This window comes from Mixophyes fleayi, chromosome 4 (genome assembly GCF_038048845.1).
Source record: "Mixophyes fleayi isolate aMixFle1 chromosome 4, aMixFle1.hap1, whole genome shotgun sequence".
Classification (NCBI taxonomy): Eukaryota; Metazoa; Chordata; class Amphibia; order Anura; family Limnodynastidae; genus Mixophyes; species Mixophyes fleayi.
Window position 1 is genome coordinate 12,654,296 of NC_134405.1, and position 72,089 is coordinate 12,726,384.

The following is a 72,089-nucleotide window of genomic DNA, read 5'->3' on the forward strand; positions in this document are numbered from 1 at the left end:
AATCATCATTGATAAACTGTCCATCTTCAAGCCAATTTCCCTTAGCTCAGAACATACCCCTTCTCTGTAAGTTATACTCTGAATTTAAACCCTTTATTTTAAACTGCTTTGCTTGTGCATGTATGTCAATTGTTTATTAATTGTTTTTACAACATGTAAGCATTGTAATTTTTGTGTATTAAACTAAAGTGATGTCCTTATTGCTCTAAATTAATTCACTGTCTGTTTAGAAGAGATTGCTTTGCTGGGTTAACTCTTTAGATACCAGTGTGTGAAGTGTTAACTGTTTAGCTACCAGAGCACAGAGTGTGTGGAATTGGGTGATTAAATCATAGGTTTCCTATAGGCCTTTTACATAGCTGGTGGCAGTTATGGAGAGGTGTAATAGCGTGTGTCTGTGTTGGGAAAGGGACCAGCTAAATCTGTAGCCTAAGAGAGAGCTGGGAGTAAGGTTTAGGCCGAAATCCTGTGTGCTCCCTTACAGTAAGCTTCCAAGTTACAAGTGTAATTTGTGACAGATAAAGGGGGTCAGCAAAGGTTTCCTGACAAAATAGAGGCGATATATTGTTTGACTGTGTGAATATATGATAAGATATTAAATCAGGGAGTAGCAAGAGGTGGCTATTCCTGACAGTACACAACCCGTGTAGAGTGGGGTGTGGAAGAAAAAGGAGGAGGAACAGATGGGATGGGGGGACAAAAGGAGACATACACACAAATGGGGAGAAAGAAAGAAAAGAAAAGAAAACACAAAAGCAATTTGGGGTACTGGAGGAAAGCATAAATGAAGATACATAAACAGATGTGGATAAATTGGTACACATACAATATTGTAGACAGCGAGACTTACACACAAAGGGGCGGAAACAGAGGGACACAAACTAGGGGGTCAATGGCACATGCACAAAGGGAAAAGAGAGGCACACACACAAAAGGGGAGGGGTAAAGGCACACATAAATTTAGAAAGGTGCAGTAACCAGCAGGACAGTCCCTCAGTCTGTGAGCTCAATTCAATCTCTCCTGTAGTGAGATATTTCCAGAAGCCTGTCTTTTACTATCTGGTACATACAGGTGGTGCTTCAAAATCTATCCACTACAGCACTTTTAATCATATCTGAAATTAGATAATGTGTTTCACGTCTGACCGTTAACTGAGCATATTTGTCTTCCAGTGTTCTACCATATCTCATCAATAAAGTTTTTTTAGTCTCTATTGAACGTTTTTTTGGACCTAAAAAGTTTATCCATCCATATAAGTCATTTTTGCATTTAGGCACAAAGAAGAAAAAACCCTGTACCCCCAATTTTTCTCATCAGAAAGAGCTGTGATTTGCACCCCAGTAGTTGCTGTCATCTGATCCATCCATGTAATCAGCAACAACTATGTTTATAACATCTCCAAGTTGACCGTGCGCTGCACATGCTTTATTACAGCTTTGTAAATACACTCTAAGGGGTAACCTGGTTTAACTTTGGAGATTAACTCCCTTTGAGCACCTTAAAATACATATTGTGTGGTTAAAACACTGTGGAGTTGTAATCGGAAAATAAATAATATTCTGACTGTCAGATCCTTGTAAGATCCTACAAACGCTGCCTTCAGCTGAGCCGCTGGGTGTATTCAATATTCTTTAATTCACTAAAACATTGATTGTGAAGCTTATTAATATACATGAAGGTGTGCTAGTGTCAGCCATCCTCCATATCCACTAAAAGAAATGTATTAAAGATTGGGGCCCATGAAGGGAATCTACATTCAGGCAATTGGGTCCCATACCAAAGTTGTCTTTAAAAAAAATTTAATATAAGCTATTGCAATACATGAGATGGCTCCTGCAACATAAAGTGCATTCTCATTTTGTCTGTCTTGGATTTGCAGTAGGGGAATACTACCACAACTTAAAGTGCTTTCATGGACATTCAAACATTTCACTCCTCTTGAGTTTAAGTTTGGAAATGGAAAGTTGTCTTTCAATTTTATTAAGCTCGGGTAAAAGCTGGTTTACAAGGCCCCTGGAATGAATGGAGGAGAGTTGATGGGCCTTCATTCAGTTAGTCCAGTTCATTTTTTTTAAGTCTGATTAACAATCTGCAGATGTGCAATTTCTTGTGCAGAGATAAAAGATTGGAACAGCCTCAAAGCTGTCTAGTGAAACCTGAATGAAAGACTTCTGAGCTAAGTTTTGAAAACCTATTTTCCCTCAAAATAAAGCAGTCAGCTCAAAATATTCAGCAACAGTCACACATGTTTAGGATTTACTTTTGTTGTTACTTTATTTCCTTATTTGCTTCCTGCATATTAAAAAAGCTGTGTGCTAGTTATATCCTACTTGCTGGACAGCCTCCATCTTTGAATGCTTTATTGATGTGTCACTTCCCAAGTAATGACTTTCGCTACCTATGCTCATCCCAATTTGGAGGAGAAAGAAAGCAGACGCACAAATCCACCCGCAGTATTTATTATCTTGTCGGAAAAGTTATTTTGCTATTACTACCAAACAACTAAAAATAACGCTTACGTATACCCCATAATATTTCCTGCAGGTGGGGGCTGGGAGAGGAGTTGCATAATGATGATGTCATTGCGCCACTGCGTTCTGCGCTCAGCCACCACACTACGGAAAAATCTGAAGAGCCAAGGGATGAGGCCGGCACTTAACGTGCACAATATCCTCCACCATGGCACCGACAGATTCCATGGCATCCTCGTATCAAATTCAAACGATGTCGCCCCTTAGAAGGTATTGTATGATGACCATGTTTGATGATAAGACAATAACACCCTACACTACGGAAAGCATTATGATGTCCAGGTATGGTGGAGGAGGACAATGATCTCCTACATGCGGTGGTAATGGTTAATCTGATGCTTTTAATAATGTATATATAGAGTATAAAGACATATGTAATCCGATTGCCATAATAGCGACCTGCTTGAAATGCTGACTTACAAACTGCTGTCAATTCCTAACTGTCTGCATGCCGGCACTTCCGTTTTACAACCAAAAACAGAGAGACATTCAGCTTTGTGAATTTAAAGCAGCAAGCTTAACCCTAACCCTTAAAATAAACTGTCAAGTTGTGGGGGTCCTGCCCTTGCTGCTTTAAATTCACAAAGCTGAATGTCTCTCTGTTTTGTGTTGTAAAACGGAAGTGCCGGCATGCAGACAGTTCGGAATTGACAGCAGTTTGCAAGGTAGTGTTTTCGGAGATGTTCTGTGTCTCTATTAATGTAAGTCAGCATTTAAAGCAGGTCGCTTTTATGGCAATTGGATTATATATGTCTATATACTCAGTGTCGTTATTAAAAGCATCGCAGTAACGTACCCCACCCCCTACATGCTGGATGTAAAAAACTCAGGAGTACCCTCATTTGAAAGAGAGTTAACTTTCTCAAATGATATAGCCTCTTAGTAGCTATAGATTGGTTATCACATGTAATCACCAGACAATAGCACCTAACACTACAGAAAACATTAAGCAGCCCAAGGAGTGTTGTCTATATCTCCCACACACTGGTTACTGGAAACTATGGAAACCCTCATTTAAAAGAGGATTTTCCCTTATTTCAAAGGATGTGCCACCTTAGTAATTACTATACGGTGGTCGCCAGACAATAATACCATACACTACACCAAGTCCATAGATGGGGGTTATAATGCCCAGATCTCCCTCATCTTCTCTTTAATAAACTCAGGGGCACCATAATGCAGTTGGCTGTCTAGTTTTCAAAATGGTTTGCCTTGCTTTTATATTGCTACACATTTAATGCATTTCATTCAAGACATTGCAAACTAGCAAATAATGTAATTTAATTTTCAAGTGCAGATATTATTGTGAAAACCTATGTGTAGAATCCAGCTTTTTTTGCTTTTCTATAACCAAGTTTGGGGGAACAGATGGCCTGAAGAACAGTGGGCAGGGCTCTTGGCACTTCCTCCTTATGTGTGGAGCCACATAAAGATTATTTTACTTTAAGCCAAAAAGATACTTTGAATTTTGACAAACTGAAAGCTGATATCTTAACCCAATTATCTGTCTTTGCACATCGCTACAGCCCGAGACCCTGACAGGAACGCAGATCTTGCAAAGAGTTGTAATGGACCAGCAAGTGAGATCCCTGGCCTCTAGTGTGTGCAAAATGGCAACAAATGGGGAGGTATATTGTGCCCAAATAGCCGATGAGTCTACCCCTAACCCCAAAACAGAGATCTAAATTAATAATATTATTAGTATTATTATTATTATGTTGAAAATGTAAATGGACAGTTGTCTTTCGTTGCCTATCTAGCATGTACTGCTGATCTCTGTGGTAGACCATCAACAATTGGTGAGAACAAACTTTACTTTAATTTACAAGCACTAACATTATAGCAGAACAAAAATAAAGCCATAATTAATTTAAGTCCACTGCCTGGGAATGGTTGAAGCACCAAAAATTCTCCAGAAGACAACTTGGAACTACAACACTCTGGAGCAGATGGGCTACTGAGAAGAAAAACTGGCCTGATTTATAGATATGTACAAATTTTGCCTCAGTGAAGAACTTGCAGCAGAGGAAACATACTACACTGCAAGGGGTACAAATGCAAATTATTTACAGGTCAAATATTGCACATTCATACTAACCAGTTCTATTTTTGCACTTAATTTTAGAGTTGAGCTAGGTCATGACACCTCACAACTCTAAATGAAAGTTTTGAATTGTAAACCCCCCCTCAACCCATCCCCTCCGTAGGACTTCTGGGGGCATTGTTTGCACCAAGTAGCTGGCGTTGCTCCTTACTTTAAATCAGCCTTGTAATGTGTGCTGTACACTTTAAATTTCAGTGCTCTTTAATAGGTGAAGAAAATGAAATATATACATATAAGGCTCTTGTTATTAATTAAATAGATATATGTGTGTAAATGAAAATACTCCTACCATAAAGATGAGTCAAGTAGACGTTAAATACAGTGTGAATATGTGATATTCACCATTGCAAGACAGTATTTAAACCAAGTTTACTCTGTGAAAGTAAAAAGGATTTAATAACATTTTCTTAAACAACAAATTGTATGAAAAAGCATAAACAGTCACAATTTGTTTCACACATTGGGTCTTATTAACGTCAGAACAAAAAATAGGCATATTTTAATAGAGTACGCAAAATGACTTTACCCCAGTCCTCAGCAGTCCAATCCCTGCACCTTTTGCAGAATATCAGTCTGTTCCTGATGTTCTTCCTGGAGAGAAGTGGTAGATTTGCTGGCCTTCTTGACACCAGGCCATCCTTCAAAAGTCTTTGCCTCACTGTGCGTGTAGATGCACTCACACCTGCCTGCTGCCATTTTTGAGCAAGCTCTGTACTGGTGGTGCCCCGATCCCGCAGCTGAATCAACTTTAGGTGACGGTCCTGGCACTTGCTGGACGATTGGGTGCCCTGAAGCCTTCTTCACAACTATTGATCCTCTCTCCTTGAAGTCCTGGATTATCCGATAAATGATTGATTTAGGTGAAATCTTACTAGCAGCAATATCCTTGTCTGTGAAGCCCTTTTTGTGCAAAGCAATGCTGACTGCATGTGTTTCCTATTAGATAACCATGGTCAACAGAGGAAGATTAATGATTTCAAGCACCACCCTCCTTTTAAAGCTTCCAGTCTGTTATTCTAACTCAAGCAGCATGACAGAGTGATCTCCAGCCTTGTCCTCGTCAACACTCTCACATGTGTTAACGTAAGAATCACTGCCCTGATGTCATCTGGTCCTTTTGTGGCAGGGCTGAAATGCAGCAGCAATTTAGTTTTTGGTATCAAGTTCATTGTCATGGCAGAGAGGGAATGAAATTAATTGCAATTCATCTGATCACTCTTCATAACAATCTGGAGTATATGCAAATTGCCACCACTTTGTGAAAACCAATATTTGTGTCATTCTTAAAACTTCTGTCCATGAATGTACATATATTATTTAAAGACTAATGTCATTGATTGTTCAAAATTACATGCATCAGTGTATTAATTAATCATACATGTCCAAATACATTTAATATCTCAAAAATTAATAATAATGAAGAAACAGGTCTCTGATGTAAAATGAACAATATTTAATTAATACAATTAAAAATAAATAACACATAAATTAAGTCCAAATAATGCATACATTAAACAAATAGGCACATGTGGATTCATTAGAATAAACACTTGATGGTCAACTGTATTGTACTGTATGACCAATAATTGATAATCAAGTCTTTTTTCTAATGAGTCCACATGTGCCTATAGTTGGATATTTTTAATGTATGCATTATTTGAACTTAATTTATATGGTATTTTTTTTTTATTGCGATCTGTTCCTTCATTATTATAAATTTTTGAGATAATAATTGTAACCATACCCACAGCTCCTGTTTTGCACTGTATTTATTTATCTTATCTGTTATTCTTTTGTATGGGACTAACACTGCCCTTTAACAGCTGCATTAAGGATTTGTGGGAGTGGGACTTTTATTTTATGCTATATCCTAGCGCCTGATTAGAGTTTTGTGTTGTATGTCCTAATACATAGAAATTAATTATTATTATTATTATTATTATTATTATTATTATTTTTATTTACACTCAAAATTACTTGTTTTTTTAAAAAAAATTATACTTTTTTTGTTTAAATCAACCTGAAATTATACTCAATACATTGACAATATTATGATTTATTATTTTAATTGCATATAACTGTTCTATTCATCAGACTTTACATTCATAAAAGAATCCTCCATTTGCAGCAATTACAGCTTAGCAGACATTTGGCATCCTCTAGCTGAAAGTTCTTTTTAAGATACTAATGGGAAATTTGTACCCACGACTTCTGTAGCTCTTTCCAGAGGTGCGACTGGCTTATAGGTAATTCTCCCTGTATTTACGGTCAAGCTCATCCCACCTGAGCTCAATAGGGTTGAGATCTGGCGACTGTGCCGTACAGTCCATCAAAGACAGTACTCTGGCTCCTCTTTTCTTCATCAAATAGTTTTAGCATAGCTTAGGGCCCTTGTCCTGCTGCCTTCCGAAATTTGCACAACAATGGGTGGCATGATGTTATGCCTCAGAGAATGCTGCCTAGATCAGGGATAGGCAACCTGTGGCTCTCCAGATGTTTGTGAAACTACAAGTCCCAGCATGCTTTACCAGTAGATAACCAGCAGATAGGTGGCAAGGCATGCTGGGATTTGTAGTTTCACAACACCTGGAGAGGCCGCAGGTTGTCTACCCCTGGCCTAGATATTACCAAAGACTGCCGCTACATCCATACATTGGGAACACATTATTATAAGTAGGTGAACACCGTTGGTGCTCCCGCCTTAATTACTCTAAACACTTATTCTTTTATAAATACTTTGACCATTTAATACCTCCAAAGCTTTAATATATATTGAATATCCGTCCAGTGATCCAAATGTGCTGCATAAATATCTTTTCACTAAAGAATTTTGCACTTTGGATAACACCAACTCCACAGTTCATTCTTGTTATTTATCAAATATAAACAAGCAAAAATTATAATATAGTGTAGTATTCAGTAACCAAAACACACCATTACCTTCCACTTGTGTTCAGGTGCCTTTGTGAAACACAAATTAACACCCTATTGATAGTGAATCTCCATATATTACTTCATTTTAGACATGCACTAATGTAAATAACACCAACGAGCCATTTGGTGAAAAAATTGTGAAAATGATATGTATTTTCTATATAACACCCCCCTCGAATGATTAATGAGTTCACACACTTTAGAAATGCTTTGTTTTTCCGTATGTCATATCAATCAGCATTACAAGTATTTTCCTTTCTTCCTTGTGGAAAGTTAAGCAAAAAATTTTGTACGTTTTCTGGACAAAACCATGTTGCAATGCAGGGGGTGCAAATTTGTTTATTATTTTGCACATAAGGAAAATACTGGCTGCTTTTTCATGTAGCACACAAATATCAGATAGCTTATTTGTACACTTAAATTTAAAGTTGATTTAGGACATGTTCCTACCAGATATATGGTATGCAGCACTTTAAACAAAGCTTCTCAAGGAAGTCTTGGGTCATCAGAGCTGCACTGCAAACAGGTAAGGAACCTGGACGAATTTCAGTCTTTCTCCCACCAACGCATTTCATATAAAAAAAACTTTTTCAAGGCAAATGCACTTATGTGTATCTCCAAATCAGGCTCGATATGTTTACATATTAAAATAATCCCTCCAAAAGAACAAATTTTAATCTTTGTTTTCAAATACTTTTTCTTATGGCTGTCCTGATTTCTTTGTTCTTCAAGCTGTAGATAATTGGATTAAACAATGGGGTCACCACGGTGTATACCAAAGATAAAATCTTCTTGGTGTTAAACCATTGTCCTCTGGATGGAGTAGCATAGATAGAAATAAGAGTTCCATAATATGTACACACCACTGAAAGATGAGAGCTACAAGTGGAGAAGGCATTTTGCCTCCCCGTGGCCGATGCAATTCTAAGTATAGCAACAACAATACAAATGTAAGTTGAAATGATAAACACGACCTCAACCACAGTTTCAGGAGTCCCCATAATCAACATTACCATTTCTAAAATTTATGTATCTGAGCATGAAAGTTTCACAAGTGGAGCATAGTCACAGAAAAAATGGTCAAGAATATTTGAACCACAGAAATAAAGATTAGAGATCATTATGGCAACAATGACGGTTAGTACACAACCTAGAAGCCAACACGAAACAACTAGCCGAAGGCAAAATCGGACATTCTGTCACTCACCGGACCGTGAGTGCCTCTTCCCGGACATTTAGGAACCGTGGCCGTCCTCCATCCTGAGGGTCTGCGCATGCGCAGCCCTTTCCTATACTTCAGTGTATGTCCCTTTAACTCAATTGGCAGATCAGGCAACGCTCCCTATATTAAGCACCTGTGGTCAACACCACGTTGCCTGATCTTGGAGTCTCATTCCCTATGAGTCTCTGAAGGTGTTCCTGTATTCCTCGTGTTTTCAGCGCTGCTGATTCCTGTGGTTTCCAAACCACTTCTACCTCTGTGGTTTCCAAACCACTTCTACTACTGTGGTTCCCATACCACTTCTACCATCAACTGTATCATCGTGACTGTTTGCTGATTCCTATCCGCTGCCTCCGTGCACTACAGTCTTCCAAACCACTTCAACGCTATTTCATATCATTGTGACTGTTTGCTGGTTCCTACCCGCTGCCTCCGTGCACTCCAGCCTTTACTTTACATCCACTCACCTGTTCCTCATCAAGTCCGTGAGCTGATTCCTATCCGCTGCCTCCGTGCACTACAGCTTCCAGCCTACAACTCGCCTGTGTTCATTATCGTGACTGTTAGCTGATGTCTATCCGCTGCTTCCGTGCACTACAGCCTCCAGCCTACCACTCGCCTGTGTTCATCATCGTGACTGTTAGCTGATGTCTATCCGCTGCTTCCGTGCACTACAGCCTCCAGCCTACAACTCGCCTGTGTTCATCATCGTGACAAGTTAGCTGATTCCTATCCGCTGCCCCTGTGCACTGCAGTCTCTCCTCAGCTCTCCTGTGTTTCCTCGAGACTGCTGCTCTCATTGCCATTCGCTACACTCCGTGATCAACAGCTCCTGGCCTACTCTGCTCTCCCGTGTTCCATCGCTACTGACACCTATTGGTTGCTACTGGTTACCTCCGTGTACCGCAGAGTCCTGCTGCTGCTGACCGCGCTATCACCCATCTTCTGCTGACCCGCTCTCCACGTCTTCACGTGTCCCACTGGTCTACCCTCCTGTCAGCATTGGATTTATATCTCATCAACTACTCCTCTGCTGGATCATCTCCACTCTCCTGGGTCCTCCTTGAGTCCAGTTCCACGTGTTACTGATTCCTGTGGATTCGTGTCCCTGTTGGTCTACTTATCTGTGCGCTGCACCTACTAGACCGCTGCCTCATCTATTCTGGGACTTCTCATCCAGCCGGCCTTCTGCCGCTCAGGTATCGCTGCACTCCTATCTGACTGCCTGCTTCTGAACCACGGTATGCATACCTTTCATTGACTGTGCTGGTGTATTGCATACCTTGCTGGACTGTGTTGGTTCTCCTCTGGAGTCTGCTATCCGCTGAGTCTATTGCCATCATTGACTGTGTTAACTTGTGCTGGACTACTTCAAGAGACTTTCTATATTTGCAGACCTGTTCAGTCATTTATATATATTGTGCATGTTACTGTGGATCGTGTATAAGGTGCCTGTGTATATCCTGTGTTGCAGTCTCTCCCCGTGCACCTCCTCACATATATATTCAGTGGTACAACTTGCTAGTAGCAGACCACTGATCCCTGTTTCCGGTATCACCTGTTCCAGTATCCTCTCACATAGCAGTGGTACAACTTGCTATCGCAGACCACTGACTCCCCGGATACCTCCACTTGGATTCCATTCCTTCACTCAGACAGCGGTACCACTTGCTATCCGCAGACCGCTGACTCTCATCACCTCCTCGTTTCTGTTGGACATTCCCCCTCATTATAGCAGTGGTACAACTTGCTATCGCAGACCACTGACTACCTTCACGTGTCCTTGTCCTACAGTTCCTCGTGTACTATTACCTCCATATTACCAGTGCTGCTAGTCATAGACTTTCCTGAGCATCCCATCATCTGCTGTTTCCTGTTCCGTGATCACCCAGCTACCAGAGTACCCTATTACCATCTACATTGCTCTGGTAAGCCTACCACCTGGTGATCCCTGGGTAAAGACTCCTAGTGCCCGTGACAGTAAGATCAGGCCATGACAGACCCAGATACGGAACCTACAGCCAAAGAGATGCTGCAGCATCTGGTCAGCCGTGTGGAGCAACAGGATGCCCGCCAACAGCTGTTACTTCAGTGTTATCAATCGTTAACCTCCCAAGGAACATCTGGACAGACTGTGACAGCTATTACTGAGGCTCCTGTGCTTTCCTCCGTTTCCCCAGTGCCATCCCAGGTGTCTACAGCTTCTACGCTTCACCTGCCTACTCCGTCAAAGTACGATGGGGACCCCAAAACTTGTAGGGGTTTCCTTAACCAATGTTCAGTCCATTTTGAGCTCCAACCTCAAAATTTTTCTACCCATCGTTCCAGAGTGGCCTATCTTATCTCGTTGTTTTCTGGACAAGCCCTGGCTTGGGCCTCCCCTCTGTGGGAAAGAAACGACCCAATATTGCAAGATAGTGCCAAATTCATTTCTACATTCCGAAGTGTGTTCGATGAACCAGGTCGTGTGACCTCCGCTGCTTCCAGCATCCTCCGTCTGCGACAAGGATCTCATACAGTAGGACAGTACGTCATTCAATTTAGGATCTTAGCCTCTGAACTTCAGTGGAACACTGAAGCCCTAGTTGCCGCCTTCTGGCAGGGGCTCTCCGATAAAATTAAAGATGCACTGACTACCCAGGAGCTTCCTTCGTCACTTGAAGATCTGATCTCTCTTTGCCATCGTGTTGATATGAGATTTCGTGAAAGAGAGGCTGAGAAAACAACTTCTGCTAAAGCACCTCTTCGTTCTAACCCTCAATTTCGTCCAGTTTCACCCTCTGTGATTCCCATGGAGATAGGACGTTCCAAATTATCTTCAGAGGAGAGGAAACGAAGAGTAAAGAATAGACTCTGTATCTATTGTGCTGATTCCACTCATATGCTCAGCTCTTGCCCTAAGAGATCGGGAAATGCCAGGCCCTAACTAGTTCTGGAGAGGTGAAGTTAGGGTCCCTGGAGTCCTCTCCATCTTCCATGAAATCTAAAGTCTGCGCCTTTGATGTTACTATTTCCTGTGCTACCAAAACCTTTGAGTCACAGGCATTGATTGATTCCGGAGCAGCAGGAAATTTTATTTCCAAATCACTAGTAAATCAATGGTCCCTACCAGTGATTACCTTAAAAACACCCATTACTGTGACGGCTATAGATGGATCACGTCTCATCAACGGTCTCATCACTCAGAGTACGTCTCCAGTAACCCTTCTGATTGGTGCCCTGCATCATGAAGAAATATCGTTTTTAATCCTCCCTGTTACGACTAGTCCAATTGTCTTAGGCCTTCCATGGCTTCAGTGTCACTCTCCCCAGATTGACTGGCGCACCCCTCAAGTCACGTCTTGGGGGTCTGAATGTCACCATCGTTGCCTTTCCCAAGTCATTCCTCTCAAAGTACAGCAATCTTCCATCTCATCTACCTCACCGGGACTCCCTCCTCAATATGCTTCATTTACTGATGTTTTTGATAAAGCTCAGTCTGAACGTCTTCCTCCTCATCGTTCTTGGGATTGTCCGATCGATCTTCTACCTGGCAAGACTCCCCCCAGGGGCCGGGTCTATCCACTCTCGTTACCTGAAACTCAAGCTACATCTGAGTATATACAGGAGAACCTCCAGCGTGGGTTTATTCGACCTTCCACCTCTCCCGCGGGAGCGGGGTTCTTCTTCGTTAAAAAGAAGGATGGATCTTTACGCCCTTGCATAGATTTTCGTGGACTCAATGCCATTACTATCAAGAATCGGTATCCCATTCCGCTGATCACTGAGCTATTCGATCGCATCAAGGGAGCCCGTATCTTTACTAAGTTGGATCTTCGTGGTGCCTACAATTTAATCAGAATTCGTTCCGGTGACGAATGGAAGACAGCGTTTAACACCAGAGACGGGCATTACGAATATCTGGTAATGCCTTTCGGGCTGTGTAATGCCCCCGCTGTTTTTCAAGGTTTCATCAATGAGATCTTCCGGGACTTATTATATGTATGTGTCGTCGTCTACCTGGACGACATATTGATCTTTTCACAGGACCTGCCTTCTCACCACCAACATGTGGCAGAAGTCCTTTCCAGGCTACGGAAAAATTCATTGTTTTGTAAATTAGAAAAATGTTCATTCGAATTACCTCAGATTCCATTCTTGGGGTATATAGTTTCCGGAGTTGGCCTGAAGATGGATCCAGACAAGGTGAATGCTGTACTACATTGGCCCCAGCCAACTACTCTTCGTGCTATCCAGCGTTTTTTAGGTTTTGCCAATTACTATAGACGCTTCATTCAAGACTTTTCTTCCATTGCATCTCCTATTGTGGCCCTGACTAGGAAGGGGGCTAATCCTAAGCAATGGTCACCTGAGGCTCTTCAAGCCTTTCAAACACTAAAAGAGTCCTTCTCTTCGGCTCCAATCCTTCGACAGCCTGATGTGACACTCCCCTTCTTCCTGGAAGTAGATGCCTCTAATGTGGGCTTAGGAGCTATTCTCTCTCAACGCTCGGAACAGCAAAAATTCCATCCTTGTGCCTTCTATTCTCGGGGCCTCCTGCCCGCAGAGAAGAATTATACTATCGGGGACAAGGAGTTACTAGCTATCAAAGCTGCATTAGAGGAATGGAGATACTTATTGGAGGGAGCTCGCCATCCGGTGACGATCTTCACGGATCATAAGAACTTGTCATATCTCCAGTCTGCCCAATGCTTGAACCCTCGTCAAGCAAGATGGTCTCTTTTCTTTTCCCGTTTTGAATTAATAATAACCTTCAAACCAGCTGCCAAGAACAAAAAAGCTGACGCTTTATCTAGAGCTTTTGTGACGTCCTCTGATATAGAAGAGGTTTCCAACCATACCATTCTAGACCCCAAATGTATCTCACTGGCTGCTTCATCCACCAAAACGCTACCATTTGGGAAGACCCTCGTGCCTTCTACTCTAAGGAGGAAAATCCTTTCGTGGTTCCATGCCTCTCGTTTTTCTGGACACGCCGGTGAACACAAGACCTTTGAGATTCTCTCTCGAAGTTACTGGTGGCCCTCAATGAGGAGAGACGTCAAAGAGTTCATTGCTTCCTGTGAGCTATGTTCCCAGTTCAAATCCTCCCGCAGAACTCCAGCAGGGTTGCTGCGACCACTACCCATTCCGTCCAAACCATGGACCCATATTAGTATGGATTTCGTTACTGACTTACCACCTAGTAAGAATCATAACACTATTTGGGTGGTGGTGGACAGATTTTCGAAGATGGCTCATTTTATTCCTCTATCTGGTTTGCCTTCCTCGTCTACTCTGGCTGAACATTTCATTAAAGAGATCTTCCGTATCCATGGATGTCCTTCTGAGATTGTGTCGGATAGAGGAGTACAATTCGTTTCCAGATTCTGGCGAGCCCTTTGTAAAACCTTGGGCATACGATTAGCACTCTCATCTTCTTACCATCCGCAATCTAACGGACAAACTGAACGTGTCAATCAAGATCTTGAGACTTTTATAAGGATGTTCTCTTCAGCCAATCAAGACAACTGGGTAGAGTTGCTTCCTTGGGCTGAATTCGCCCATAACAACATGTACCATGAGTCATCATCCAAAACTCCATTTTTTGTGGTCTACGGTCACCATCCGTCTTTTCCGGAATTTCCTGCCCTCCCGCCCACCCAAGTTCCTGCGGTGGAGACTGCTTGTCAGACCTTTAAAAATATCTGGTCTCAGGTCAAAACCTGTTTAAAGAAGACATCTATCAAATATAAATCTTTCGCAGATAAGAAGAGGCGGGCTATTCCACCACTAAAAATTGGAGATCGTGTCTGGTTATCTACTAAAAACATTCGTTTGAAGGTTCCATCTATGAAATTCGCCCCTCGTTTTATTGGTCCATATAGGATCATTCAAGTAATCAATCCAGTATGTGTGAAACTTCTTCTTCCTAAGAATCTTCGGATTTCTAATGCCTTCCATGTGTCTTTACTCAAACCTCTTATTATCAACCGTTTCTCAAATCCTCCCTCAGCTCCGCAGCCAGTTCAAGTTCATCAGGAGGAGGATTTCGAGATTACTGAGGTACTAGACGCAAAAATTTCGCGAGGAGTCCTCCGTTTCCTCGTTCATTGGAAGGGCTTTGGTCCTGAGGAGCGCTCTTGGATCAAAGCTGAAGATCTTAATGCTCCTGCCCTTTTGAAGAAGTTCTACTCCAAAAATCCGGACAAGCCCGGTTCCAGGCGTTCTGTGCCCACCTTTAAAAGGGGGGGTACTGTCACTCACCGGACCGTGAGTGCCTCTTCCCGGACATTTAGGAACCGTGGCCGTCCTCCATCCTGAGGGTCTGCGCATGCGCAGCCCTTTCCTATACTTCAGTGTATGTCCCTTTAACTCAATTGGCAGATCAGGCAACACTCCCTATATTAAGCACCTGTGGTCAACACCACGTTGCCTGATCTTGGAGTCTCATTCCCTATGAGTCTCTGAAGGTGTTCCTGTATTCCTCGTGTTTTCAGCGCTGCTGATTCCTGTGGTTTCCAAACCACTTCTACCTCTGTGGTTTCCAAACCACTTCTACTACTGTGGTTCCCATACCACTTCTACCATCAACTGTATCATCGTGACTGTTTGCTGATTCCTATCCGCTGCCTCCGTGCACTACAGTCTTCCAAACCACTTCAACGCTATTTCATATCATTGTGACTGTTTGCTGGTTCCTACCCGCTGCCTCCGTGCACTCCAGCCTTTACTTTACATCCTGTGTTCATTATCGTGACTGTTAGCTGATGTCTATCCGCTGCTTCCGTGCACTACAGCCTCCAGCCTACCACTCGCCTGTGTTCATCATCGTGACTGTTAGCTGATGTCTATCCGCTGCTTCCGTGCACTACAGCCTCCAGCCTACAACTCGCCTGTGTTCATCATCGTGACAAGTTAGCTGATTCCTATCCGCTGCCCCTGTGCACTGCAGTCTCTCCTCAGCTCTCCTGTGTTTCCTCGAGACTGCTGCTCTCATTGCCATTCGCTACACTCCGTGATCAACAGCTCCTGGCCTACTCTGCTCTCCCGTGTTCCATCGCTACTGACACCTATTGGTTGCTACTGGTTACCTCCGTGTACCGCAGAGTCCTGCTGCTGCTGACCGCGCTATCACCCATCTTCTGCTGACCCGCTCTCCACGTCTTCACGTGTCCCGCTGGTCTACCCTCCTGTCAGCATTGGATTTATATCTCATCAACTACTCCTCTGCTGGATCATCTCCACTCTCCTGGGTCCTCCTTGAGTCCAGTTCCACGTGTTACTGATTCCTGTGGATTCGTGTCCCTGTTGGTCTACTTATCTGTGCGCTGCACCTACTAGACCGCTGCCTCATCTATTCTGGGACTTCTCATCCAGCCGGCCTTCTGCCGCTCAGGTATCGCTGCACTCCTATCTGACTGCCTGCTTCTGAACCACGGTATGCATACCTTTCATTGACTGTGCTGGTGTATTGCATACCTTGCTGGACTGTGTTGGTTCTCCTCTGGAGTCTGCTATCCGCTGAGTCTATTGCCATCATTGACTGTGTTAACTTGTGCTGGACTACTTCAAGAGACTTTCTATATTTGCAGACCTGTTCAGTCATTTATATATATTGTGCATGTTACTGTGGATCGTGTATAAGGTGCCTGTGTATATCCTGTGTTGCAGTCTCTCCCCGTGCACCTCCTCACATATATATTCAGTGGTACAACTTGCTAGTAGCAGACTACTGATCCCTGTTTCCGGTATCACCTGTTCCAGTATCCTCTCACATAGCAGTGGTACAACTTGCTATCGCAGACCACTGACTCCCCGGATACCTCCACTTGGATTCCATTCCTTCACTCAGACAGCGGTACCACTTGCTATCCGCAGACCGCTGACTCTCATCACCTCCTCGTTTCTGTTGGACATTCCCCCTCATTATAGCAGTGGTACAACTTGCTATCGCAGACCACTGACTACCTTCACGTGTCCTTGTCCTACAGTTCCTCGTGTACTATTACCTCCATATTACCAGTGCTGCTAGTCATAGACTTTCCTGAGCATCCCATCATCTGCTGTTTCCTGTTCCGTGATCACCCAGCTACCAGAGTACCCTATTACCATCTACATTGCTCTGGTAAGCCTACCACCTGGTGATCCCTGGGTAAAGACTCCTAGTGCCCGTGACACATTCATTATAGTGTAATATAACAGCGGCTTACATATTGCTAAATACCGGTCATATGACATCACGGTGAGAAGAAGACATTCTGCAACTGAGGAGACACCAAAAATAAATAACTGTATAATGCAGCCAACAACAGAAATTGAGACACCATCTTTTACAATTACATAAAGTGTGTTTGGGAAAATAGTTGTGGTGAGGACAATATCACAACAGGACAAGTGACCGAGAAAGAAGTACATGGGATGGTGAAGCTGACGAGTGGTTATAACCAAAGTGATGATCAGAAAGTTTCCGGCTAAGGTGGCCCCGTACACCAAAACGAGAACGAGGAAGAGCAGAAACTTGAAGTTGTGAAGATCTTGGAACCCAAGAAGAAAGAAGTCTTTAACAACTGTCAGATTTTCTTTTGAATTCATCTAATAAAAAATAAACAACATTAAGCATAACAATCTGTTGCTTGAAGATATTCCTATGTGGTGGTTGATGCATTCTTAAACTATGAAAATAATTAAAATGACACTGCAAGTTTAGAATTAAATCTCTATCTGGCAGTACAACCACTGTAAGGCAACATATAGAACTTAATAGCAGAAAAGAGTTAACTTTAATCATTTGACTGCCTGGTTCGTTTAATTAATTATTTGAGATGGGTCGTTATCTGTGTATGTACATTGTATTTATTCATTATTACCTGTTCTCTTTTATATTAATTAGTAAAAAGACTTTGGGCCTCAATCAGATTTAGGAATAAAAGTGTGTAGGCATATTTAGAGTTCGGAAGGGAGGCGGGTCCTAGCTCAACTCTAAATCACAGTGTAATAATAATGTCCGGTGTACTACAAGTAAAAGCAGCCAGTATTTCTCCTGCATAATAAAAATGCTATTTCCACCCCTTACATCCCAACATGGTTTGTCAAGGAGCAAATTTGCTTGCTTTAGCTGGATTAGTTTATAACTAAATTAAATTCATTTTGAAATTAACTTCAAATAAAATGAAAACTCTATCAGAATATGAGGAGCAAATTTGGATTTAATACTCTTTAATTGGGCTGTAAGTAATGCAGATTAAAAGTGTGCATATCTATTAAAACTGGAGTCAAATCTGTTTTAACACTATTAAAAACTGAGGATTATTTGTAAACATATTAATAGATCATGATGTGTCCATCTATTTCGATGTGTTTCTGTTTTGCTTATTTTTTTGTTAGTATACTGTTCAAGTAAAATATGTAGTTTTTTAAGGGTCTACCACTGTCTAACCAAACACTGTTTCATTTGTTCTCCTGTAACTAATAAAATGTTATTTCTCATTACACATTTACTCTGTATGCTTTTTCTTACTGTATCTCAGAGAGAATATGTTCCATCCAAGTACTTCCAAGATTCAGTTGTTATTTAGACTGGTTTTGGACAGGTCTTCAGAATATGTAAAAAAACAAAAAAAGTCCAAACTACCTATCATCATCGGTTATTTATATAGCGCCACTAATTCCACAGCGCTGTACAGAGAACTCATTCACATCAGTCCCTGCCCCATTGGAGCTTACAGTATAAGTTCCCCAACACACACAGAGAGACATACTAGGGTCAATTTTGATAGCAGCCAATTAACCTACCAATATGTTTTTGGAGTGTGGGAGGAAACCGGAGCAAACTCACACAAACTCACAAACTCCACACAGATAAGGCCATGGTCAGGAATCGAACTCATGACCCCAGTGCTGTGAGGCAGAAGTGCTAACCACTTAGCTATTGTGCCCTATCCCAAAAATGAACAACTATCTGCCTTACAGGACGTGAGAAAGTGTCAAATTGTCACAATTGCATGTTTCTTCAGCCTTTTTAAGACACTACTGCTTGCTGAGGGAGAGATAGATGCAGCATTGGGACTCTGAAAATAAACACATTTCATTAAAAATATGTGATAATCAGAGACCCTTAGGAATACTTCATTAAATGCTAAATCATGCTTAAACATGTTATCCATTCAATACTTTACACAAATAAATACATTACAAGTTTAATTATGCACACACACATAAATATACTTTGTTCTCTTTTTTCAATGTGTGTCACTAATATGCCAGCACCTGATTTATGTTGGTTTTGTAGTTGAAGCACATTTCAATACGTTAATCAGATAATCAGATATGTGGATCAAACTCTCATGTAATAAGGACAAAGGGGTCACTGAGTCCTTCATACTTAGGATCCTTCATCCTTAGTGCAATTCCATACACACACCCCAAAAAAATTGAAAGAATAAGGAGCAACACCCTATATTATTATAATCCTATTTTATAGGGTGCAACACAGAGTACGGAGTGCTGTACAGACAGCATAGAGCGAAATACAACAGTACAATTAAAAAAATTCAAGCTCTAGCTAAAATCCCAACACATTTATGGACAGACACACTGGGCAATACGGTATGAGTGATTCCCAGAACACTTAGAAACAAGAAAAGGAGGAGGAGAGGTAGGGAATGGACTAGAGGAAGCTGAACCTGTTTCCAGGAGTGTGGGTGCAACTAACAGGATCAGAGCCAGTGATAGAGGTGCGAGGACAAGGGAGGTGGGGAGACCAAGGACAAGAGCCTAGTGGCGAGGTGCAAAATGAAACTGGGATGCTGAAGGCAAAGGTAACAGGAGGAGAAGGAAGGAAGCGGGCAGACAGACAGGAGACACATAGTGGTGAGCCAGTATAATGGAACTATGAATCCAATGGGATGGATAAAAAACAGTAGGTGGTACAAGAAGTTGTGGATGAATAAGGGTGAGGAATATTTTGAGTTTGTGAAGAAGGTGCATGAAGACACGGGGTAAGGAGGACAGAGGACAGGTTAGACAGTGGAATGGTAGGCATTCATGTACAGGTGTGTCTTAAAAAAACTTTTTGAAGATTTTCAGTCTAGGGTTTAATCTGATAGAACGAGGGAGATCATTCCATAAAATAGTACAGCATGGGACAAATCTTGAATGCAGGAGTGAGATGTGGTTACCAGAGGGTAGGTGAGGTGACGGTGGCTGGCCGATCATAGAGGGTAAGATAGAGTATGAGTCTAGGGAGGCGGGAGGAAATGGGATCCAGGGGCAGGTTGAGGGGGATGAGGACATAAGTAAAGAATGGACAGTTAGTGGCAGTAAGGGAGGATGGGAGTTTTGGGGAGGAGGGGTAGAGCAAAGCAAGAAATCAAAAGTGGAGAAGAGGAAATGGGAGTTAGATGACTGAGATAATATGTGAGAGATATGAAGAAGGATTGTTTGGCTACTGAGAGGGCAGATCTGTAGAAGGAGAGGATGAACTTGAAATGAAGGAAATCTGTCAGGGCGCAAGATTTCCTTAAGTGATATTCAACAGTACATGAGCATTTTTAAAGGACCAATGTCATTTTTTCCAAGGTTGGAGTCTGGAACAACGAAGGCAAACATAGGTGGAGGGGGCAGAAAAGGCAAGGGCAGAAAAGAAGGTGTGGTTGTAGAGGGAGGGCCATCAGGTTGGGACAGGCCAGGGTAGTTAAGGAGGAGAGAGGAGTTTCAAGGGAGGAGAAAAAGACAGCAAGAGTACCAAGATTACGCCTAGTGAGAGAGAGGGGAGAGGTGTAAGAGATGAAGAGAAGGTGGAGGAGAGTAGATAATGGTCAGAAAGTGGGAATAGAGAATTGGAGAATTCAGAAAGAGTGCAGAGTTGGGAGAAGACAAGGTCAAGGGAGTGACCAAGACAATCTGTGGGGGAGAAGCTCCATTGTGACAGACTAAAAGATGAAAACAGAGCAAGAAGTCTGATGAAAGCAAGGACAGAGGGATTATCAATGTGGATGTTAAAGTAGTCCAGTATGATACAGAGAAGATCTGAAGAGAGGTAGTAGGTGAGCCAGGCAGCAAAGTTATCATTGAATTGGGGGGGTGGGGCTAGGGATGTGGTGAATAACTGTGACAGTGAGATGAATAGGGTAGACAAGGTGGGTGGAGTGGACCTCAAAGGAGAAGAATGGAAAGGAACGCTATGAGAGATGACATGGAAGGTGCAATTGAAGGAAACGAGGATGCTCACCCTGTCCCCCAGATGATTACCAGGCATGATGGTGTGGGTGAAAGAAAGGCCCAAACAGCAGAGCAGCAGGGAAAGTGGTGTCAGAGGAAGAGAACAGGTTTTGCTGATGACAAGGAGGTTAAGAGAGTTGTATATAAACATGTCAGGTTATTTCAGATGGATTTGGCATTCCAGAGGGCCAAAAGAAAGGAAAAGCAGGTAGTGTGGAAAATTGGATTTGATTGGCAGGGTTAATGTGTAAGGGTGTGCTGGGGCTAGGACACAGATGGAGAGAGGAAGGGTATCCCAAGATGGGGGAACAAGTGGGGTTGATGTTACTTGATTCTGATTGATTGCCAAGTAGCTGTTGTTTTCTTTTTATTTTTCACCATTGTGTATTAGCCAGGGTTCTTTTTGACACGTTGTCCATAGAAAATGTATCCTATTTGACACCTAGTAGACCACTACAATTACGCTAGCCCCCAACAGAGTGTCCAGGAAGAGCTTAACAGTCCATCAAGTTCAACCATTTAGAAATGCTCTGTTGATGGTGTTGATCCAGATGTAGGATAAATGCAACATAATATCCTCTATTAATTGTACCCAAATATATAATTTATTGTAAGAACGGCATCAAATAATTTTTTAATTGTAACAATAAATTGCATATAACCACCTCATGTGGTAAGGTGATTCATAGCTGAGCCATCATTACAGAAAAGAACCCGTTCCTATGTGAAAGTAATGACTTACCATCTAGTCTGGGGGAGACGTATGTGGGGGGAGACGTATGTGGGGGCAGATGTGTGCTTTCTGCACTAAGTGTTTTTCTCACAAAGTGTCTAGAAAATACAGTTAAACAAAACAGTTGAACAAACATTGAACAACAATTGAAGACCTCTAGAAATAATCTACATCTGCTGCAGCCATACTCTGCTACTTCTGATTGCACAGGAAATTACAAATTGGTAAATCTTTTAATTCCTGTATTTGTTGCTATTTGCCTTCCAAATCCCAATGTTTGCCAAATTATTTTTCTTTCTTTTCCTTCATGACATTATCTTCAGAACTATATCCTCCTTCTCCTGTCCTGCAACACACACCTCTGTCCACATTGCCCCTTCATTACTTCACTCAGCTCTACTTAACACTCATGAACTGTTTTCCTATTTAAATTCAATAGTTATAACAGCCGCACCCTGTTGCCTGAAACTAAAAGGACACACATCTTACAATCATCTTTCTTATCTTTCTCCCTCCCTGCTTCTATTAGCTGGTGATATATCACCTAATTCTGGTCCCCCTCACTTCTGCCACCAAAATATATCTGAACACTACCGAAATCCAGCAAACCTCAAACGCATCACCTGTCTTTCCTCTCTTCCAAAGTCCTTTAAATGTGCCCTTTGGAATGCACGCTCTGTTTGCAACAAACTTACCTCCATTCATGATCTCTTCCTCTCAAAAAACATCAACCTTATGGCAATAACAGAAACATGGCTCACGCAATTAGACACTGCCTCACCTGCAGCCCTTTAACATGGTGGTCTCCATTTCACCCACACCCCCAGACCTGGAGGCAGACAAAGAGGTGGGATTGGACTACTTCTCTACCCACAGTTCACGTTCACAGTTCTACCAAATATTCCATCACTCACGTTCACATCTTTTGAAGTACATGCTGTTAGGATTTTCAACCCATTCTCTATGTGTGTTGCTGTGATCTATCGCCCTCCTGGACCACACCAATAATTTCTTGAACACTTCTCTGCATGGCTCCCACACTTTTTATCTTCTGACATCCCCACCATCATCATGTGTGATTTCAACATCCTTATTGCTAATCCACGTTCCAATGCTGCTTCCAAACTACTCTCTCTAAACCTCTTCACTTGACCTCTCCCAGTAGATTTAATCCGCTACTCATCAGTATGGCCACTGTCTTGATCTTGTTTTCTCTAGACTATGCTCAGTTTCTGATTTCCTTAACGCTCCTTTCCCCCTTTCAGATCATCACCTTATTAGTTACTTGCTCACTCCCAGTTCTTTAAACACCCTGTTGTCAAACTCTTTCAAGCCTCCTTATACCAGCAGGAATATTAACTCTATTGATTTTCAACAATTTTCCACTTATCTGCAACAACTTTTCTCCACAATTTCTACATTTTTCTCTCCTGATATGGCAGTTCCTCATTTTCACCAAAACCTAGCAACTGCCCTTGATCAAGTGGCTCCAGCGAATCTTCACACTCCACGTACAATTTGTTGGCAACCGAGACACACTAAAGTAACATGAAATCTGCACAAACTTTCTCGTAAAGCAGAAAGTCACTGGCGTAAATCTTGTACCTCTAATGATTTCAGCGTGTATACTGCTATCTACCACTCCTATCGAAGTGCTCTGCACACTGCTAAACAAGCATACTTTCAATCTCTCATTTATGCTCAGGCTTCTAACCCCAAACGCCTTTTTAACACATTTAATCCTCCCACCCCAAACCCTTCGACTACCATCAGAGCCCAAGACCTTGCTTCCTATTTTAAGGACAAGATGGATAAGATCAGACTTGAAATGGTATCATCTCCCTCAACTAGCAATCAGCTCAATTCCTTCCCAGCATCCTCTGACACTCTCTCTTCATTTGATCCCACAAATGAAGCGGAAGTTTCTACTCTCTTCTTATCTTCCTACTCTACCTCCTGTCCTCTTGATCCCATACCCTCACAAATTGGTAGGTCCCTGTCTCTTTTGTTCATTCCACCTCTAACTAAAATCTGTAATCTATCTCTCTCTACTGGTATCTTTCCATCACTACTGAAGGACGCAGTGATTACTCCTATTTTAAAAAAACAAAATTCTGACCCTAACTCTCTCTCAAATTACTGCTCCATCTCTCAACTCCCAGGCCCCTCCAAATGCCTACAGTCACCTCACATGTTTCCTTTTTACAAACAGCCTATTTTATCCTCTTTAATCAGGCTTTTGCACTCAACACTCCACAGAGACTGCACTGACCAAGGTTGTCAATGATCTGATTACTCTCTTCTAATTCTCCTGTATCTCTCTGCTGCATTTGACACTGTTGACCACTCTCTCCTCATACAAACGCTACAATCCCTAGGTCTTCAAGACACTGTCCTATCCTAGTTCTCATCCTACCTATCTAATCGCTCTTTCAGTGTTAATTTCTCTGGAACAACCTCCACTCCGCTTCCTTTATCAGTTGGAGTACCACAAGGCTCAGTTCCAGATCCTCTGCTAATCTCTATCTACACCACTTCTCTAGGTAAATTAATAAGCTCCTTTGGATTTCAGTAGCATCTCTATGCGGATGATACACAAATTTATCAATCCTCTCCTGATCTCTCGTCATCTGTGTTGTCTCACGCTACTGACTGTCTTTCTGCCATTTCATCTTGGATGTCCTCTCGCCAACTCAAGCTTAATCTTTCAAAAACAGAATTAATAATATTCCCACCCAACAATAGAAGCTTACTGCCTGACATTTCTATTTCTGTTGACAATATGTAACGCTCCGGTCCCACAGATAGTACCTGTCTCGTTACCTGCAGTCCATTCATCTGGAAACTGCCATGTCCCAGCATCAGACATTCTCCAGTTCATTCATTCAGCTATATTCAGATCTGTGCAGGTGCACGCCTTTTGCACTTCAGGACCTCCTCCCTCTTTTTCATTGGCTAAGCACTTCTGGAGCACTATTTAAACCTCCTGGATTCACCTGTCTGATGCCTGTTCTTCAAGCTCATTTCCTGCAGCCTGTTGTTCTGTTTCCTCTTCTCCTTGTGGTTTGCCTGTGTTCCAGTCTGCTCTGAGTTTGTGGTCTGTGCTAAACCATCGCTGTTCCAGTACCTATCTTACCATCTCCAGTGTACTTCATTGTGACAGCTCCGGTTCTTTCATGGCTACCACTCAGAGCCGCTATTACACCTGTGACTCCTCAGCTGCTATCACAAGTTACCTCCGTTACTCCAGCCTGCTCTCAGTCTCTGGCCGTGTTAAACGTTCGCTGCTCCAGTACCTCACTTACCATCTCCATTGTACATCATCGTGACAGCTTCAGTTCTCTCACCACTACCACTCAGAGCCGCTACTACATTTGTGACTCATCAGCTGTTACCCGGGTTACCTCCGCTACTCCAGCCTGCTCTCAGTCTCTGGCCGTGTTGAACTATCGCTGCTCCAGTACCTCTATTAGCATCTCCATCTCGCTGCTCCAATCCCCAACCCTGGCACTCCAAACTTACCCGTTTCCTCCAAAAATGCTCTCGTACTGCCGAACGCCACTGGAGAAAATCTCGCTCCCTGGCTGATTTCCTCCACTTCAAGATTATCCTCTCCTCCTACAGCTCTGCCCTCTCGCTCGCTAAGCAATCCTTCTTTAAATTCCTCATCTCCTCCCAGTCCTCCAACCCCCGCCGCCTCTTCGCTACCTTTAACACTCTCCTGTCTCCCCCACCTCCCCCCCTCCCTTCCTCCTTATCTGCCACTGACTTCACCTCCTTTTTCTCCTCTAAAATCGCGGCCATTAGACTTGAAATCTCCTCCTCCACCCACTCTTCCGCCACCCCCCCTCTCGCCCTTCCTTCCCCCTCCACTCTCCCCCCCTCTCCCCTTAGCCACCAACTCCTTCTCTCCTTCCGCCCCACCTCGGGTGAGGAAGTCCACTCTCTCATTTCTTCTTCCACCCTTCTACCTGCCCCCAGGACCCCATCCCTTCTCACCTTCTTCGCTCCCTTTCTGCCTCCACCTGCTCCCACCTCGCTCACCTCTTTAATCTGTCCCTCTCCACCGGCATCTTCCCCTCCGCCTTTAAACATGCTCTCGTCTCACCCATTCTCAAGAAACCTAATCTTGACCCCACCTCACTCTCTAATTACCGCCCCATTTCCCTACTCCCATTTGCCTCCAAAATACTCGAGAGACTTGTCTGCAACCGTCTCTCCACCTACCTCTCTGAACACTCCCTCCTTGACCCTCTCCAATCAGGCTTCCGTCCCCTCCATTCCACTGAAACTGCCCTGGCTCAAGTTACGAACGATCTCCTCTCGGCTAAAGCCATGGGCCACTACTCCCTCCTGATTCTCCTCGACCTCTCAGCGGCCTTTGACACCGTTGACCACCCCCTCCTGCTTCACACCCTTCAGTCCATTGGCCTCTCCGGTACCGTCCTCTCCTGGTTCACCTCTTACCTTGCCGACCGTTCCTTCTCTGTTTCCACCTCTGATTCTCTCTCCCCTTCTTCCTCCCTTCCAGTTGGGGTCCCTCAGGGCTCTGTCCTTGGACCCTTACTATTCTCAATATACACCTCTTCTCTGGGTGCAATCATCAGCTCTTTTGGCCTCAAGTACCACCTTTATGCTGATGACACTCAACTCTACCTTTCCTCTCCTGATCTCTCTCCCTCCCTTCTTTCCAGGGTATCCGCATGCCTCTCTGCCATCTCCTCCTGGATGTCCTCTAGATTTCTTAAACTCAATCTTGCTAAAACTGAACCCTTCCCCTCTGACCTCTCCATCACTGTTGACAACTCATCTATCTCCCCTGTTCCCCAACTCCGCTGCCTAGGTGTCATCCTCGACTCCTCTCTCTTCTTTGCCCCTCACATTCACTCTCTCACCAAATTCTGCCATTTCCAGCTTCGCAACATTGCCCGCATTCGGCCCTTCCTCTCCCAGGATGCCACCAAATCTCTCGTCCACTCTCTGATTATCTCCCGCTTGGACTACTGCAACCTTCTCCTTATCGGCCTCCCCCTCTCTCATCTCGCTCCCCTTAGATCTGTACTTAACGCCGCTGCTAGGCTTATTTTCCTCTCTCGCCATTCCACCTCTGTATCCCCACTCTACCAAGCCCTTCACTGGCTCCCCTTCCCCTACAGAATCCTTTTCAAGCTCCTCACTCTGACTTACAAGGCCAACTTACAAGGCCAACTCCACTGCTCCCTACATCTCTAACCTTATCTCTATTCACACTCCCTCCCGCTCACTGCGATCGTCCAACGATCGTCGCCTCTCTTCCCCTCTGATTACCGCCTCTCATGCACGTATCCAAGACTTCTCCCGCGCCGCTCCCCTCCATTGGAACAAGCTCCCCCACTCCATCAGAACTTCCCCTAATCTGTCCTCTTTCAAACAAACATTAAAAACCCACCTTTTCCTTAAAGCCTTCCAGTCTCATGCCTAAACTCCCACCGGTCGGCTACCTCTCTTTCTCATCCCTTCTTCCCTTCTCCCCCTTCCTCGACTCCGTCTCCGTTTCTCCCGTCTCTCCGTCTCATCCATGTGTCTGTCTGTCTTCCCCTCCCTTTAGATTGTTCGCTCCTTTGAGCAGGGCTCTCCTACCTTCTGTTTCCATCACTTTTAACTGCGCTCTCCAGCTACTCAGCTCACCTCCTCTCAGTCCCTCTGCCCTCTGTCTCCTCTCGCTTCTCTCCGCTCCCCTCAGTGACTCTCAACCTGTCATCCGTGCCCACCCTCTTGGGCCATAGTTACCTGCCTATACTCACTTTTCCCCTCCCTCCCTCTCTTTCATACTGTGCCTGAGCCCCCAGAGTTATAGTGCTTACTGTTACTTGTACTGTGCTGTTTCACCTTGTACTGTGCCATTGTTTGTCCTTGTACGGCGCTACGGATTCTTTGTGGCGCCCTATAAATAAAAATTAATAATAATAATAATAATACTCTATTGTGGCAGCTTCAATTCTCTCTTCACTACCGTTTAGAGCTGCTATTTCATCTGGGACTCATCAGCTGTTACTATGAGTTACCTCCACCACTCCAGTCAGCCTTCAGCCTCTGGCTGTGTTGAACTATTGCTGCTCCAGTACTTCGATTACCATGTCCAGAGTACTTCATAGTGACAGCCTCTGTCCTCTCGTTGTATACCACAGAACACCTATTCTCCTAGTGACTCATTGGCTGCTAACCATCAGCCTATATTATTGTTGTGCCTGTATTTATACCACTCATCTGTGGACTCCATCGTCTCCATCCACTTCACCTGGCTCCCCCACATCGTTCTGCTGTACATTCACTCACGGGACCGTGACCTGCAGACTTGGTGCAGCTAAGGCCATACCTCCTTGCGGGGGTTCCTGGTGAAAACCACCTGTCTGTTAGACTCCGCGCCCATGGGTGGGCTTAGCCATGTTCAGCAAAGCCTATGGATCAATTTCCTGTAAGCCAACCATGACACAATATGACCATAAATCCCACCCCGCAAGCTCGCTGCTTAGGTGTAATCCTTGACTCGCAACTATCCTTTGATCCTTTGTTCAACTCTATATTTACATCATGCTGCATACATCTAAAAAACACATATCTCACACAAGACACTGCAAAGACTGTGATTCATGCACTCATCATCTCCGGCATCGACTATTGTAATTCCCTCCTTACTGGTCTTCCCAAAGTCAGACTCGAGCCTCTACAAATCTGTTTTGCATGCAGTGGCTATATTTAGTTTCCTTGCAAATTGCTATACATCTGCTGAATCACTCTGTCAGTCTCTACATTGGTTGCCTGTTTTTCAACAAATCCAATATAAAATTCTTCTACTAACATCAATACTGACTGTTTTTTTCATGTAACACACAAATACTTGATAGCTTATTTGTACACTGAAATTTAAGGTTGATATGTGTGTGTTACATTAAAAAACAGTCAGTATTTAACTTATGTGCAAAACAGAACACTCATTTGCACCCCTTTCATTGTAACATGGTTTTGTCCAGGAGACTGAAATAAGGATCCTCTTCATTTAAGATCCTTAATGAATCAGGCCCCTTGTGAGGGGTCTGGTGAGGTGATTTTGAAAAAAACTAATTTATATATATATATATATATATATATATAGTTGCCTGTATATGTAGCGTAGCCCGTGTTTAAATCATTAACAATGAATTTGATGCAACTATCAACGTTTTAAGAATGATTAGCAGCTTAGAAGTTCTTCCGGCACACCCATTAGGTGACTGCCCAGTGTCATTTTAGTTTTTATATTAAATGTTATCCAAATCCATCCAGTGGAAGACCCAGATCAGGCTCCCTGGGTCAAAGTTCTGGCCAGTGTACACCAGAGGTTGGTCTGACTGGGGCCCTAACCACACTAAAAACCGCAGAGGATCCAACTGGACCACCTCGCATTGGTTTCATCCCAATCGGTGCAGAGGAGTCCAAATGCATAACAGGACAGGCACACAAGCAAAATCCATCCAGTAGAAGGCCCAGAACAGGCTCGCCGGGTCAGGTCTGGCCATTGTACACCAACTGGAGGTCTAACTGGGACCTCAACCCCTTGGTATGACATCTGGGATCCAATAATACCAGTCTGAAGTTTTCATCCAAATCCATCAAGTGAAAGGCTCAGAACAGGATCCCCAGGTCAAAGTTTTGGTCATCGTACACCAACGGGAGGTCCAACTAAAACCTACACTCCCTGGTATGTCTTCCAAGATACACCAGACTGAGGAATTATCTCAAATCGGGGTGTAGTGGTCTGTTAAAAAAACAGAATTGAATTAGTGACCTAGCATAAATTTTTGCTGAGGTGCATAAAATGTTGTTCTCCAACCAATTGGATATTTCATAGGCTGTTTTGTCAGTGTTAGGTTGTTTAACTAGTTTTGTTTTGTGGATTTCTTCTAAGTTTGTTTTTGTTAGAAGTGGGCATGCAGATTTAACATAATTAGGGTCACACAGGTGTTCATTAGGAGGTGAACAAGTTGGAAATATTTTACCTGAAAAAATGCTAAAAGAGGACAACATCCAACACTCTCCTGTGAATCTTTGTTACCCTCCTCCTAATGTATCTGATTTCAGCACTGCCACGGCACTCTCTGCTGAACTGATTGCAACCCATGCTATCTCATCTACCATTGTAGTTTCATCTACTTTTCAGTATATTTTTTGCACCTTACTTTTTACTGCTGCTTGTTTTGTGTGATTTAAACCACACTTACACTTACCTTACACTTACCTTACAGAACCCCTTTTTTTCAGCAATATCTGTCTATAACCTTTACACTTTGCCTTTCATGCTCCCATTTACCAACTACTCCCTCTATCACTCCTGCTTAACTAACTATTGTATGCTTCATTTGGACATATTCACCTCTCCTATTTTAACACTTAGCTCATGAGGAGCCATCTCTCCACTGGCAATGTCCTATTTGCTGGTATGTAGACTGGGTTTGGGAAACACTGGTCTAATAGGATGTACATCTACACACGTCTGTTAGAAAGTTATGTGCAGAGAATTATTTTAACTGTAACTATGCTGTGCATTGTCTTAATTTGCCCTATTTACTAAGAGCTTATGTGAACTGTACACTATGAGTCTTATGCAGAGTTGGACACAATCAATGCTTACAGCATAGGCGTAAATTGCGTCCCGTACTTAATACTTTGAGCAGAGCATATCTAAAATAGTACGCAAAATGCCCATCATCATCATCACCATCATCACGGATCTTAGAGGTGTACCTACATCTACTTCCCAGCCAGCACAGTAGGTAAGGAGCGTTAACGTGCCTTTACTGTACTATGCCTACTCCTGCCCTCTGACTACCTCTCTCGTTCCACCGCTCTAAGCATAGAGATGTACCAGGGGGAGATAAGTCTCAGTCTGAGAGCAGAATGTGACATAAGTTTTTCAACTGTGAATGTGCAGTTATAAAAAGCATCCAACTCTACATGACCCCCTACATGTTGTACCCTTAAGGTGGCTAAAGTAGCAATCTCTACTAATCCTGTGCTCTACTCTATATACCTCGCTGTTAGCTGGCAGCTGTCTCAGATGATATAAAATCTGGTAAAAAGTGATAAGTAAGGTTTCCAACACTACTAGAACTGCTGCTGGTGGCATCAGAAGATAATGAGTGTACAGGTTTGAGTCCTATCTTACCTTGATTAACGGAACTTATTTTGCTGTTTCCTATTCATTTTATGTGGGACATACAAACAGGACGACCAGAACAGATTGATTAAAGAACATGTTTTATTGAGGAATCAGTTTGACAGCACTTGGGCCATTTCGCTGTAAGAAACACACAATATTCTGGTTATGATGAATGGACAACACCTGTGATACTGTGTTGATATATAATAATAATATATATACTTTGTACTTTACTATAAGTTCTGCATTCTCTATGAGTACAAACTCAGACCATTGTGAAACTCATCAAGTGCATATGCCATAGATTGGAGAGGCTGTAATTAGTGCATTAATACTGTCACAATGGTATAAACTCAATATATACATTGCAATTTGAGCACTGAATATTTGTGTCTGGCACTCACCTGCCTGACCTGCTTCTCTGCGATCACCATTAACAGGAGCTGGAAAAATATATATATACAGTATATTCTTTTTCCAATACCATATTGCTCTCTCTCTTAAAAAAAAAAAAAACTTTAAATATGAGGTAAAGGAAAAGTAAAAAAAACATTAATACAATTACTAAAGCGACACAAAACCACACTCCTAGAGTTCTCATTATATTTAAATTGCAACTATTTCATTTCCAGAGTTCAAAGCTTTTTGTCCCACACTAATCATTAGGTAGCCCCAATAATATGCTAAATGCTGTTGGTGGAGAAAATTCAGATTGAGATATTTCCTAGAAAGCGACCAGAGACATGATATTTCCATTATATTCATAGTAAAAAGAAAAACATATGCCAAACTATATTGAAGGCATAATCAGTGTAATGCAGTGGCGCACGCAGGGGGGGTTTCTGGTTTTCCAGAAACCCATCCCCTCCGAGAACCAACGGTACTGTACAGCAGCCGCGGCGCTGTCAAAGAAGCGTCCGCGGCAGTGCTGTATTGTAGTATAATACAGCACTGCCACGGATGCTGCTTGACAGCGCCGCAGCTGCTGTAGAATTCAGACTCACCGAAATGGAGCTGCTGCAGTAGCTCCCTCTCGCAAATTATTTTTTTTTTCCGTGGGGGGGGCGGAAACCCCCCTTATAAATCCTGCGTTCGCCCCTGTAATGGTATACATTTCTCAGATTACAGGGTACTGATTAAATGTACACACATCTGGAGTACTTAGTATGAACAAAACCACTTTGTTAACCAAACATTGAGACACTCGAGAATTCAAGAACCTCTGATTTCAAGCTAACCAAAATGACCTGTTCAGTTTATCTCATTATATTAACACATCAATGCACTGTATACCAGATAAATATACTGGTAGCCTCAGGCATTTCTATGTAGTAAACCCATGTGAAGTACATTTCTGATTTCCAAAATATGTTTGTCCATCCTCTTTCTAATTGCAGCCTTCATCTCTTGGTTCTTCAGGCTGTAGATAATTGGATTAAATAATGGAGTAACCACTGTGTATAGTAGAGATAAAATCTTTTTAGTGGTAGATGATCGTCCTCTGGATGGACATACATAGACAGCAATCAGAGTTCCATAATACGTACACACCACAGCAAGGTGGGAGCTACAGGTGGAGAAGGCTTTCTGTTTCCCAATGGCAGATGGTATTTTCAGTATAGCAATTGCAATGCAGACATAAGTTGAAATGATGAACAGTGTTTCTACAACAGTTTCAGGAGTGGCAATACTAATTACTACCATTTCCAAAATGGATGTATCAGAGCACGAAAGTTCAACAAGAGGAGAAAAATTGCAGAAAAAGTGGTCAATAACATTGGGTCCACAGAAATATAGGTTAGACATCAGGATGACAAAAATAAGTGATATCATGAAGCCTAATGCCCAACACCACCCAATTATATGGAAACATAATGAGGAATTCATTGTGGTAGAATAATGCAAAGGTTTACAGATGGCCAAATATCTGTCATACGACATCACAGTGAGAAGATGACATTCTGTAAGTAAAGTTACACTACAGGCATAAAATTGTATGATGCAGCCAAAATCTGAAATGGTGCCACCACTATTTAGTATTACATGAAGCATGATTGGAGCAACGCTTGTGGTGAAAGTCACATCACATAATGACAAATGACTAAGAAAGAAGTACATGGGGGAATGAAGATTACTAGTGGTAGAAACCAAAATGATGATTAAGAGATTACCAGCTAAGGTAGGTCATAAGGAGGACATAGGTCATAAGGAGGACAATGAAGAGTGGAATTCTTGAGCTTTCAAGACCAAGGAAGCCAAGAAGAAAAAATTGTTTGATTGTTGTTCGGTTCAGCCTTAAGGTTATCTGATGGGACAAATGTAAAACATCAACACAATCTTCTCTCTCAACAACACAATTTGAATTTTGAATCTTCAACGTTATGAAAAGACTTAGAAAGAGACAACCTTCACATCAGCTGGTTGACATCGACATCCTCCCACAGACATTGCACTGTGTTTCTGAGAATTGTATTATCACGCGCCGGGTGTTCAGGCAGCGCACCTGACACCCGGCAGACTCACCTCTCATCGGCGCTCCGCTTCCCGCTGGGCGCCGCCATCTTGGATTCGGGTCTGCGCAAGCGCAGACTCGGCGATTATGCTAATTCCCCTGCTCTCTGCTGATTGGTCCTTCTCCCTGGCGGCAAGTTTAAAAGGCACCTCCTCTCTATCTTCAGTGCCTGTTCTTCGTGTTACCTCCTGGTGATTGAAGTGGCTTCCGGTTACTTTCCAGTTATTTACCTCCATTCTGGACTGCAGAGCTGACGCTCATCTTCGGACATCTCCACTACATTTGTCTTCAGAGCTGACGCTCATTCTCCTGAACTTTTACCACATAGTGGTCTGCAGAGCTGACGCTCACTCTACCAAACTCTCCGCCACATAGTGGCCTGCAGAGCTGACGCTCACTCTACGGAACTCTCCGCCACATAGTGGCCTGCAGAGCTGACGCTCATCTCCAGACATCTCCTCTACATTTGTCTTCAGAGCTGACGCTCATTCTCCTGAACTTTACACCACATAGTGGTTTACAGAGTTACACCGATCTGCATCATCTTCATTGCCATTACTTATTGTATTGATCATCCTTCCTACGGTACTACTGCCTGTAGTCTTCCCAGGGACTTTCGTACAGTGCTCTAGTAGGGACCACGACCTGCGAGGTAGACACAGCTAAGCCCATACCGCTTTGCGGCGGTTCCTGGTGAACACCGTCTCCTCGTTATACTCCGCGCCCTGTTGGAGTAGTGCCAAACTGTTAGAATCTCTTGGTTTCGCTACATCTGCCGAGTCTCCTCGTAAGAACCGTGACAGTAAGAACAGGCCCTAAAACATTGTCATTAACATGACGGAATCTAACGTGGAACCATCTGCTAAGGACATTCTTTAGCACTTGCTCAACCGAGTAGAGCAACAAGATGTGATCCAATGACAGCTATTACAGGGCTTCCAAAGTCTGGCGGCCCGCTTTGACTCACTGCAAGCAACTCCACCGGTTCAAGCGGCTAATCCGCCGGCACCTGCTCCTGCAGCTGCTTACAATTCGACTCTTCGGATTCCAACTCCTTCTAAATTCGATGGAGATCCTGCAACCTGCCGTGGTTTCTTGAACCAGTGTTCAATACAATTTGAACTCAAACCACAGAATTTCCCAACCCAGCGCTCTAAGGTGGCATACCTAATATCCTTACTTTCTGGTCAAGCCTTAGCCTGGGCCTCACCTCTCTGGGAACTTGATGACCCAATCCTGGCCGACAGTGCTGCCTTCATTGCCGCTTTTCGCAGGATTTTTGACGAACCAGGAAGGGTGACCTCAGCAGCGTCTAGCATTCTCCGCCTGCGTCAAGGTTCCCACTCCGTGGCTCAGTATGTTATTCAGTTTCAAACGTTGTCATCAGAATTACGTTGGAACAACGATGCGTTGGTAGCAACGTTCTGACAGGACCTATCTGACAAGATCAAGGACGCTTTAGCTTCCCAAGAACTCCCCACTACTTTAGATGCCATGATCTCGCTATGCAATCGCGTGAATCTACATTTCCGCGAACGATCTTCAGAGAAGGACTCCTCCCGGTGCAGTTCCACCAGACTCGCGCCTCGCTTCACTCATCCGGTGACAATGGAGAAACCCATGCAAATTGGGCGCTCTCAATTAACTCCAGAGGAACGTGACAGAAGACTAAGGAATAAGTTGTGCCTTTATTGTGCGGATCCGGATCATCTATTGAATGTCTGTCCCAAGAGGTCAGGAAATGCCAGACCCTAACCTGCTCCGGAGAGGTCAGATTAGGGCTTTCTAAAACCTCTCCCTCATTTGGAATTTCTAATGTCTGCTCCTTTCCTATTACCCTTCACGGTCCGCGTGGTCCCGTTCACACTTCTGCTATGTTGGACTCTGGAGCAGCCGGAAATTTTATCTCTTTCTCTTTAATTTCGCAGGTTTCTATACCAACTGTACCGCTGGAAATTCCTGTCTCTATTACGGCCATCGACGGCTCCCGTATAGCCAATGGTACAGTGAAAACCCGGACTGAACCCATCGTCCTCCAAATAGGAGCCTTACATCGTGAAGTGATTACCTTCCACGTGCTACCAGCTACTACTACCCCCGTCATTCTAGGTCTACCATGGCTCCAGCAGCACTCTACTCAACTTCACTGGTCTACCTCGCAGATTCTGTCCTGGGGTCTTACTTGTCTCCTGAAATGTTTGACTCAAGTCCAACCCCTTGGCTCCATTTCCACTTCCTCCAATACCAAGGTCTCCGTTCTGCCCAAACAATATCACTCCCTTTTAGACGTATTTGATAAAGTTCGCTCGGAGCATCTGGCACCCCATCGCTCATGAGACTGTCCTATCGAACTGCAGCCGGGTAAAATACCTCCTCGGGGCCGAGTGTACCCCCTCTCCATACCCGAGACCTCTTCCATGTCAGAATATGTTAAAGAAAACCTATCCCGAGGCTTTATCAGACCCTCCTCATCACCGGCGGGAGCGGGGCTTTTCTTTGTTAAAAAAAAGATGGATCGTTAAGACCTTGCATCGATTACCGTGGTTTAAATGCCATTACGATCAAAAACCGATACCCCATTCCGCTTATCACCGAACTGTTTGATCGTATCAAAGGAGCGAGGATCTTCATCAAACTAGATCTGCAGGGAGCATATAATCTCATCAGGATTAGAGCAGGAGACGAATGGAAGACGGCTTTTAATACCCGCGATGGGCATTACGAATATCTGGTAATGCCCTTTGGTCTGTGCAACGCCCCCGCCGTCTTTCAGAGTTTTATCAATGAAATATTTAGAGATCTACTATACCTCTATGTCGTGGTTTATCTAGATGATATCTTGGTGTTCTCTCCTGACATCACCTCGCAACGTAGGCATGTAAGGAGGATCTTTCCAGATTATGACACCATCAACTCTTTTGTAAACTGGAGAAGTGTGTCTTCGAGCTCCCTCAAATGCCATTCCTGGGTTACATCGTATCCGGATCCGGGCTACAAATGGACCCAAACAAAGTCAAAGCAATTTTAGAATGGCCTCTTCCCCTTGGGCTGAAACCTATTCAGCGAATCCTTGGATTCGCCAACTACTATAGGTGCTTCATCCAGTGCTACTCTACCATCGTGGCACCTATTGTGGCTCTAAATCGAAAGGGTTCCAACCCTTAATCGTGGTCTTCAGCTCCTGTCGATACCTTTGACTTCTTGAAACAAGCTTTTGTCTCTGCACCTATTCTCCAACAACCGGATGTCTCCTCTCCGTTCTTTCTAGAGATCGACGCCTCCAATGTGGGCATCGGGGCTGTTCTCTCACAGAAATCTCCTCTGGCCCAATTCCATCCGTGTGCCTTTTTCTCTAGAAAATTTCTCCCGGCTGAGAAGAATTACACCATAGGAGATAAAGAGTTGTTGGCAATCAAAGCAGCACTAGCTGAATGGCGATATCTTCTCGAGGCAGCACTGCATCCAGTGACTATCTTCACAAACCACAAAAACTTACTCTACCTCCAAACCGCTCAGTGCTTGAATCCCAGACAAGCACGCTGGTCATTATTCTTTTCTCGCTTCGAACTTCGCATTACTTTTAAACCTGGCATTAGGAATAAAAGAGCTGATGCTCTTTCTCGTGCATTTCCCACTCATGAAGGCACAGAGGAGGATTCTGTTCATCCCATTCTAGACCCTAAATGCCTAGTCTTCGCAACTCAACTCAAATCCTCTAAACCTCCACCTGGGAAAAGTTTTGTCTCTCCTAGTCTTCGCCACAAGCTGCTGAAACATTATCACTCCACCGTCTTCGCTGGACATACCGGTTCCCGCAAAACCATTGAATTAATCTCCAGGAACTATTGGTGGCCCAGTCTTCATACGGACATTAAGTACTTCGTCTCCTCCTGTAATGTTTGTTCTCAGAACAAATCCACACATCAGTCCCCTGCAGGCTTACTACTTCCATTGCCCATACCTTGTGAACCATGGACCCATATAAGCATGGATTTTATTACCGATCTCCCACCTAGTAAAAATTGTACTGTCATATGGGTGGTAGTGGATCGATTTTCTAAAATGTCCCATTTCACGGCACTTCCGGGTCTTCCATCCTCTCCAGTCCTGGTGGTCCACTTTGTCAAGGAGATATTCTGCCTACATGGTTGTCCGCTCAACATAGTTTCCGATCGAGGTGTCCAATTCGTTTCAAAATTTTGGAGATCCCTCTGCAAATTATTGGGTATCAAATTGAGTTTATCATCTGGATATCATCCTCAATCGAATGGACAGACCGAAAGGGTGAACCAGGATCTGGACACTTACCTCAGGATGTTCTCTTCTGCCAACCAGGACAACTGGGTTGATCTTCTACCGTGGGCGGAGTTTGCCCACAATAATGCCTTCCACGAGTCCTCTTCTAAATCTCCTTTCTTAGTGGTCTATGGACATCATCCGTCCCTTTCTGAATTTGAGTCCCTCCCACCCACCCAGTTGCCTGCAGCCAATTCTCTATATAACAAATTCCTCACCATTTGGAGACAAGTAAGGTCTTGCCTTAAGAAAACTTCTACACGCTACAAACTGGCCGCGGATAAAAAAACGTAGATTTTTTTTTCCCCATCTTCAAGGTCGGTGATAGAGTGTGGCTCTCCACCAAAAATATATGCCTCAGAGTCCCCTGCATGAAATTGGCTCTGCGATTTATTGGCCCATACAGCATCTCTGAAGTTATTAACCCAGTTTGCTTTAAATTACGATTACCAGCATCTCTTCGCATTGTTAACTCTTTCCATGTGTCTTTATTAAAACCTCTGAAGATTAATCAATTTACTTCGGTAGCTCCTTCCACCACTCCTGGAGTCCATCAAGAGGAGGAGTTCGAACTCAAACAAATCTTGGACTCGAAAAATTGTAAAGGCGGTTTGAAATACCTCGTTGATTGGAAGGGCTTCGGCCCCGAAGAGCGCTCTTGGGTTCGTGCCTCCGACATCCATGCTCCCTACCTGCTGGATAAATTCCACAAGAAGTTTCCTTTGAAACCTTGCAGTAGACGTGCAGAGTAACACGGCTGAGTCACACGGTGTAACAGAATTAGAAATAGTAGGAACAACATTTGCGGGAACATACTGAGAATTTAACCGTCCAAGATAAGTAACTACTAAAACATTTGTGGGAATATTTTCAGGCACTTCCATTTCTCCCACAGAAATAGTCTTCTCAACAATTATGTCCTCTTTAAAATCAGCCTCCTCCTGTAGCAAATTCTGTGCAGCATCTGGTAGTATGCTGCTAGCATCATCAGCTTCCCCCAGCAGAGTAAATGGGGCGATTGATGCTCCCGCTTGTGAAAGAAGCTGCAGCAGGCACTGCCTTTCATCAGTCACACGGCGACACTGATCTTGCCAGAATGGGGTATGAAGCCCACCCCAGAAATATACCTCTTCTTGAGCATACTCAAAACACTCCTCTAGGCAGTCCAGGTATTCCACAAGACTCATCTTGTAGCGCGGAATAAGAACCATTATGCGATACTCGCTAAAAGGATGGATTGGGCTGTCCTGCTCCCAGAGGAGGTGTTCAATGATCTCCCCGCGTGTCTTGTTGTGGCAGGAGAAACCTCGCAGCTGACCTTCTTCAATTAGCTCTGCCATACTCATCATGTTAAGTGGATCCTTTAGATCTATGATAATGTACCCACTTGGATCCTCTGGTTCAGTGACAATATCCACACCTTGATCCTCTGGTTCTGTCTTGGTCCCCAGCTCAGGTTCCATATCACATGGCTTCTTTGCATCATTCTATAATAATGCGCAAACCAGCTCCTTTTTAGTTTTATCTATCCAGTCGAGACCTCGCTGCTCACACAGGGCAATTAAAACTTCTTTTGCTTTTTTCTTGTAAGCAGCTGCCATCCTTGCAGTTACTTTGCAAAATAAAAGATAGAAAAGAAAAACAAGAGAGAAGGGGAGGGAACTGCTTTGCACGTATGTCTTCAAAAATTATAGCCCTGAGCTTTGTCCTTGTAAAACTATTGTATTCCTCGCAAGGTTACAATCACTTTATAAGTGCAAGGGTTAATTGCTTAAACCATGCACTTAATACTCTAAGAAATTAAATCATCCCACCGCTATGCCACCAATTTGTCACGAATACGCTCCCAGCTGCCGTGACTTTGGGGTGTTTGCTGTATGAGGTCACACACGATTTCAGCCCGCAGTCTCTCTCACCTATCACAGAGGTTCTAGACCTACGGAATCGCCCCCAACACAGTGCTCTCACACCCCCCAGACACTTTAGGTTCAGCCACCACCTATTGGGTACGGACAATAGGACCCCAATACACACCTCCAGACTGTTACACAAATGTAAATACAAGCACACACAGCTTGTTAATCAAATGTATCAACAAATCACACACTGGCATTCCAAGGGTTAACCTGGTCGAGCAATCTCTCTTCTACACAGGCAATGGATTCTTTAGAGTATCAAAGACGCAACTTATTAAATTATAGATTTAATATACAAAAGGTACAGGGCTAACAGAGAACAAAAATAATGAATAACAATTGATAAATTTGACACAACAAGCAAAAACAGTTTAAAATAAAAAGGATTACATTCAGATTTGCACTTACATGAATTGCATTCTGGCCAATGGGAATTGGCTAAGAAGATGGACAGCTGATCAATGTAACTTGATTTCCCTAAAAGTCTGACAGTTTTTTCCTTCAGAACACAGATTTTTAAGCAAACTCAAATGGGACGGCATTCACAGGGGCAGTGTGAATGCTAATGTGGGGGAGGAAATGTCCCCTGGGTGTCACCTCAGGTTTGTTCAAACTATTCCTAAATTTTGACCGGTCTTAGCTTTACTCAGATACCTCCCAGAGACATAACTTTCCCTTCAATAAACCAATAACAATTTCCCGCACATTTAAATTCCAAATATAATGAGATTACAACAATATCCAATCTCATCATGAAATACCTGTGCCTATGGCTGTTTCCTGTGTAGTTGGTATTTATGTTTCAAGACCCTTGTGTGGTTTTTGCCCCTCAGTACAGAGTGGCATCCAGATTTCCCAAAATGTGAACGATGTAGACATTTTCCTTTGAAACCCATATTTCCATATATCTTTATAGGCAGTCTTCAAACGCTATCTTTGTCTACAAGGATCTCACCTAGGCATATGGTTCTCCAATTTACACCCAGGGGTTAGTGTGTGTTTACACTACCTATTGAAAGGAAGTCAATTAGCTAGAGATATACATGATCAAATACAATGGATATCTGTGATCTGCATATCTTAAGCTGGTCTCTGCACAAAGGGTTTACCTAACTCAATTACATCCTCCTGGGCTCATTTGGTAACACATTTATCTGAGTTGAAGATCAGGTTAATTTAGGTATTCATGCAAAGGTGTATTTGGGCCCTGACATTCAATATTCTATTTCAGCATCTCAGATTTATGCTCTCATCTTGACAGTCACGTTTTTTTCTTTATATCTTACTTATTGTGTCTGGCTGAGCTGGAGAATCCTGGACACTGGTAAACCCCTATGCTGGGGATTATAATGGAAACACTGTTGTCTTATACACTATCTACACATATGTACTGAATAATACCCACATTACTTCACTAATACTGGAAACTTAGCTCCCTGCTCCCAGCCTACATGGTATTGACTGGAATCATCTATAGATCCACGTCTCCATGTATGGAATAGCACGGTCCACTATAATGTGATGTCACCACAGCAGCACTTTGCTGTCCCACACATCTCGGTCCTTGGCTTTAAATATAACCAGGTCACCTTCTGTATGGAGTTCTGTATGTTCTCCCTGTGTTATTGTAGGTTTCCTCCAGGTGCTCCAGTTATCTCCCACAGTCTAATTATTTACTGGTAGGTTATTTTGCTTTTGACGGAATCCCTCACTTTGTGTGTGTTTGTGGGGTACAGAATGTAGACTACAAGCTGCACTGTGGCAGTGACTGCTGTGACTGATTACAAAGTCTCTATTCCTCTTCCCTATAAATCACTATGAATTTTGCCTTTCTTTTGCTTGCATTTTACTTACGTATAAGAGCTCGTTCCCACATATGTGCTGGAAAAGGGATAAAAATGGGTGAAACCTGTGTTGCACCTTTGCCAATGCAATCCAGTTATCACATGAGAAATAGGTCATCAGAAGTTTAAAAGTTTTATACAGTAGGAATTGTACCTATCGCTTATTTTAATATGGTTTTGAAGCATTTGTTAAGCTGTGAATGTGTAAAATAAAAGTGTGAACGAGTCCTTAAAATACATATTCTATCAATATGTTATTGATATTTCATATGATGTTTAATTGTATTTTGTTAAAAAAATCATCTAGTAAATGTACATTGCTTTTTTCAGTGTAAAATTGTTGAATTATGTTGAATGTAAATTTACATATTCACAGATATTTTGTTGGGAGAGCAGTAAGAACACTGTATGCAGAGAAACTAACCATATTATTCTGAAGATCCTGAAGATCCATAGAATGTTCTTTTGAACTGCAATTCATCTTATGAAGGTGGTCTGGTAAATGGCTTTGGTGTTTGATCATCAATGCAACAAAACTTCTTGCAATCTTCAGCCTTAGCAAATTGAAACAAAATGTAAAACTAATCAAACACGAACAAAGTAACCTGTTAAACAGTCAAGAAGCCTCACATAAAATACTATAGCAGGCTCCTATAAGACTTCCAAGTGCCTGTGTGTGGGGATTAAAGGAAGATTGATAGGGGAAACAGACCATGCACCTTTGGGATATTGAACCAGCTCTTTGTAGATTTGCAATAACTTGAGTCTGTTCCAATACAATTCTCAAGCTTGCCATCTTAGAATAAACTTTTGTGATTTATTTCATTATTATACATTATTATTTTAGAGAGGGAAAAAGTTTCAGAGATTTTTTAAACCTGATTGAAGCTTCTTAGAGATGAGTGAAGTGAAAATTTGGTTTGATAGTGGAAGAGGCCTTGTCACAGAGGTGCATGGTTTCTTGTTTTGCCAAGCCTTATCCATAGGATCAGGATGCAACAAATAACACTATAGTCTGGTACAGACAACGTACAGCGTATAATGGAAACACCTTACCAGTATCCTAGCCACTCTTGGGGACTGCTGTCTATCCATTCAAGCTTCTCCACCTCTCACCTTTGAGGCTACCAACAAGGCAGTGATCCTGAGTCACTTCGCTTTCGGCGTATGCACAGCTCCTCAAGACCTGGAGAGGTAGTTCAGGGCAAAGGCAGTACTCCAGGGACCGATTGTCCCTTTCCTGTCAGGGCAACGACCGAGGCCTCAACACCAGCCTGACTTCAGCTATCACTGGGTAATGAGTGCCAGTTTGCTGTTCTCTAGAGTTGGTATTTAAAGGCAGAAATTACCTTCCTTGGAGTTCCAGGACCTGCCTGATTGGTCCTTTTCTGTGTTTACCTTTTCACAGATAGCAGATGATTTGCTCTTGATACAATTAAGGACAGGTATTGTTCTGTGGCTATACAGCAGAAGTTGTTTAAACAAGTAAGGTTACAATCTAGAGTCATTACATTTAAATATATAATGTAGTCATCTAACTTTTGAACTTTTCCCTATGCTAGCACACCCAGACACACAGCTAAACAAAAACAAGAAACACCCTGAAGTGATGTACATTCTGGTGGACAATTATCATTTTGCCAAGGCTGAGACAATGGACTTATTTGCAAGATAAGAAATCCATGCTAGCCGACATTTTAACTACTTGCAAATAGAATACTTACAAGTTTAAATATGACTGACAAATATGGGGAACCAGAGTGCTAGAAAAAGTATATGTTTTTATAGACCACAGTTTGTAAGAAACAAGGTGCAGACTGGTTGAGGTGATATTAATACCTCGTTTCACCACACCTAGCCAGGACTTTGACTGGGGGGGGCCTGTTCTTCCCCTTCCACTGAATGGATTTGGAAAATATCTATATATATATATATAAAATAAGTAGTTTGTTGCTTTGTTTGTTGGTGAATATCTTTGACACTCCTGCACCAATTGAGATGAAATCAGCGCAAGGTGGTCCAGTTGGATCCCGGACAGCTTTTAAGGGAGTTAGGGTCCAAAAACGACACGGGGCAGCCACCTAATGGGCGCTTTGGAAGAGTTTCTAAGGTGCTGACTATTTTTAAAATGTTCACAGGTACATTTTACTCATTGTTATCTTAATAACTTGAAGATGTAAACATGGACAACATCGGATACTTCAGCTGGTATATATATATATATATATATATATATATATATAAAAGTGAAGTATCCAATGTTACCAGAGTATAAATATATATGTATATATATATATATATATATATATATATATGTATATATATATATATATATATATATATATATATATATATATAAGAAGACGTTTGTTTGTTTGTTTTTTTGTTTGTAGGCGATTTTCTTTAACACCCATGCACCGATTGGTATGAAACCAATGCAAAGTGGTCCAGTTGGATCCTAGCCAGGTTTTGAGGGGGTTAAGGTCCTGGTTGGATCTCCCTTTGGTGTATGCTGGGCAGAACTTTGATTCAGAGGGCCTGTTCTGAGCCTTCCACTGGATGGATTTGGACAAAAACATCACAGACTGGTAACATTGGATCCCAGAAGACAATCTAGGGGGTTGAAGTCCCGGTCAGACCAGCCATTGCACATGTATGCTGGCCAGAACTTTGACTCGGGAGACTGTTCTGGGCCTTTCACTGGCTGGATTTGGATAACTTCCACAGTATATCTATACAAAAGAAGTTTGTTTGTTGATGAATATCTTCAACACCCCTGCACCAATTGAAATTAAACTAACGTGAAGTGGACCAGGTTGATCCTGGCCAGGTTTTAGGAGTATTTAGGCTCCAGTCAGACCTCCAGTTGGTGTACGTTGGGCAGAACTTTGACCCAGGGAGCCTGTTCTGAGCCTTCCACTGGATGGATTTGGACAAAAAGTCCATGTGATGGAAGACCCAGAACAGGCTCCCCAGTTCAAATTTTTTGCCAGCATAAATCTATGGGAGTTCCAACTTTGACCACAGCCCCCTAATATGTCTTCTGCCATCCAATTTTACCAGTCTGTGAAGTTTTGGTCAAAACTCATCCAATGGAAGGCTAAGAATAGGCTCCTCGGGTTAAAGTTCTGCCAAGCCTACACCAACAGGAGGTCCAACCGGGACCCTAAGCCCCATAAAACCTGGCCAGGATCCAACTGGACCACCATGCGTTGGTTTCATCCCAATCGGTGCAGGGGTGTCGAAAATATTCGTCAACAAACAAACTTTTTCTTTTTTATATATATATATATATACACATATATATATATATATATATATATATATATATATATATAGATATATATAGTTTAGCTGGCTTAGGAGAACAGGTGCCATCTCCTTGGGCAGATGGAAGTGTACACCAGCTATGAAATCACACAAGTCCAAGGTTTTGGTACAACTGGCTGCAGCCAGTTTTATTAAGCAGCAAAAATTAAACACAAACTTTAAAATAAACACAAGTCATTCCTGACTGTCAAACAACAAAAGAAAACATTAGAAGTTCCAGATATATCATTTACACTGAAAAATTTTCAGGCTTTCTCTTACAGAGCCTTTGCAGTCCCTCCCCACAGGCAGAGCAGAGAGGATGTCTAGTCTAATTGCTTTTTATCACCCTTCCACAGGTGCAAGTGCTAATCAGCCTATCTTTAGGCCGGAGGCCAAAAAGACCCAAAATGGGCTTAATGAATGGAGTCCGCTCTCACTCTCCATCCATAGCCCCAGGAACCCTTTACCAGTTATTACCAAAGTCCAAAAGTCCTTAGCAAGCCATTTAAACACAGACACACATATTCCTGGAGTTTTTAAAACATGTAAACCAGAAACTTCGGACAAACAAATCTGCCCAAAAACACTATCCAGTGTTTTTGTCACTATATGTATAGTGTCAAAAACATGCACTTCTCCTGCCCCACCCCTCCGCTTTGCCTTATACTGGCTCCCCTTCAACTACAGAATCCTTTTCAGACTCCTCACCTTCAAGGCCCTCTCCCACTCCACTGAGCCATATATATCCAACCTCCTCTCTATTCACACTCCATCACGTTCCCTGCGGTCTGCCAATGACCGTCTCCTCTCCTCCACTCTGATCACTTCATTCCACACCAGAATTAAAGATTTTTCCCGGGCTGTCCCCCTCCACTGGAATGACCTCCCATGCTCTATCCGACTGTCCCCTAATATGTGCACCTTCAAACGGGAACTTAAAACTTCTCTGTTCCTCAAAGCCTACCAGCCGTCCACCTAACCATCTCCATGCTTGATCTCCTCACATCCCTCTTATCCTCTCCATGTACTTACTTCTCTTGCACTTGATCCACTCAGCTGACTCTCCCTTGTGCCTGCAGTCTGTTTTCGCTCCCTTTAGTATTTAAGCTATAATGAGTAGGGCTCGCTTACCTTCTGTCTCTATACCATTTATTTTCCTCCAGTTTCACTGTACAGTACTAGCTATGAATGGAGCTATTGGATTCTTGGGGGAAAATGTATCCAGCTGTGATTTTCCGGTGGGTTTGAAAAGTGGAGATGTTGCCTATAGCAACCAATCACATTCTAGCTATCATTTTGTAGCATGTACTAAATAAATGATAGCTAGAAACTGATTGATATATTTACCCCTTGGTTTTACCCGTTAATTGTTCTGTACTGTTTTACCCTGTATGGTCAACTGTTTGTATTCTGTACGGAGCTGCGGAAATCTTGTGGCGCCCTATAAATAAAAGATAATAATAATATATACACTTAATAATAATTCATCTCTCGATCTCTTTCTCTTTCTCTCTATCGCACTCTATGAAAAGAACAAATATTATCACTTTAATCTGTATTATATTTAATAATAGAAGAAAAAAATACAAGAGCAGGTAGAAAATACACAATTTTCAAATCGACTCTCTAGAACATAGGTTCTCACCCTGTGGTGCATGTATGTACCTCAAGGGGCACATCAGGCAGAATCAAGGAATACTGTTTGTTAAATAGAAGTCACACTACCATCATTTACATGGTAAAAAAATAAAAAAACATATGCAAAACTGTTTTTACAATGAGGGGTTTGGTATAAACTTGCTCTTAGGGGGGGGTACTTTGTTTTAATATAAAATATATTAAGAGTACTTCATATAAACAAAACCACTTTGTTAACCAAACAGAGAGAACCCCACTCAAGAAATCAAGAACCTGTTTAATTATCTGCTCAGTCCACCTCATTTTAGGACTGCAACATTGTACTTTGTACCAGATATGCTTATTGATAAATGCCCAGTGTCTATATTATAAACCCATGTACAAGTAGATTTTTGATTCCCTTAACGTGTTCGTCCATTTTCTTCTTCAGAGTAGTCCTCATTTCTTGGTTCTTCAGGCTGTAGATAACTGGATTAAATAATGGAGTAACCACTGTATACAGTAGAGATAATATCTTTTTAATGCTGGATGATTGTCCTCTGGATGAAGATACATAAACAGTAATTAGAGTTCCATAATACGTACACACCACAGCAAGGTGGGAGCTACAGGTGGAGAAGGCTTTCTGTCTTCCGCTATCAGATGATATTTTACGTATAGAAATTGCAATGCAGACATAGGTTGATATGATGAACAGTGTTTCTACAACAGTTTCAGTAGCAGCAATACTAAATACTGCCATTTCCAAAATGGATGTATCAGAGCATGAAAGCTTAACAATAGGAGCAAAATCACAGAAAAAGTGGTCAATAACATTGGGTCCACAGAAATAAAGGTTAGACATCAGGATGACAATGATAAGTGCTATCATGAAGCCTAATGCCCAACACCACCCAACTAGATGGAAACACAATGAGGAATTCATTGTGGTAGAATAATGCAAAGGTTTACAGATGGCCAAATATCTGTCATAAGACATCACAGTGAAAGAGAAGACATTCTGTAATTGAAGCTACAGCAAAGTTATGAAACTGAATGATACAGCTGGAAACAGAAATGGTGCCACCACTACTCAGTATTACATGAAGCATGATTGGAGCAATGCTTGTGGTTAAAGCCACATCACATATGGACAGATGACTGAGAAATAAGTACATGGGGGAATGAAGTTGACTATTGGAAGAAACCAATATGATGATTAGAAGATTACCAGCTAAGGTGGCTCCATAGATAATGAGGAGGAACATGAAGAGTGGAATCCTTGAGCTATGAAGATCCAGGAACCCATGAAGAAAGAAATATTTGATTGCTGTTTGGTTCAGCATTAATGTCATCTGATAAGATAAATGTAAGTAAACAATATTGTCTACTACTGCCAATAATACAATTTGAATGTTGAATTTGTTAGGTTATTAATAATCTTAATAATATTGTAATTTCAGCTAAGTTGACATCACAATAAGATCACAAACATTGGCTTATGTTTTAAAGCTATGTATCCACATATATGTTTCATAATTACCAACAGAGGGAGAAATAGAGTTCCCAAAATGATGAATATTAGTCCAATTATCCTTATAACAATTTGCTTAGCTGTTCTACTGTGTTAAATAGGTAAGTGAAAAAAGATTTTTTGGGGGGGCGGAAAAGATGCTTTGTCTGTATAATACTAATATTATTATTACTGTTATTAACATTTATTTATATAGCCATCATACCCCTGTATTATATCTGTATAATGTGCCATGTTAATTCGTAGGTTTATATTTACTAAACTGCAAGTTTAAAAAGTGGAGATGTTGCCTATAGCAACCAATCAGATTCTAGTTATCATTTATTTAGTACAACTGCGGATTCTACAAAATGACAGCTACATTGTGATTGGTCGCTATAGGCAACCTCTCCAATTTTTCAAACCTGCAGTTTACTAAATATACCCCTGGAAATGGTGCAAATTACTTATATTTAACTGGATTTTAAAGTAGTTTTGAAGCATTTCTGAATGTGTAATAGCATAAAAAAAAAGTGAACAAGTCCTTGTTACATTTTGCTGATGTTTAATGTGTATTTTGCAAAGCTTTTATTAACTTTTGTCATCTAGTAATTTGCAGATTTTCACCATTGTAAAGTTACATATTCACAAATTAAATTATTTTTTGGAAGAAAGCATTAAATTCTCCATCACATTTTATTATTAACATAGTTAAAATAGGAAAAGAAGAAGGAGAAGGACAGTAACTAACCATATGGTTCTGAAGAGCCTTAGATTGGTTTTATGAACTGTAATCCATCCTAGTGGTCGTGTCCCAGGTTTCGGTTGTTGTCCATAAATGCAACAAAACTGAAATTCTTGCAGTCTTCAATAGTAAGAAATATGGACAAAATGTTAAAGTAATTTGACAAAAACAAAGTAACTTGTACAGCTGTCGATCAGCCACACCGAAAATATTTGAGTAGGCTTTTATAAGACATGTCTATGTGTGGGGATTAAAATGAGACTGCTATGGGAAATAGATCATGTACAATTGGGATAACGAACCAAGTAATTGTAGATTTATAATAACGTTAGTTTTTTCTCAATTACTAAAATTTGCTATTTTAACATAAAGTTTTGTCATTTATTTCATCATTCTAATTTTCCATATTTTTAAAGATTAGTAAAGTTTTAGAAAAGTTTTTAAAGATGAGTTAAGCTTTTGAGAGGCCATTTCGAGTTGTGAAGTGTGATTCAAGTTTTGACTCTTTGATTCTTCTTTTCCATTCAACGGGTGTATTTGTAAACCTGCGTCTCATTCAACTATTATGAGTATAGTTAATATAGCGATTGATTTATTCTGCTAAGTGCTGTTTTTGGGTAGGACAGGGAACATGTATGCTACCCCAGTATGTAGCGATACTGGTGGTATTATCTGAAGCCCAATAGCCGAGTAGATATCCAGGGAGTAGTCAAACGTTTGCTGGGTCGGTACACAAGCAGGTAATCAAAGATGCAAAGTAGAGTAGCAAGTAGCAGGAGCTGAGCAAACAGAATACGCAAGCACATGTCTGAACCAGGAAGTGCCATTTATAGGCCCAAACAGGAAACAAAAACCAAGATGTTTTCTCTTCGATGCCAAACTGGCCATCTTGGATAAGGGCAAATCTAAGGGCAAGTTTGTAAATACAGAGACCTCTAGTGGTTGGAGGTGCAAATGTCAAAGTAATTCCTTACACAGTGAGTTTCAGAAAACGGTTGAATTCTGTATTCAGTGTACATGAACACTAGTTCTCAAACTCAATCGCAAACTTCCTCATGGCCATGGGATAAGGTGTGAGGGCAGCCAGTGCAAAGACCCACCTGCTTGATATTCTTTTGTAATTTGCAGGTGTTAGGGCATTATCTCAGGGTAATATAAAACCACTAGAACCTTCGTCACAAGGTCTTTGCCTATAGCAGCTCCCTTTCCAAAGGAAGCAATATGCTTGAAAAGCACTCGGTTGCCCCTGGGTCTTAACTTCTGGTAGTAGAAGTTTATAAAGCACAATATTGTTGGTGGGTGGACAAGATATGGAAAGAGGTTGCAGACAATCATAAGAGTAGCAGGAAAAGTGCAAAATACAGGACTAAGATCAGGGCAGGCTGAGTTCAAACGAGTGACTGAGGAACACAGGATGTTATGGACACAATAATAGAAATCATATGTAACTGCAATGAACCTTGTACCATGTAAGACTCTCGCACCAATATACATGTAATTGTAAGTACACAGGGGATGCGGTCGCAAGGTTGACACTTTATTTATTATGCATCGTGTTTCTGCTGTGATGTTATATGGGAATTATGGTATATTCAGCTGTAGAGCCTGATCCATCAAGGTATGTATTCTGAGCGCAGCCTGCGCGTTGTTGCTTTTTAAAGTCTGCAAATGGGCTTTGTGTGCTTCCAAATTCAACAAGGAGTGGGTCTGAAGATACGTGTGCAGATGAATCGGGGGTGAGGCTGCACTTTCCTCTGCTCTACTACACAGGAGAGCTGCAGGATACGTACCGGTCAGCTCCTGCAGTGCCGGCGGGGTCGGGTTATTTTTATTATATTGTGACTTTGCCATTGTGCTTCCATCCTGGGACTTTGCCTTGTCACCTGCTCGACTAATGTTAACCCACCTGGTTAAGATGACATTACCTGTTAAAGACTGTAGCATTCCATTGCTATGCATTGTTACAAGTATCATTGTATCTTCATCTGTCATCATTTTGAGTGATCTAAGAACCCCTTATCCTTACAGTGATCAAAAGACAAGTGGAGGTCTGGCTGCTTCCAAGAGAATAATTTAGTAGCACAGGCTGCGGTCAGGGCTGGCAGAGTTCAATGCAAAATCTGGTTAACTGGCCAAGGTCAGGGCAGGAAGAGATTAATAGCAAATCCAGAAAACAGGCAATGGTATGGGAGAGGCCATCTAACATTACACCTTTAAGGCAGGGTCAAAGGATCCCAATACAAGGGTTTTGAGGGTACCTCTTGTGAAAGTTTGTTTTAACTTATCCACATGGACCTTATCCCTTCCAATGACCAGCTAATGAACTTGTCGTTGAACTTTTTTGCTTTTAGAATCTTTTCCACCACAAACTACATTCGCCCATCAACTAATACTAGAGACGGTCTGACAGTGGAACTGGGCATGAATATTTTAGTTGATGTATCGGCTTAAATAGCAAACAATGAAAATTTCTTGGAATCCTTAAAGAATCAGTCAGATCCAGTTGAAAAACATACACAACTTATTCTCTGAATAATCCTAAACAGACTAAATTTATTTGACTGATGGCTGTTTGAGCCTAAACATTTTGGTAGACAGCCACTCCTTGCACCCAACATAAAAAAAAAATGGCTGAGTGGATGCACGATACTATTGGATTAGTTGATTAGTCCATCCAAGTCACAAGTACCAATATTCCAATAGACTGATATGCATATACTTAGTTGCATAGACATGTATAAGTATTATAAGGTTTTACTTCAATATTCTGGTACCAGTTTACCTGTCAGAGTGCTCTTTCCACATTGTTTTAATTAATCTGCTGGTGATTTCAGGTATTTGCAACTCCCGGCTGGGTACTTTCTGCTGATTTCTGTAACTATTAAATCAGATGACGCACTTCTTCCAATCCGCTTGGACTTTGTCCTTAGTACGATCTGTTATATAAAGGCCAATTGGATGGAACTTCTCAGCCCACCTTATTTATTTTTTATTCCATCTGATATTCAGATATTCATAAGAAAAGGTGATGGGATGGAAACAATTCGCACCTTAATTGTCTTCTCTACTATATAAATAAACTTAATTATCCCTGTTCAGTTCCTCTAAGACATATATAATAAACTATGTTTTTTTTACATAAGCAACTCATTAATATCCTAATCTTTAGATGTTATAGAATATGAATGAACTCACGGTTTCTAGAAAAAGATCTGTTAATGCATTCATTTTATTCTTAAAAATAACAACGCCAATAAATATTATCCCAACTTCCCCTAAACATCTATATTATTTATCAGACATGCATAAACATACACAAATAGAGGAGAGAAGGAGACACAGTATTACAGACAGCATCTAGAAAGAGCGTCAGCCTTCAGATTCTCAGAGCAAGTGATGGTGAAACTGAATCTAGAAAAGAAAAAGGTCCATAGAGCCTTGTCTTGGATTTAGCCTCTTTGCTGTTTCAATGTATTGTAAGTTTTTATGTCCCGTATAAACGGTAATTGTGTATTTAGCTCCTTAAAATCAATGTCTCCACTCTTCAAAATCCTACTTAATGGTCAACAATTCTCTATTTCCCACACCATAATTCATCTCAGGAGAGGAGAATTTCTGGTAAAGGATAGCACATGGATGCAATTTTATGTTTACAAGGATTGTAGATTGTGGAGGTCAAAAGGTTGATCAAGACTAGGATGACTGAGCACTGGTGCTGTACAAAAGTCTTTTCAGAGTCATTACAGCTTCTGTGGCTTCCTCTGACCAATTTGATGGATCTGCCCATTTACGGGTCATGGCAAAGACAGGGGCAGCAATAATAGAAAAGGATCAGATAAATCTTGTATAATAATTAGAGAAGACAAGGAACCTCTGTAAGTAGTATAAATTAGTGGGTTTAAACCAGTCTTGGATTGTCTGGACTTTGGCCTAATCCATGGTAAACCCCTGGCCATAAATTATGTACCTCAAGAATGAGATCTGAAGCACCTCAAACTCCCACGTATCAAGCTTTGCAAACAATTCGCTTTCTCTTAATTTCTGAAGAACTAACTGGACATATTGCTGATGCTGAGAAGTGAAATATGATGAATATGGATGCTACCGAAATAGACTACAACGAACTTTGCAAGAAATTCTCTTAGGGTGTTAATAAACAGATCATGGAACACAACTCGGACATTGCTTAGCCTGAAGGGCATCAATAGGTACTTGTAATGCCCTATATGAGTATTGTAGGCGTTTTTCCATTCGTCTCCTTGAAGGATTTGTATTAGAGGGTACACCCCTTTTACATTTATATCAACCTCTGTAGTCTGCGCACCGTCTCAATCTCCATCTTTTTAGCCACTGTGAAGATGCCGGGGGTATATGGCCCAATGCTACCCACTTCACGCTGGCTGGCCACCCACGGGTGCCTTCCTATGCCAGGTAGACACTGGGCTGTGATCTGCTCTCTTGTTCCTAGAGCTCACAGCCATTTTACTTCCAGGGACCACCTCACTGTGATTTCCCCTCTTTGAGACACGGTTCCATCTTCCGCTCTCCTCTGGCGGGGTGCGCTTCTCCTTATCGACTCGGCACTTAGGCGGCATCTTCCCTCGCCTAAAGCCCACAACGCTTTTCGTGACACGTTCTGCCTTAAAGCCTTTAGGAGTAAGTTCAGGATAATGTGGTAACTGGTTTCTAGTGCTAACTGCTTTGCAGAGCCCTGGAATGTATCACGATACAGTTCCCCTGCAGCTCTACCCAGAGAGGACCTGGGACTGAGTGACCCCACTGCTTGACACCAAAAATGTGAAGATGCCGGGTGTATATGGCCCAATGCTACCCACTTCACGCTGGCTGGCCACCCACGGGTCCCTTCCTATGCCAGGAAAGTCTGCCCCGTACCTTCTAGGATTCATATGGTCACTCAGGCAAAATGCAGTCATAAAAATACAACAGTATATTTATTGTCATACAAATAACACTAGAATATTATGTACACACAGTAAATAAATGCCAGGCAGATTTAACACATTATCTGTCCCTTACCCCAATAACTTAAGGAGATATAGTCACCTGCTGTCCAGACTTCACGACCCATGGATCCCCCTCAGCTGCATATATAGACGCTAGTTAGAAAATGACAATTCAAAACTAGATGCACCTTCATGAATGAAATCCCAGCATGAACCCCCCCTGGAGTCGCTCCTTATATCTCAGGTCTAATTTCCACAGTCTTTCTCCTCCCTATGCAATCCCCTGGGTCTATTCTTCTAAACCATTGGTCAGTGCTGGACTAGGGAGGGTTGGAGAGGGCAGTGAAGATGAGCTGTCCTTTCAGAGAACCTCCCCTGTTAGATGACCTGTCTGTACTAGCCTGGTGTGAACAATGGACACTAATTAGTTTTCCTACTCCAGCACATGGCAACCTGATCCCTACCCATAATCCCCCTGGCTTCACTTTAAAGAAAATGAATAGCAACCTTACTGCAAGTCATCAATATACAATACACAATATACATATGTACACTGAACTACAATGTCCCCTTAGCCACATGTAATTGGACAATGCAGTTATAGTCTGGTGAGCTGGGGAACAAATGCATGGGCTATAAAAAGTACTATAATCCACATTATGTGAGAAATAAGAAACTGAATGCTCACAGGGCTATCACACTCATTTCGTCACAGACACATAGCACAAGCCCACTTGGAGAGGAAACTTTGAAAGCCTAACAAAACCTTCAGCAAGGTTTTCAGAGATGTAATCCTCCGCAGCCTTAAGTTCGGGAGAAGAAAGGGTAAATAACCTTATCCTTGTGTAATTTAGCTCCTGGCACATGATCTATGACACAATCATATGATCTGTGGGGTGATAGAGAGTCCTCTGCATCTTTGCAGAAATTGTCAGTGAACTCAGTATAAGGAGCAGAAATAGGCATAAGCATGGTAGTGGCCAACCTAACTGGAAGATAAAGAGAAGAGTCCAGGCAACAATCTCCCCATGAACAATTTGACTGGTTGTCCAATCTATATAAAATCCTTATTGAGACTACCAGGGGAAGCCCAGAATTATAGGAGAACTAGGAGAATGCACAATATAAAAAGATATGACCGCTGAGTGAAGGTAACTCAACCGCAATGTGTGAGGAGTTATTTTTAGTTTAGTAGAACTTCCAGGAAGCGGGATAATGTCTAATCTGGAAATGAAGAATGAAGTTTCCAATAGAACAGTAGGAAACTTAAACTTATGCACAATCACCTGATCAACAAAGTTACCAGCAACTCCACTATCCACAAAAGCAGCTGAATGAAAATGCTCCAGATTAAAAGATATTTCAACAGCAATTTGAAGGGAGTTCGTAGCCTTCTGGATAAGTAGGTCTAGGGGAAGTTTCCTGTCTTTACCTAGGACCTGGAGTTTCCAAACTTATTTGTGGACTCATGCATTAGATGTCACTTTTTTTTCCAAAGACACAATGCCTCATTATATCTCCTAATTTTCTCTTCGTGGGTAAGATTGCAAGTGCTTATTTAAATAGGTTCAGTAACATCTTTACAAGATCGCGGTGGAAAAGGAGAAAGACATTACTATGGTAGAGTCTTTCTCTTCTGGTACAGCAATTTCACATTTAAAGGGGTCTACAATCCAACTGACAGCATGTGAATCGGTAGCATTACCCCCAGGAATTTCATTTTTAACCCATTTGGGGTCATTTAACCCTGTTCCCTGACCACTGTTCTAGAGGTATTTAACCATGCAATCCGCACGCTACTCATCTCGACACCTTTCCAGAATTATCTGACCCTGCAGTCCTCAGGCTATCCATCTCTCCACCTTTCCAAGAGTATCTAACCCTGCAATTTGCAGGCTATTTATCTCTCCTCCTCTTCCAGAGGAATCCAATCATGCTACCTGCAGGCTACTCATCTCTCTACCTTTCCAGAGGTATCCAACCCTGCAACCTGCAGGCTACTCATCTCACCACCTATCTAGAGATATCCAACCCTGCAACCCGCAGGCTACCTGTCTCACCACCTTTCTAGAGGTATCTAACCATGCAACATGCAGGCTACTTGTCTTACCACTTTTCCAGAGGTATCCAACCATGCAACCCGCAGGCTACTCGACTCACCACCTTTCTAGAGGTATCCAACACTGCAATCTGCAGGCTACTCATCTCACCACCTTTCTAGTGGTATCTAACCCTGCAATCCGCAGGCTACTCGTATCCCCACCTTTCGAGAGGTATCCAACCCTGCAACCCGCAGGCTACTCGTCTCACCACCTTTCTAGAGGTATCCAACACTGCAATCCGCAGGCTACTCATCTCATCACCTTTCCAGAGGTATCCAACCCTGCAGTCGCAGGCTACCCATCTCTCCACCTTTCCAGAGATATCTAACCCTGCAATTTGCAGGCTACTTATCTCTCCTCCTCTTCCAGAGTATCCACCCTGAAACCTGCTGACTACTGCGTCTCACCATCGCTTTATAGTATTGCCTATTCTGCTGTTAAGATCTGTGGTTATATTACTGCCTTACCAGTTATTGCATCCTGAACCTGTACTACCTGCGTCTCTAATAAAACCACTTCGTTCACCTAATGTCTCTCCGTTGTCTTACCTTGGGAACTCTGACAATACCAGGTTTATCTAACCAAACTATGTCCAGTTCACGTAGGCTAGCCACCCATGGTTGCCTTATCAGAGAAGTATAGGCAGTTACCAAACACTCAGGCGGACCAGTTATCAAGCACAGAGGTACTTTTATTTTTTTACAATACACCAGAATAAAAATACAATTTAAAAAAAGCCAGTTGGGTTTAACACACACACTGTCAATTACCGCTGTAGTTCAGTGGACTGCAGTCACCTCTTTTCCTGGATCTCTGAGACTAGGCCGCTTTGCCCAATTATTTTCCCCTCCACCAGTGTGGTAAAAAACTGAAAAGAAAGGCCCACTGCTCATCAAGCTATCACCCTCATTGGGTGATGTTCTCAGGAAGTGTGAGCAAGCATTAGTCCAGCTGAATCCAAAAACTCCAAAGCATGGACTCTCCAACACAAAACCCTGAACACCAAAACCCTAGGAGGCTGCAGCTATAGTAAAAATCACAATCCCTCTGTCCCAGGTGCTTGGCCTGATTGTACTTCCTCTACTAATGTGGTAGGACCTTTGCCTAAGTCTTCTTGCTCCAATGAGCCAATACATTCTGCCAGAATTCATAACGCTGAAGTCAAATCAGGATGCTCAGTACAGCAGAAGCCTAGATTTCATCACTGGAGCTCTCCCCAGGATGAAAAGAAAAACAGCAACAACTCTCCTCTATACCCTGTAGTTTCCCACACTCCAGGGGCTGGATCAGGTGTGGCATTAGATAGTAAGACCCTCAAAGAATTACTGTCAAAAAAGACTCGTACAGGGCTATATCTTCCCATACCAATACACCCCTGGACTGTCTGCTGGTTTGACTCCAAGGTTATAGCTGTCCACAATCTGAGACAATGGGGACATAATCAGGCTAATTAAGGGGCTTGGCCTGGATGATTAAGTGACACTCTTAGTATTAATCCCATATAGGCTATTTCAGCTAGGACTAGCTTTTAGTTGATCAATGCTTCCTGTAGTACAAGGAACGGGCAAGGAATGCATCTACAGCTCCCTCATCTGAGTCCTAGGGGTAAATTTATCAAGCTGCAGGTTTGAAAAAGTGGAGATGTTACCTATAGAAACCAATCAATTTCTAGTTATCATTTATTTAGTACATTCTATGAAATGACAGCTAGAATCTGATTGGTTGCTATAGGCAACATCACCACTTTTTCAAACCCGCAGCTTGATAAATTTACCCCTTGGAACTAAACCCCATCTGATCCTTACCCAAAACCCACCTGCCCACTTTTAAGTAAAACATACATATTAAATATAATCTTGGCATAAATATTCAAACATTATCAAAACCATTTCCTAACAAAAATCTATAACAGTTCCCGATTAGTTTTTGTAAAGTAGTGAAATTGTGCTATACAAGTTAGAAGTACATATATAGTTTAGAATTAACATATGTATTGAGACAAAAGGAGTGATTTGGCACAGGCATCTAAGAGAGGAATTCGATACAGCAGTGCACCTAGTTCAAACATACACAGGTAAAGGACATATGTGTGATAATATAATAGTGTGATTTAACTTACATATTTCAAAGTGGTTTGGAAGCATCCTGTTCCACAGCTAACCGCAAGCTGACAGGTGTGTCTGTAGTGAGAGTAATCAAGCAGAACACCTGCAGAGAACTACTTTTTAAAGACAAGCTAGGGATGTGGGAGGAGTGTAAAGTATTTAAGCCTGTCTTGTTTCATTGTTCAGTATGAATGATGCTGAATAAGTTGGCCATTGTCTAGGGACCTGGGGGTAAATGTATGACTCTCCGGATTCTTCATCTCCGGCGAGTTCAACCTCTTCAGTGCTTAAATTTAAAGCGGCGCTGCCTTGTAAAGGGAAGTTTCCCTTTACAAGGCAGCGCCGCTTTAAATTTAATACATTTACCCCCTGGTCTCTGTTGATTTAGCATTAAGGTCATAAGCAAGTGTGTGGAAATTTATGCTATGAGTTACTTTGCCATCCTGACAAATAAAGCAAAGTATAAGGCAAAAAGTTGTTGGTGCAAGAAGTTATTTTTTAACCTACACCGTGGGTGGCGGGTGTGGATTAAAAAATACATTTAAAGTAAAATATCATAATTTTCTCATGGGGCACTACTGATCACAGCATGCCCTGGCCTCATTGGCCTCCTTGCAGCAAATTGGTTTGCTGATGCTTGTACTACTACAAGTACCAGCATGCCCATGGCTGCCAGGGCATGTTGGCCTATGTAGTTCTACAAGTACCAGTATGCCCTGGAATCCATTCGTATGATGGTGTTTGTAGAATTACAATCAATATTACACTTTAAGGACGCCAGAACATGCTGAGATCAGTAGTGCGCCATGAAAAAATTATGTCACTTTCATTTATTTTTACCCACAAAAGCACAAGATACAGCCCTAGTGCTTTCAACATGGGGCTGTATTTCTCTAGTTGTGGTCTGCATTTTTTTGGAAATATGGCGCAGGTCTACCTGCTGTAGTGTCACCAACCCTGGCTGGCATTGCTTAGTACTGGTATGGTCATTTCAGTGGGAACCTTCATTTTTTGTATCCCCAATTATGCCTACACTGGCAGCGCTAGAACTATTGTGAGAGGGGGCGCACTTTGTTTTTTTTACTTTATTATTGAATATTTTCAAAGACCACCACCGCAAGATACGTTTAGTTTAATTTCCGCCAACACTTTTGGCATGAATTGCGTCTAGCTCTCCATATGGCCCTATATGTTTTACCCTTAAGGTGTCTGACTTAGCATGCTAATAAAAGGTTAAATAATATTGAAACTGCATATAACTTATAAGTAGCTTAAAAGTAGAAGAGATCAGCTTTAAATTCTATTCTAAGGATGCACTTCTACTCCATATGCCTTTCTATCATATGGAAGAAGTGAAATCTTCTAAAAGGGATCCATTTGTGTTTCCAACTACTACATGATAAATAAGGTCCAGGATTCCAACACTGCGTGGGATTGCTACTGGTGGCATCAGCAGAAGGTGATGGCACCCCAGCTGACTGACCTACATCACTTTAACAGGAGCTGGGGGAGTATGTAGCTGTAGGCCAAGCCAGCTCTAATTCATTCTCACTGTCAATCTTATAAACAATTTTACACAAAAAGTAAATTAAATAAACTCTATAAATAAATACTAATAAATACATTATTAAACTAACAAAAACATCACAAAAATTAGCAAACACTGCTCTACTGCTGCTGAGGAGATGTCAGAGGAGGAATTAAATCAGCCCAGTCTATATGCCTGGTTAAAGGGAGATAAACTGGTGTCAAAACAGGAGGGTGGAGTCATTGTCTATGAGGAGAGATCTGAGAGAGGATTCTGTGAGGATCTGAGAGAGAAGTGTGTGAGGAGAGATCTGAGAGAGAAGTGTGTGAGGAGAGATCTGAGAGAGAAGTGTGTGAGGAGATATCTGAGAGAGGAGTGTGTGAGGAGAGATCTGAGAGAGGAGTGTGTGAGGAGAGATCTGAGAGAGAAGTGTGTGAGGAGAGATCTGAGAGAGAAGTGTGTGAGGAGAGATCTGAGAGAGGAGTGTGTGAGGAGAGATCTGAGAGAGGAGTGTGTGAGGAGAGATCTGAGAGAGGAGTGTGTGAGGAGAGATCTGAGAGAGAAGTGTGTGAGGAGAGATCTGAGAGAGAAGTGTGTGAGGAGAGATCTGAGAGAGGATTCTGAGAGGATCTGAGAGAGAAGTGTGTGAGGAGAGATCTGAGAGAGGAGTGTGTGAGGAGAGATCTGAGAGAAAAGTGTGTGAGGAGAGATCTGAGAGAGAAGTGTGTGAGGAGAGATCTGAGAGAGAAGTGTGTGAGGAGAGATCTGAGAGAGGAGTGTGTGAGGAGAGATCTGAGAGAGGAGTGTGTGAGGAGAGATCTGAGAGAGGAGTGTGTGAAGACAGGGAGTTTGAGGGAGGAAGACACAGAGTTTGTGAGAGGAAAGAAAACAGAGCTGAAGCAAAGAAAGGCAGCAGCATTGCAGTGAGAGATAGAGAGAGAAACTGGGAAGAGAGAAAAAAAACAGAAGCCTAAAGCTGCTATTTGGGACAGAATGGTAGATAACAGCCATCAGCAGTTGCAGCAGCTATTTATATAGCCGTTGAAGGAGAGTTCAAACAAGGAGCTTTGTATTAGAAGAATTGCAAGTAAGTCTAGCTGGTTTTTTTATTACTTATTTGCTGGTGGACTGAGATACTACTCTTAGGGCTAGATTTACTAAACTGTGGGTTTGAAAAAGTGGGGATGTTGCCTATAGCAACCAATCAGATTCTAGCTTTCATTTATTTAGTACCTTCTACAAAATGACAGCTAGAATCTGATTGGTTGATATAGGCAACATCCCCACTTTATCAACCCCGCAGCTTAGTAAATCTAGCCCTTAGAGTGAAGAGTATAGGGATAGTGTGGGGAGTCCTGAAGATGTGGACGAGCATTATGCCCTTTTACTGGTGCTGGTAGAAAGGGTGGTAAGGTTTGAGAAACTGAGATTGACCTGCACCAAGTGATATAGATGATTGCTGAGCTAACAACATGCTACTACTGTCAGAACTTGCAGGACTACATAAAACTGCAGAAGAGAGATAAGTGAGTTTGCTAACCACCACTTTGTGTGATTACAATTCAGCCATTTTGAGATTACACTGAAAGTTGTGCTATTTGCTATAGAAATCTGTAGCTGCATTTATTCAAGAATCAAGTGCATTATCTTGTTACCTACTGCATGTGATTATGCACCAACGAGAGAGCTAAAAGTATTACTGTGCATTTAAATGCTTTAAGGGTTTGTGTGTGGTACAGTGTGATGTGAACTGTGCAAAATACTGTGAAATGTTTGCATAATGTGTAAAAAGTTAAACTGCTAAGGGAAGTACTGCTGCAGGCTGTTGTGCAATCAAACCCCCACGTTTTTTGTCCCCCCAATTACGCCTAGGTTGGCAGTGCTAGAACTGGTATGCACTTTGTTTTCCCAAACCTGCTACAGTAATTAAACTGCTAGAGGTACCTCATCTATAGGCAGTAAGTGAGAGGTAAAGGTAGTAGTACAAGGGAAATTATCTGAGTTGCTATGTAAACTGTTAGCTTTGTGATATTCAAGTAAATGTTGCCGTTATTATTGGATAATGAATTGTTTATGCCCAGTTATTATTTCATGTCAAAAATCTATTTTTGGTATAAAATGCAAAAAAGTGGTTGCTGCGCAGTCCTCATCTACTAAATATGCTGGGGTGGCTTCTACAACATTCTTGTGACCCGCCAAAGTATGTTCGTGTTTGTGGGTATAGTGGTGGGCAAGGGGTCCCCCAAGTCTTTCCTTGGTGTTCGTGGTTCCGGACAGAAGAAAAGACACATGTCAAGATTTAGGTGGATGCACTGCTCTGACAAGGAGCGGTGAGAAGAAATCTTACATCCACACCTATTATATATGCCAGTTCCCAGAGGAGCCCAGAATATGGGTGTTAGACTCATTAAACTTAACTTTTAACTATTTCATTTTCACATTATCTAGGTTATTCTTCTGTAGGTAGTAGCACAAACACTATGCTATGCTGTGCCTTATGTCAGAACAGACCGGACCGAAGAGAACAAATATTATGACATTATTCTGTATTATATTTAATACAATTTTCAAATAGACTCTCTAGAACACAGGCTCTAAACATGTGCACATCAAGGGGCATGTTAGATAGATTCAAGAAGTACTTCGGACTGTTGAATAAAAGTCCCACTAACATTATATTCATTATAAAAAAATAAATAAAACATAGAAAAGCTCATACAAATCCATATTTTTACACATTGATGATGATTTAAACCATGATTTGGTATAACTATACTCAGATTTGTTAAGGCTAGTGGCTATTGACATAAGCTTGCAGCATTAGCGATAGAGGTCTTAGCCAATAGCACCCGCCGTTCCCGTAGAGCTTGTCGCGCTCACAGGTACTCACATGCCCCCAGATCTTAAATCTAGCATAGTGTAGGCTTTTGAGCAATACTGCAGCGAGGAAATAGGAGGCGGCAGTTAGGATGATAGCAGACAGTCAGAAGCAGGCTGAGGTCAGGGGTCATTAGCAGACAGAGTGGTCAAAAAACAGGCAAAGAGTCAGTGAGCAGGAGTAACCAAATAACAAGTCAGAGGTCAGGGCAATGAGCATACAATCAGAAAACGCTATGATAGGCAGAGAGGCTAAGTCCTCCCTGAATTAAATACAGATGATGACCAATCAGCAGCCTTGGGCAGCAGTGCGGTAATTGTCCCCAGAAACTGACTTATTAATTGAGGCCCCCCTGCGCACACACCCGGCTATCATCTGTAGCCGGGTCGCAGCGCTGATTCAAAGAGCGTCCCAGCCATTGTCCTAAAGACGGCCGAGACGAGAAGGAAGTGATGTCCCAGTAGTCATGGCAATGACCGGGACACGGACCAGCAGGGAACAAGCCGAAGCAACTCGTAACAAGATTAGCGATACCTTTGCATACATAGGAGTATTTGAATGCACTGTGAACCAGAAAAACATATTGCTATCTACCAGCATATCTCTGTTTTAATGTGAATGTAGATTTGTGATTTCCAAAATGTGTTTGTCCATCCTCTTTCTAATTGAAGTCCTCATTTCTTGATTCTTCAGGCTGTAGATAATGGGATTAAATAATGGAGTAACCACTGTGTATAGTAGAGATAAAATCTTTTTAGCGCTGGATGATTGTCCTCTGGATGGGGATACATAGACAGCAATAAGAGTTCCATAATATGTACACACCACAGCAAGGTGGGAGCTACAGGTGGAGAAGGCTTTCTGTCTTCCGCTATCAGATGATATTTTACGTATAGAAATTGCAATACAGACGTAAGTCGATATGATGAAAAGTATTTCAACTAAAGTTTCAGGAGTTGCAATACTAAATAATACCAATTCCAAAATGGATGTATCAGAGCATGAAAGTTCAACAAGAGGAGCAAAGTCACAGAAAAAGTGGTCAATAACATTGGGTCCACAGAAATATAGGTTAGACATCAGGATGACAAAAATAAGTGATATCATGAAGCCTAATGCCCAACACCACCCAATTATGTGGAAACAAAATGAGAAATTCATTGTGGTAGAATAATGCAAAGGTTTACAGATGGCCAAATATCTGTCATAAGACATCACAGTGAGAAGAAGACATTCTGTAGTAGAGGGTACACCAAAGGCATAAAATTGAATGATGCAGCCAGAAACAGAAATGGTGCCACCACTATTTAATATTAAGTGAAGCATGTTTGGAGCAATGCTTGTGGTGAAAGCCACATCACATATGGACAGATGACTGAGAAAGAAGTACATGGGGGAATGTAGATTACTAGTGGTAGAAACCAAAATGATGATTAAAAGATTACCAGCTAAGGTGGCTCCATAGATAATGAGGAGGAACATAAAGAGTGGAATCCTTGAGCTATGAAGACCCAGGAACCCAAGAAGAATAAACTCATTGATTGTTGTTTGGTTCAGCCTTAATAACATCTGATGAGAAAAATGCAAACTGTAAATAATCAAGACAGTATACTTTCTCAACCATACAATATGAAGTTTGAATTCTGAATCTGTAGGTGTATAAAACAACTTAAAAATAGACTGATTTCAGCTTAGAAGACATCTCAATCACCCACATACATAATGCACCAGTATCCAGATATATGTCTCCCAACTTCCAACAGATGGAGAAACGGTTATCCCAAGTTGACGGCTCAGGTTTATCCAGACAATTGAACTTGGAACCATTTGCTTAGCTGTTTTTCAAACTGTTAGATATATTAAGATAAATAATATTTGTTCTGGGGAAGGTGGTAAAAAAAGTTTTATTTATATATTATTATTATTACTATTATTAGTAATATTATTAAACATATATAATACCAGCATACTCTGCATTATATCGATAAACATGCCTTGTTAATTCCTAGTGGTTTGGGTTTTTTTTCAAATAAAAAATGAATGTTTCAAATATATTGATAGCTTATTCATTAAAACATTCTGACACAATGTAAATATATGATAATGTGAGAATATTTTCACTATCCAGTAACTAACATTACTAAGTACACAGATATCCACTGACATAAAACATAAAGGTGACGCATTACTGAGAGTGGCAGAGGTGGCTACGGGGGAAACACATCATTTAAATAAGTGGGGATTCCACCATTGACTTTCACCACTATATTAATACAGTGAATTATGTAGATTCCTATTTTGCAAAGAAATGTTTGTGAAATGCTAGAAATGGAATGTATTCATTTCACTTTACATTATAATTATATTGCCTGGCTGTGAGGGTGAATTCTGGGCCCCCGTAACCCCCTATAATGGGGATGGTAATGGAAACACTTTTCACTATAAATAAAAGAAATATAAACTTTTAGAATATAAATATTCTAAATATTTATACTGAATGAAACACACATTACTTTGCTTGTTTTGGCAAATATCTACCCAATGACATGTACATAACAACAAATATACAACCTGACGCAAGTTTTTACACGTACACCCTCAAAGTCATCATTTATGATAAATCCACAGACAAAACATAATTGTATTGTACAAGCTGTGCACAACTTAACTCCCTGCTCCCAGCCTGCACGGTATTGACTGTACTGGTCTGTAGATCAATGTTTTCATGTATACAATGGTAGGGTCCACTATAATGTGCTATTACTAGGGCAACACATGGCTGCCTCACAGCTCTGGGAACATGGGTTTGATTCCAACCAGGGCACCATCTGTGTGAAGTTTGTGTGTTCTCTGTGTCATTGTGTGTGTGTGTTTTCGATTTCCATCTACAACCTAAAGATGTATTGGACTTTCCCCAGTGTGCGTGAGGTAGGAAATTAGGGCCTGATTCATTAAGGATCTTAACTTAAGAAACTTCTTATTTCAGTCTCCTGGACAAAACCATGTTACAAAGCAAGGGGTGCAAATTAGTATTTTCTTTTGCACATAAGTTAAATACTGACTGTTTTAACTTATGTGGAAACCAGAATACTAATTTGCACCCCTTGCATTGTAACATGGTTTTGTCCTGGAGACTTAAATAAGAAGTTTCTTAAGTTAAGATCCTTAATGAATCAGGCCCTTAGACAGTATGTGAATGAAAATCATCTGTAAAGTGCTGCATAACATGTTGGGTCTATATAACTTATAATAATAGCAATAATAATAATAATATAAAATACAGAACATTACAATAAATGATGTTGGAAACCGAACAGCATGAAAACCTAATCATGCAGACCAGACAATTGGTTTTCACGCAAAATGGGATCAAGTCTGCAAATTAAATAATGAATAATAGCAGTCATAATGCATATTTTTACTTAACGTATTCTTTGTTCTCATCCATGTTTGAAAATAGGAAGATATGTCTTTGTCTTTGTCACAGTTTCCATTTCTATCTCACTCAAAACGTTTGTCATCTAATTCATTTGAAGGTTTATTACCATTGTAAAGTTATTGAAATATAGTGAATATAAATTTACACATTCACAGGGATTAGAGCATTATAATCACCAGTACTTTTGTTTTTAGCACAGTATCAAAGTTGAATAATTGGATGAAATAAACTATATTGATTGATATTGTTATGACGCAATCGCACGATAAATAACGCACACATACACCGACACATTCACTTGTAAATAGTTCACCTTAAAATAGCTCCAACACACAGTTGTTTATAATTAAATGTAATAGAGTTTACAGTTAAATATAATAATGTTAAAAGCACTTGAAAAGTATCTAAGGCTCAGGATTTAGAAAATATATCATGTTTAGTGTCATTTTGATCTGCACATTACCATCTCTCATCCTATAATTTCGGCTTTGCGATCGCTTCCTGTAATCAATAGTTATGGAAGATAAAAGATTGAATGATCAAAATGGCATTGTGTTTTAAGTTGCTTAGACTGGTTTGGGTCAGTTTCCTCGAGAAGCACATGTTTTCAGCTGTTGGGGGAAGGTGATCCCCTCTTCCCAGAGAAATCCTTTGAACTGACCTATGACCTGCATTACACTGGACTGTCCTGCATCCTGAACCAATGGAAACATGCCATTACATCCTCAGTAGTTTTTTCTATACTGAAACTGGATACTATCAAGCTGTTTTATCAGCCAAAGCTCTCTCTCTCTCTGAACGTGGCTACATGTGAGCATGGCTGTGTTCCATGGACCTCGGTGAAGCTCTATAAGGAAAATGTAATGTATTCGGTGTTTTATACTTTCCTGTTTTAATGTAACATCTTTAATAGGTATCATGTATCGGCTCTATTGTACTGTATTGTACTTATTTATTGAACTGCTAAATAAATTGCTTGTGCTTCGGAAACACAATAAAATCGCTTGGGCAATGCTTATTTGAAAACGATAGAATTACTTTAACAATAGTTAATATAATAATATTTCTCTTTTTGGTAAAAAAAAAATATATATATACTGTAGACTCTTTACATATCAATTTGTCTAATTTCAGGATGAATATTATTATTATTATTATTATTATTATTATTATTATATAAGAAATATAGAATTAAGCACGCTGTAGGCAGAGTATCTAACCGTATTATTCTGTAGAGCCTGAGATTGGTCGTGTGCACTGGAGGTCATCCTGTCAAGGTGGTCTTGTAACGGGCTTTGATTGTTCATCAATGCAACAAAACTGAAATCCTTGCAATCTGCAACAGTAACAATTCTGAATAAAACGTAAAAGTAATTAGATACAAACACAGCAACTTGTGGAACAGTTGATCAGTCTCACCGAAAATACAACAGCAGGCTCTTATAAGCCATTAAAGTGTGTGTCTGGGGATTTAGGGAAGACTCATAGGGGAAATAAATAATGTAACTTTGGGATAATAAGCCAGCTAATCGCAAGTTTGTAATAACTTGAGGCTGTTCCCAGTACAATTCGTTAGTTAAATAAATATATATATATATATATATAAAATATATATATATATAAAATATATATATATATATATATATATATATATATATATATATCTGTATATATATATATATATATATATACAAGTTAACCCGTGCATGATACTCATGCATTCTCGTCAAATCAAGCTACTTAAGATGTTAAAAAGGTTCTTGTCATGCATTTGGGCGTAGCCCAGGCCTCCTCAGGGGAAGAGCGTTACTTTTTTAACGTGGTTTTGTCCACATGTCACCACCTCATCATTTTTCTCCATCACCTCATCCTTCATCTTCATCGCCACATCCTTCATCTCCATTGTCTTACTGCCTTTCCTTCTCTCGCATCTCTTCAGTCTGACTTTCCCTTAACTGTCTCATTGCATTTCTATTTGCCTCTCTTTCTTGCTCTCGCATATCTTCACTCTGACTCTGTCTTGATTTGCGTATTTGGGCAGTTTTCGCCCTTCGCCTCTCTTGTTCATTTGCGTATTTTTTTGATCTCCCCATTTAAATAAGAATAAAAATATTAAAATAAGATAATGAATTTGTTTGCTATTGTTTTATAGTGAGGGCTATAGAAGTTGGATTGTGCTTCATATTTCGCGGACTTATTAGTACAGCGCTGAGTAGTAATTTTTGTTGACTTCTTAGGAAAGCGTCAGTATTAGTTTTTTGCTGACTTGTCAGTAGAGCGTGAGTAGTAATTTTTGGCGACTTGTTAGGAAGGCATGAGTAGTAATAGTAGGTGTTTGCCAAGTTGTTAGGAAGGCAGATAGCACAGTAATATACTACACATGTGTGTTCATGAGGTAAAATTACCTCACGAAAATGATTTTGAGCCCTCAACTCGTAAATTTAGCCTTTACTACCCCTCCCACGGGAGGAAGGGGTTATGATGTAAGTTAACTGACTTAACTATTCTAATTTTTTTGTCAAATAATGTCAGTATACCAAATTTCAGGTCATTCGGATGAGCCCTTTCTGAGAAAATAGTTTTTCCCACAGACACACACACACTAACACACGCCGCTACACATGCAGGGGCGCATCTAGAAAATGTTTGTTCCCCGGGGCGATGTTAGGGTGGGGCAATTTAGGCCCCGCCCCCTTTCCGACTTCTGAGGCTGCCGGGGGCTGCACAGTATGTGCAGGTCCGCTCGGCAGTGACAGGCAGGGACAGTGTGCTGCCCGGCTGCTCTGATTGTGTTTAAAACACAATCAGAGCAGCCGGGCAGCACACTGTCACTGCCAAACGGACCTGCACATACTGTGCAGCCGTCGGCAGCAAACCCCTGCTAGGGGGGGTGATTGCCCCGATCGCACCCCCCTGGATCCGCCACTGTACACATGTGTGTTCATGAGGTAAAATTACCTCACGAAAATGAGTTTGATCCCTCAACTCGTCAATAATGTCAGTATACCAAATTTCAGCCCTTTTTGAGGGTTTTTTTCCACACACACTAAGAATTTAGTAGGTCAGTTAACCCGTGCATGATACTCATGCATTATAGTCAAATCAAGCTACTTAAGGTGTTAAAAACTCCCAACTGTCACCCCCGGCAACCACCAACCACTCCCAACTGTCACTTCTCCTTCAAGAAATATATAGGTCAGTGTATAACTCTGCCCAGCAGGTGGCGCTGCAGCTTGTTTTTTTTTTTTCACACACGCCACTAGGCATTTATATAGTAGATATATAGAAGAAGTTTGATTGTTTGTTTGTATGTTTGTTTGTTTGTGGGCGCATATCTTCGACACCCCTACACTGATTCAGATGAAATCAACGCAAGGCGGTTCAGTTGGATCCCGGGCAGATGTTAAGGGGTTTGGGACCCGGTCAGACCTCCCGTTGGTGTACACTCAGCAGAACTTTTGACCTGGGGAGCCTGTTCTGAGCCTTCCACTGGATGGATTTGGATGTAAATTTCACAGACTGGTAACATTGGATTCCAGAAGACATACTAGGGTGTTAAGGTCCCGTTGGTGTATGCTTAAAGAACTATGACCCGGGGAGTCTGTTCTGGACCTTCCATTGGAAGGATTTGGTTTGTTTGTCTGTCCGGTTATGTATTTGGACACCCATGCACCAATTGGGATGAAACCAAGATGAGGAGGCCAGGTGGATCATGGCCAGATTTTAAGAGCATTAGGGTCCCGGTTGGACCTCCTGTTGGTGTACGCTGGCCAGAACTTTGACCAGGGGGAGCCTGTCCTGAACTTTCCACTGGATGGATTTGGACAAAAAATTCACAGACTGGTAACATTGGATCCCAGAAGACATACTAGGAGGTTGAGTTCCCGTTGGACAGAGCATTAATCAGAGCATTTATAGAATTGCAATGCAATTCCTGCAACTATAGTCTGAATATAGGTGTCAGCAAGTTAGCTGTTCATTAGCTGGATTTTACATGATGGGGGTGAATTGCCAACTATCTATACAGTATCTGACTTTGTATTTGGACAGTATAAATATATACTATTTCTGAGGAGTATTATAAAGAGTATTATTTAATAGTCCATCTAGTTAAGCAGATTCATTTATTTCAGGTCACTCACAGACAGCACTTTTCACTATATAAGCTTCCTGCAGGTAGAATCTATTAATGCTCTGATCTAGGGCACCAAAGGTAGAGGTAGTTAGAAGCTTACCATCTATGAATACGATTTCGATTTTGGTATTAGCCTAATCAAGTTACTAGGAATGGATTCATACTGAATGAATTAAAATAAATCTTAAAGACTGAACACTGAGGTTATATGTCAAGTATACCTTTCCAAATTATCACAATCTTGTGACTCTATTTCTAATAGTGGGGTATAATATTTATTTCTGTCACATATTTTGCTGCTTTTAAAGAGAATTTTATTGATGTAATTAATAAATGTTATGTTTTAATACGATAGGCAATGGTTTATAGGTAAAAAGAATTAAGTAAACTTTGTAGGACTGTATAGTGCACCAATGGAGTCCCAGCATTTTTCCCTTTTCTTCTTGTGCCTTTAACATCAGTGCAATCTCATAAGTATAACAGATTTCCTGAGCTCAGCCATTGTTGTGGAGGGGGGTTGGCATTTCCAAGAGCTGGCCTTCAGACAGTTAGCTGTGCTCAGAATAGCAAGCTTATTGAGATGCATTGGAAGATCTAGGAATGATAAAGAAAGAAGCATGTGTTTTGAGAGGAAAGGGATATTAATTCTGACTAGAATCACAACGGAGTCCCTAAATCCAAACCAGAAACTCTGCAGAACTGGACAGGACATGTATCTGCCAATTTTTTGTGTATTGTATGCAAAATCAATCTGTGCATGCCCAGAACCCAGACATGCCCCATTAAACGCAGCCTTGTCTTCGAATACAAAGGACACTTACTACAGCCTACAGAGAGGGAACAGGGCAGGGGTGATTTGCTGTAGACAGTTTATAGTAAGGGTGTGCCAAGCTCAAGAATATCTTACTGAAATGAACGCACTTTGCATACTACGCGGACTTACGGGCATCTTAAGATACTGGCAACCCTGGTTACTAGGCAAATTAATTAATTTTAACCTACTTTTAATCTCCGCCTTTTGGCATGAATTCCGTCCAGCTCTACATAAGTCCCTATATGTTTTACCCTTAAGGTGTCTGGAATTAGTATTCTGCATAAGGTTAAATAATATTGAAACTGTAAACAGCTTGCCAGTAGTTTAATAAGGATCAGCTTTAACTTCTATTCTAAGCCTGTACTTCTACTCCATTTGCCTCGCTATCATTTGTCTCGGAAGAAACAATTGATAAATAAGGTCCCGGATTCCAACACTGCTGGTGTTGCTACTGGTGGCATCAGCAGATAGTGATGGCACCCCAGCTGACTGACCTACTTCTCTTTAACAGGAGATGAGAAAGTATGTAGCTGTAGGCCAAACCAGCTCTAATTCATTGTCCTTGTCAATCTAATAAAAAATGATATTCAAACAAATAAAAAAGTAAATTAACTTTAAACTATATAAACCAATTACTAAACTTACTAAAACATCACAAAAATTTAACAAACACCTAAATTCTCATGTGACACAGGCATCACTGTGCAACTGCGCATGCATCAGGATAGGAGAAAACTACATTCCCAGCAACCTCCACTGCTGTTAGGGAGATTCCAGAGGAAGAGTTAAGCCAGCCCTGTCTATATGGCTTCTCAAAGGTGCCAAAACAGGGGGCGGAGTTAGAGTCTATGGGGAGAGATCTGAGAGAAAAGTGTGTGAAGAGAGAGAAGTTTAGGGAGGAAGATGCTGAGTTTGTGAGAGGAGAGAAAATGAGCTGAAGCAAAGAAAGAGAGCAGCATAGCAGTGAGAGAGAGATATACTGCGAAGTGAGAAAAAACAGAACAACAAACAATAGTCATTAAAGGAGAGTTCAAACAAGGAGCTTTTTTTATAGTAATTGCAGATAAGTATAGCTGGTTCTATTACTTATTTGCTGGTGAACTGTTATACAACTCTTAGAGGGAAGAGTACAGGGATATTGTGGGGAGTCCTGAAGATGTGGATTTGTTTTATGCCTTTTTCTATTGCTTGACTGAGATATCTTTTGCAAGGGTAATAGAGATTAGGGACAGAGGGTGGTTAGATTTGAGAGACTAAGCTTCACATGTTTCAAATGATATAGATGTATGCTAAGCTAACAACTTGCTATTGCTGTCAAAAGTTGTAGGACTGCATAAAACTACAGAACAGAGACAAGTGAGTTTTCTACCCGCCATTTTGTGTGATTACAATTGAGCCCATGAGGAGCAGCCATTCTCAGATTACAGCGAAAGCTGTGCTATTGCTATAGAAATCTGTGGCTGCATTT

At 41.6% G+C, this 72,089-nt stretch overlaps 2 protein-coding genes and 2 pseudogenes across 2 annotated transcripts; all 4 read right to left on the reverse strand.

Moving 5' to 3' along the window:
• Positions 1–8,256: 8,256 nt before the first annotated feature.
• Positions 8,257–31,335, reverse strand: LOC142150408 (olfactory receptor 11A1-like; annotated as a pseudogene).
• Positions 31,336–32,215: 880 nt separating this feature from the next.
• Positions 32,216–33,019, reverse strand: LOC142150409 (olfactory receptor 5P60-like). Its single transcript, XM_075205605.1, has one exon. It carries the CDS (start codon positions 33,017–33,019, stop codon positions 32,216–32,218), a length of 804 nt encoding a protein of 267 aa, XP_075061706.1.
• A 13,761-nt stretch (positions 33,020–46,780) lies between these two features.
• On the reverse strand, positions 46,781–47,753 carry LOC142150410 (olfactory receptor 5P56-like; annotated as a pseudogene).
• A 15,089-nt stretch (positions 47,754–62,842) lies between these two features.
• Positions 62,843–63,802, reverse strand: LOC142150411 (olfactory receptor 5P55-like). Its single transcript, XM_075205606.1, has one exon. It carries the CDS (start codon positions 63,800–63,802, stop codon positions 62,843–62,845), a length of 960 nt encoding a protein of 319 aa, XP_075061707.1.
• Positions 63,803–72,089: the final 8,287 nt, after the last annotated feature.

Excerpts from the sequence above, each read along its gene's own strand:
- LOC142150411 (XM_075205606.1), bottom strand. The coding sequence starts at position 63,802 with ATGTTATTAAGGCTGAACCAAACAACAATCAATGAGTTTATTCTTCTT.
- LOC142150409 (XM_075205605.1), bottom strand. The coding sequence starts at position 33,019 with ATGTACTTCTTTCTTAGTCATTTGTCATTATGTGATGTGACTTTCACC.